A 72,089-nucleotide genomic window follows, 5' to 3' on the forward strand; every position below is an offset into this window, starting at 1 on the left:
TTGTATTAATGGAAATAATAAATTAATAACTAATAACTAATAAATTCTTGAACATTAAATCTAATCTAATTCAATTAGACCTATAAAATTAATGTATAAAACACTAAATTATTTATAAAAAATTAATAATTATAGCTTTGATTTATAGACATGAATTTATGTATGTAAAAGTCGATAGCAGTAGAAATATTTATGATTTCACTTTGATTTTTTATATAAAAATACTATAATGTTTAAAAATCAAATTGAGTTCAAAATCACGAAGTATTTTGAATATAAATACGTTGAAAATTTCAAAATCAAAAAGAAAATAAAACAATTGTAAGCGAAAACGTGAAATCACTTCAAATGAATATTAATCATACGAATAGGAGGAAAATATTTTTGAATTTAAAGAAAATCATTGTAAATAATTGCTTATCTTTTGAACAAGGTTTTTGTTTTCAATTAATTATATGTCATTTTGAAGGGTACATATCCGTTATTTATTCTCACTAAGTTATTGAACATTATAGTTTTTTTTTTGCTTCAAAAATGTCGAATTTTCTCACTCCGATTGCTCATCGAAGCTCATGGTGAATGTGTTCCATCGGTTTCAACATGCGAGAGATGGTTTGTGCGGTTCAGAAGTGGTGATTTTGACACGGAAGACAATGAGGCAGTACTCCATAAAGATTATTGTCAAAATCAACAAGAGCTTGCTAAATCGTTGTGAGCTACACAATCAGCAATTTCAAAATATTTGCGATCAGCTGAATGCATCCAAAAGCACGGGAATTGGGTACCATACAAATTGAAGCAGAGATACCTTGAAAGACAATTTTGTATCTCCGAAATTATGTTTGAACGCTATAAAAGAAAATCATTTTTGCACCGATTTATTACTTTCGATGAATCCGAAGCGTAAGAAATGTTATGTAAGGGAGTGACAAATTAGATTTCTATTTGAAAAATGTTATTTTGCGCCTTAAGGTATATGAAGTTTTTGTAGCAGAACGGTTCTCCGAAAACTGAAGAAGCAAAACTAAAATGTTACGAATTGTTTTTATACCCTATACCCACCTTAAAGTATACCGATCGACTTAGAATCACTTTCAATCGATTAAACGATGTCCGTCCGTCCGTCTGGCTGGCTGTCAATGTAAAATTTTGCGCAGAGTACAGGTCGCAATTTTGAAGATATTTCGATCAAATTTGGCAAGTATTATTTTTTTGGTCCAAGGGCGAAGCCTATTGAAACTGGCTGAAATCCGTCCATTATTTCACCTAGCCCCCATACAAATGTCCTCTCGAAATTCGACTTTATCGGTCATAAATGTTTAATTTATATATGTATTTAAACAAATTCCGCTCCAAATAAGTTTTATATATACAAAATTTATGTCACCAAATTTTGTTACGATCGGTCCACAATTAGTCATAGCTCCCATATAGACCCGCTTCCGAAGATCACTTTAACGTGCATAAATCGTTTAAAAATGTTGATATACACATAGTTAACTTTAATATATACATCAATCACACGACATAATTTCATGCTGATCGGTCCATAATTGGTCATAGCTCCCATATAAGGCCCACTTCCGAAAATATTAATTATTGAAATTTTAAAAGAAAAATGTTTTTGCTCTTTTACTTAGTGTAGGGTATTATATGGTCGGGCTTGACCGACCATACTTTCTTAATTGTTTTTTTTTGTAAACTTTCTGTGACATACCTGAATTTTTCGATAAAATTCTCGAATTTTAAGTTTTAATTAACCCCATATTCATAAACAATTTTTATGTTTTCAAAAATTTATTAAGAATAAGGCTTTTAACTGTAGACTTGCGAATATGTATATTAAATTAAAAGAAGAAATCCTATTACCAACCCAAGAAGCTATTGAAATAAAAATCCGTTTAAAATTTCAAAATCGAAAATAAATTATGAGAATGGCAAGTGAAAATGTAAGTTTAATTAAAATTAATATTAATTATGCGTCCAGGAGGGCAAATATTGAAAAAAACAGTGAAAATTTCAATAAAACGCCACTCAATAAATTTAAAAAAATGCGTTTAATTAATACACATTGTGTTGATGAAAGTTGATGAAATTATAAAAAATTAAAAAGAATTCCTTAAAAATAAACATTTTCTTTGCATTTTTGTATAAAGCAATAAATCACTTATAAAAATTTACTTTTTATTAACAAAAACAAAAAATCAAATAAATTTATACCCAATATTCTAAATTTTCTTTGATATGTTGCTAAATTTTCTAAATTTAATTTTCTTTAAAGATCTGGCATTTATTCAAATAAATTCTTTATAAACTTTAAGTTGTTTTTTTCCATAATAGTAATTTACATTGCCAATCTTCTTTTTTGTGTCTTTTTAATAAACTTCTAATTTGGAACAAGCAACTGTTGGCAATAACAACTACAAACAGTATAAAAAATTAAAAAACAAAATCATTTAAAAAAGTACAAAGTTTTTTTGTTTGTTTTTGTGCCACACTTTAAATTAGACAAATTATATAAGAATTAAATGCAAATTTACAAGAGCATTGTTAAAGTACGTTTAAAAGTTTGTGTTTAAGTATATAGGAAGTAATGATTTAGTAATATACAGTCAAAGATAAAAGTTGGCTTTGGTTTTTATACCCTTCACCTTCGTGAGAAGGGTATATGTAAGTTTATCATTCCGTTTGTAATTTCTACATTTTTCATTTCCGACCCTATAAAGTATATATATTCTGGATCCTTATAGATAGCGGAGTCGATTACGCCATGTCCGTCCGTCCGTCTGTCTGTCTATCCGTCTGTCTGTTGAAATAAATTTTCTGAAGACCCCAGGTATCTTCGGGATCCAAATCTTCAATAATTCTGTCAGACATGCTTTCGAGAAGTTTGCTGAGATATGAGGAAAAAACCAAGACAACCTCGATTTTTGACCTATATCTGGATTACTAAGACATTAATATAGACAATATGGATATCTAATGATAGATATTTCAAAGACATTTGCAACGACGTATATAAGACCATTGTAAGTTGGACATACAATGGGTCAAAATCGGAAAAAAAAATTTTTAAACCGAATTTTTTTTTCACAAACAAAATTTAAAAAACAACTTTTAAAATTTAAAAAAAAAATTTTTTAAATTAAAAAAAAAAAAATTTTAAATTTAAAAAAAAAAAAATTTTAAATAACAATTTAATTGTGATTTTATTCGCACACAGCCCCATTTGCAAGTCGAACACGAAAAAATCACACTCACAAATATCTATCTATCAAAATAAATATTTTCATGGTCAAACTCAAGGTCAAACTGAAGGTCAAATTCAAGGTCACACTCAAGGTCACACTCAAGGTCAAACTCAATGTCAAACTCAAGGTCAAACTGAAGGTCAAACTCAAGGTCAAACTCAATATCAAACTAAATGTCAAACTCAAGGTCAAACTCAAGGTCAAACTCAAGGGCAAACTCAAGGTCAAACTCAAGGTCAAACTCAATGTCAAATTCAATGTCAAACTCAAGGTCAAACTCAAGGTCAAACTCAATGTCAAACTCAAGGTCAAACTCAAGGTCAAACTCAAGGTCACACTCAAGGTCACACTCAAGGTCACACTCAAGGTCAAACTCAATGTCAAACTCAAGGTCAAACTGAAGGTCAAACTTAATGTCAAACTCAAGGTCAAACTTAATGTCAAACTCAAGGTCAAACTCAAGGTCAAACTCAAGGTCAAACTCAATGTCAAACTCAAGGTCAAACTCAAGGTCAAACACAAGGTCACACTCAAGGTCACACTCAAGGTCACACTCAAGGTCAAACTCAATGTCAAACTCAAGGTCAAACTGAAGGTCAAACTCAAGGTCAAACTTAATGTCAAACTCAAGGTCAAACTTAATGTCAAACTCAATGTCAAAGTCAAGGTCAAACTCAAGGTCAAACTCAAGGTCAAACTCAAGGTCACACTCAAGGTCAAACTCAAGGTCAAACTCAAGGTCAAACTGTAGGTCAAACTCAAGGTCAAACTGAAGGTCAAACACAAGGTCAAACTGAAGGTCAAACTCAAGGTCGAACTCAATGTCAAACTCAATGTCACACTCAAGGTCACACTGAAGGTCAAACTCAAGGTCAAACTCAAGGTCACACTCAAGGTCAAACTCAAGGTCGAACTCAAGGTCACACTCAAGGTCAAACTCAAGGTCAAACTCAAGGTCAAACTCAAGGTCGAACTCAATGTCAAACTCAAGGTCAATCTCAAGGTCAAACTCAAGGTCAAACTCAAGGTCACACTCAAGGTCACACTCAAGGTCAAACTCAAGGTCAAACTCAAGGTCAAACTCAAAGTCAAACTCAAGGTCAAACTCAAGGTCAAACTCAAGGTCACACTCAAGGTCACACTCAAGGTCAAACTCAAGGTCACACTCAAGGTCAAACTGAAGGTCAAACTGAAGGTCAAACTCAAGGTCACACTCAAGGTCAAACTCAATATCAAACTCAATGTCAAACTCAAGGTCAAACTCAAGGTCACACTCAAGGTCAAACTCAATGTCAAACTCATTGTCAAACTCAATGTCAAACTCAAGGTCAAACTCAAGGTCACGTTCAGGTGACCTTTCATAACAAAAAAAAAATTCGGATTAAAAAATATTTTCCCGATTTTGACCCATTGTAGGTCAAACTTACTATAGCTTTATATACATCGTTGCAATGGACTTTAAAAATCTATCATTAGATATCCATATTGTCTATATTAATGACTTAGTAATCCAGATATAGATCAAAAATAGGCAAAAAATTGATGTTTTCCCGGTTTTTTCCTTATATCTCAGCCATTTGGGGGTCGATTTGGTCGATTTTAAATAGCAAACGATCCCGAGGAATTCCCGACATATTGATATATGAATCAGGTATGTAAGTTACATATTTAGGGGCTACGGAAAGTTGAGTTCAACATACAGACGGACATGTCTATATCGACTTCGCTATCTATAATGAACCAGAATATATATACTTCGTGTGATTGCAAATGATTATACCCTTGCCACTCATGGCGAAGAGTATAAAAATGGGTCCATTTTGAAAAAAAGTCAACAAAGTTTTTGATTTTGCAAAAAAGTAAAAAATTTTATGTTTTGAGTTACAAAACATTTATTTTGATAGATTTTAGACCTATGGTTTCTTGAGGAAACTTTCTTAGAATTTTCCGTAGATTGCGAATACGATTTTTTACTTTTTGATCCTCCATACAAATCGACCCGGCTAATATACATATGTATATATGAAAATGTATTAAAGTTTCAAAACCAATTAAAGTAACAAATATTTCAAATATTTTTATTTTATTAATAAAAATTCTATTTAAGTTTTTAATATTAAATAAAATCGTTGAAGTTTAAAAATCATATATTGTCTAAAAATATCATATCTTATTAACAGAAATCCATTTAATATTTCAAAATCGTTAAGAAAATAAGACAATTATAAGCGAAAATGTGGTTTAAGTCAAAATTAATATTAATCATACGCACTGGATTACAATTTAATGAATGTGTCAAAAATACTTAAAAATGATTTCTAACATTCTCTTATGAAATCAGTTGAACGACTTGTGTTCTTAAAATTAACGCAAGAACAAAAATGGATTTAGAACAATTTGGTTTTTGTTATATAGGAGACTTATGACTTTTTCTTTTTATTCTTATGACTGATTATAAACAATATACATATAATTAAAATAAAACAATGAATTTGAAATCCATTAGTTTCAGATATGAATTAAAAAAACATAATAGTTACTTTATACAATATGTAAATTTCTGTTCCATCACATTTGTTACACACTTTATATGAATTCTGCTAACGTATGAGTATGAGTTTTTGCCAAAATCTCAACTACAAGTGTCAAAAAGCGTAAAACTAAAAAAAAACTTTTTCTTTTCTTGGCCAGACAATATTTGACAACTTCATTATTTGTCTTGACTTCACTTTGTAGCTGCCGGTTGTTCTTATAGTGTAGTATTTTTAAAAGGGCTTTTATAAACTAATTTAAAGCCCTGTATAAGTAACAATGCCTAAAAGAACACAATGTACTATAGAAATACAAATTTACTCGTTTTGGTTATTGTATTATAAGCACCAGTCATAGAGAATATAAGCACCTGTCAAAGACCTAACTCAGTTGTCAGAAACCCAAGTGGTGAGATTGTTTTAGTAGAAAAAACTATGTGAAAACAAAAACAACACTCGTATGTGTGTTTATTTGGTGTAATTTTTTTGTTTGAGTTTTTTGCTAGTTTCCGTTCTATGTTTCTCTATGTTACTAGTATTTGCGCGTTTATATATTATTTGATAATGAAATGGCCTTTAAAAGCAAACTTTTCCTCATACTAATAGGGAATAAAGGAGAAAGTATATTATGATTTTATTTCGTTGTAGGATTCAGCTAACTTATGGAGAGGTATTGTTAGTTAGGCAATATGTTTAGATATACATGGCTCGTTTCATGATAGAAATCGACAAAATTGTTATTGATTTTAAAGTTTTTCTAATTGTTGCCACATTTTAGAGAGACGGCATAATCAGCTTTAAAATATTTCTGAAATCAACAAAATCCGCTCAATATTTAAAGAGATATGAACAGTTGTATGTGAAACCATAGATAAATAAATATAGATCTGAACTCTCCTGTCAAAGACCTAACTCAGTTGTCAAAAACCTTAGCGATGAGAATATATTAGTAAAAAAAACTATGTGGAAACAAAAGCAACACTCGTATGTGTGATTATTTTGAGTTTTTTTTTTCTAGTTTTCGCTCTTTTGATATTTTTGGATTTTTAGGAAAATATGAAACGTGCTTTTCAAATGCGTCTATATCCCATCAAAATTTTACTCTCAAATAGTTTTTCATTTCAGTTTAAACTTAGAATGGTTATCTGCTTGTTAACATTATATTCAAAATTTAATTGAAATGCGTAAACGAAGAAGAGGTCTGAAGCAAAAAGAGATTTTCCTTAACATTTAACAAATTTATAAAAATTACTTACACGATATTTTTAGTTGTACTACCAACAGCTATGTTTATTTCTCATTTCACAAAATAAAATCAATTTCCATTTAAATTATTATCACATGCCAAACAACGAAGGATGAAGGAAATAAGTAAATGCAAGGATACAGGATGAAAACATAAAATACAGGGAGGGTTTGGTAATGGTTGGGGTTTGGACATTTAGCATATCAAACAAGTATTTACCAACATAATTGACTTAAAGTTTTTAAACAACTTTGATTTAACTTTCAGCGCTTTGCGGGAAAAATAATTTTTGTGGTAAAGTTGGAGTACTTTTTTCAACTCACTCTTCCGACTCTAGCGTAACCAAGTAAATAAGTAAAATAAACAAATACCCTGGCAACTGGGAAAGTTTTGGTTTTCATGGCTGTTGTTTGTATTTTTAAATTGAAAAGCTGAACAAAATTGGAAACTTTTGATTTTCTATGAATTTATTATTATTAACTTATATATTTCAAAAGCATGGTCTTTCTTGCTGTTGTATTCTATTTATTTATTTAGATTATAAAGTATTTAACATTTCTAAATATTAAACAATTTACTGTTTTATATATAGAGGTGTTAAACGAAAGTGAATTTGTTTTTTTTTTTGGGTGAAAACATAAAAGTGTCATTAAATAACACCAGTCCACTTGACTGTTTTAAAGTGTTTACTAAATTAGCTAATAAAAGGTCAATGGCAGGAATATTTTAATGGAATGAAGTTTAGATGGCTCTTTTAAGGTTTCATTAATTAAGGTTAAAGTTAGGAAAAAATATGTGTTATAATTTGGAAAGAAAAGTTTTGAAAATTAAGGTCATTTTAGTTGTAAAGAAATTTGGCAGGGAAATGTTATTTATTATTTTAATGTCTTGTATATTTGAATTATTTATTTTTTTTTTAATTTATTAACATTTTTTTTTATTTAAATAAAATCCTTCAAGTTTAAAAATCAAATCTAGTTTACAAATACCGAGTATGGAGAATTGAAAGCAGTTTTTAATTTTAATATCGCAAAGAAAATAAAACAATTACAAGAGTAAATGTGAATTAAGTCAGAATTAATAGTATTCATACGTAGCGGAGGGTCACTTAATTATTATTTAAAAATTCAAATTTTAAAAGGAAATATATAAGATTCAAGACATTGTTTTTTGTATTGGTGGTTAAATAGAAGGAAGTTTTTATGAAATGAGGGTTAGATGACTATTTTAAGGTTTCATTAATTAAGGTTAAAATTAAAAAAAAAAATGTTTTATAATTTAGAAAGAAAACTTTTGAAAATGAAGTTAACTTCAGTTGTAAACAAATTTGGCAGGCAGATGTTATTATTTTAATGAAACATACGTACATAGATTAAAATTAAAATTTTTGAATTATCAGCAAAAATATTTTGTATATTTGAAATATTATTTTATTCATTTCAATTTTATTTTAGTTTTTTGTATTGAATAAATTCTTTAAAGTTTAAAAATGAAATCTTGTCTAAAAATATGATATATTCTGAATTGAACTCTGTTTAAATTTTCAAAATCGCATAGAAAATAAAACAATTACAATGGTAAATGTGAATTAAGTCGAAATTAATATTAATCATACGCAGTGGATTGTAATTTAATTAAAATTTAAAAATTCAAATTCTTAATGCAAATATATAAGATTCAAGATTCAATACATTGTTTATTGTATTAGTAGTTAAATAGAAGAAAGTTTTTATGAAATAAGGGTTAGATGGCTGTTTGAATATTTCATTAATTAAGGTTCAAATGAAAATAAATGTTTTATAACTTGAAAAGAAACCTTTTGAAAACTATGGTCATTTTGGTTGTAAACAAATTTGGTAGTTAAATGTTATGATTTTAATTTTAATAAATATAAAATTATTGAATTATCGTATTTTTTTATATTTGAAATATTTTTTTATTCATTTAAATTTTAATTGAGTCTTTTTTATTATATAAAATCTTAAAATATTAAAACTGAAACCCTGTCAAAAAATATGAAATATTCTGAATTGAAATCCGTTTAAAATTTCAAAATCGCAAAGAAAATAAAACAACTACAAGAGTAAATGTGAATTAAGTCGAAATTAATATTAATCATTCGCAGTGGAGGTAATTTAATTAATACCGCCAGGTGGTCAAAATTCGACCACTAATAACGATGTTATACAGTTACTTTTGAGTACATATATGCAAAAATATTTTTCACGTGTGTGTACAAATGCACGTGTATATATTTAGATGTGCATAAACATGTTGTTGTTGTTTTTCAAGCAAATTTAAAACGTTTTTTTACCACTTTTATGAAAAGAATTTTTAAAAAAAAAATTATATTTTGCACATCTATAGAAAATAACCTTTTAAACCATATAAGTTTCATCAATATTGGTGGATAATAACATACTTAAAAGTGTACCACAAAAAAACGTGTGGCCTATTTATATATAAGATTTAACAATTCAATACATCGTTTAACGTATTCGTAGTTAAAAGCAATGAAATTTTCATGGATTTAGGTTTAGATGGCTTAAAAATTCATGTATTTTTTGTTGCAAACCAATTGATAGGAAAATGTTTAAGTTTTTTTGTGAAATTTTTTTTTAAATTTTAGATTTTATTTTGAAACATTTGTACAATATATATAAATTTATTCAAACTATCGACCATTGCTAGCTATGACAGAGGAACTACTCAGCTTTTGAGTCCAAGAACGAATCAAGCTAAAATCAGAAACTCTGTTGCAAAGTGAAGCGTATCCCAGAGAGAGCTTTCTGTATCAATCGAAACAAATAGTTTCAGAAATATTACGGTTTCATGTTTGGACACATATTCTGTGGGTTTTTCGGCCAATGTTCACTTCAAACGGATCAGTTGCATTCGGTATAGGTTCCCTGTGATTGTTTTGCAAAACTCCAGTAGCTCATTATAGATAGGACCCTTTTGCTGCCACCAAATACAGTGAATTATCTTAGCGCCATGGATATCTGGCTTTGGTGTCGATTCAACTGGTTCACATACGATCTCTTACGCTTCGGGTACCTTAATGTATCCATTTTTCGTCAAATGTAATGATTCAATGAAAATTATTTTCTTTTATAGCGTTCAAGCAGCATTTTAGACATACAAATTCATTTTTAAGGTCGCTCATCTTCAAGTAGTATGGTACCCAATTTTCCTGATTTTGGATGAATCTTGCTGCTTGCAAACATCTTGAAATTGCTGATTGAGTAGCTTCCATTGATTTTGCAAGCTCTTGTTGAGTTTGACAACAATCTTCATGGAGTAGTGCCTCCAATTCTTGTTGTTCAAAATGTTTTGGCTGGGCTGGGCGATCCTTATCTTCCGCACAAACCATCTCTCGAACATTGATACCGATGTAAAACATTCACCATAAACTTCGGTGAGCCATCGGTCTGCTTCAGCGGCACTTTTTTTCAAATTAAAGAAGTAAAGCAAAACTTCCCGCATATGACGCTTTGTTGCCACAAAATTCGAGATTATCAAAGCAAAAAGAAAGTTGTTGTTTACACTATAATCTTCAATAACTAAGGGAGATTAAATAACAGATATGTGAATTTCAAAATTACATCTATGTTATTAAAAACAAAAACCACATTCAAAGGATGAGCGATCTATAGTTAATCCCTTATTTTTAAGTCATACACCCAATAATATGGAAAGAAAACATTTGAGGTCGCTGTAGTTGTAAACAAATTTAGCGGGGAAATATTAATAATGTTTTTAATGAAACGTACAGTCACAGTTCATATAAAATTACTAAATTATGAGCGAAAATATTTTGTATATTTGAAATTATTTTTTTTTATTAATTTTAATTTTATTTCAGTGTTTTGCATTAAATAAAATATTTCAAGTTCAAAAATCGAACCTTGTCTAAAAATATGAAATATTTTGAATTGAAATCCGGTTATAATTTCAAAATCGTAAGGAAAATAAATAAATTACAAGCGAATATGTGTTTTAGGTCAAAATTAATATTAATCATACGTAGTGGAGGGTAATTTAATTAATATTTAAATATTCAAATTCTGTAAGATTCTATACATTGTGTTTCGTACTAGTAGTTAAAAAGAGACATATTTATAACTATTTGTCTTGATCGCTTCTGTGTAAGCAGGTACTGTCCCATTAATAAACCATATTTCTTATCTAATAAACAATTTTATTTAACGTTTGTTTCGCTTATTGATTACTAGCACTTAATTATGATTATTGGACTTAGCTGACAGCTCAAATAAAAGCCATAGAAAGCAAAAGCAAAACAAATTTTGAAGACTAAATCATTTCCAAAAAATCTTTGTCATATTTATGAATCCCAAATGTAATAAAACTGTAGGTACGTTTTTGGTTTCCTTTTGTATAACTTTCTCTAATTCTTCTTTGTGTTTTAGTTAAATCTTTATCATAATCCCATGAATAATATACAATTGTACTTGAGACACCACTAACTAATGTTTTAATATAGGTATTTGTGACAATAAGGACCTCAACAATAATCATGACAATGATGATAATAATGAACATGCTTATGATAATAATGAAGATGATCAGCAAAACTTAGATAACAAAAGAAAATATTTCTTAGCAACTTGTTATTAATAACAATAAGTAAGAATCTTATGAAAACAATTGTTGTCCTGCTAAAGAGACCAAAAACCATACAACCCATCCTTTAGCACAACAGCCAGCCAGCCAAACCATGACAACAAAGGAACTGCTGCTGGGTTGTATCATAAATAAAGTACCGTTACTAAATTGTACATAATTTATAAGTACAACAGCAACAACAACAAATATGAGACAAACAGCCATGTAGCATGCAACATTATTGTTATCAAACTAAAGTATAAGACGATAATGAAATTAAATAAAATACGAATAATACTTATAATGTGAATAAAATAGAATCATAATAGAAAAGAATAAAATAATAAAGAGCAAAAAAATGAAATAAAATACATTAAGCTAAGCGTGTGACAAAAGCAAGCAAAAAGTAAGTATTATAAGCAGATAAAATACAATTGAAACAATTGGTTTTATTTTTTTCTGGCTGTTCATTGAGTTAATTATATTGGCGGGGAAGGAAATTGATTTCTTAATAACAGGGGACAGAATTATAAAGAATTATCAGCCCAATTATGAAAAAAATCCCCGGGAGTTTTTTCCCTTTTCCCATTTTTTCCCATATTCAAATTCAATGGGAAAAACTCCCGGGGAATTCTTCATTCATAATTGGGCTGTATATTTATTAAATTCTCCATATGACCTTTTATAAAAATGCCAACACTTCATATTATTGGGATCAATCTCCTTTTGTCGATAAAACATTTAATTAAAAAGTTATTAACGAATTTTTATATTTATAGAAAAAAACAAATGTTGCAGCAACATGTTTATAGAAAAAATTTAAAGATACAAAATAACAGAACAGTTTTTTTAAAAGAAAAATATTTATCAGCAACACGTTTATGGAAATAATATTTAGAGAAAACAAATATGTTGATAGGAAAAATTTTGATTATAAACAAGTTTCTAGTTTAAAATCAAAATATTGCATAAAACATGTTTATTATAGTGCTCCAAGATTGTATTACAGGAAAAAATTGTGCAAGTAAAGGCAGCCCCCTCCTGTATTTTTATTTTAATTTTTTTCACCATATCCATGGCGCTAAGGTAATTCTCTGTATTTGGTGGCAGCAAAAGGATCCTATCTATTACGACCTACAGGCGTTTTGCCAGACAATTACAGGGAACCTATAACAAACGCAACAAATCCGTTTGAAGTGTCTTCACTTTTTGGCCGGAAAACGCCCAGAATATGTGTCCAAACATGAAATCGTAATATTCGATTGATACAGAACGCTCTCTCTGGGATACGCTTCACTTTGCAACAGAGTTTCTGATTTTAGCTTGATTCGTTCTTGGACTCAAAAGCTGAGTAGTTCCTCTGGCACGAAATCCATATGTTGCAAAAAGATAGGAAAATGTCATAGCTAGCAATGGTCGATAGTTTGAATAAATTTATATTGTACAAATGTTTCAAAATAAAATCTAAAATTTAAAAAAAAAATTCGCAAAAAAACTTAAACATTTTCCTATCAATTGGTTTGCAACAAAAAATACATGAATTTTTAACTTTAAAAAAGCCATCTTAAAAAAGACCATCCAAACCTAAATCCATGAAAATTTACGAATACGTTAAACAATGTATTGAATTGTTAAATGTTAATTAAATTACCTCCACTGCGTATGATTAATATTAATTTGGACTTAATTCACATTTACACTTGTATTTGTCTTATTTTCTTTGCGATTTTGAAATTTTAAACGGGTTTCAATTCAGAATATTTCATATTTTTTGACCGTGTTTCAGTTTTAATATTTTAAGATTTTATTTAATACAAAAACTGAAATAAAATTGAAATGAATAAAAAAATATTTCAAATATAAAAAATATAATAATTCAATAATTTTATATTTATTAAAATCATAACATTTCCCTGCCAAAATGACAATAGTTTTCAAAAGGTTTCTTTTCAAGTTATAAAACATTTCTTTTAATTTGAACCTTAATTAATGAAATATTCAAACAGCCATCTAACCCTCATTTCATAATCTATTTAACTACTAATACAAAAAACAATGTATTGAACCTTGAATCTTATATGTACATATGTATATTTTAATTAAATTACAATCCACTGCGTATGATTAATATTAATTTCGACTTAATTCACATTTACCATTGTAATTGTCTTATTTTCTTTGCGATCTTGAAATTTTAAACAGAGTTCAATTCTGAATATATCATATTTTTAGACAAGATTTAATTTTTAAGCTTTAAAGAATTTATTCAATACAAAAAACTGAAATAAATTTGAAATGAATAAAAAAATATTTCAAATATATAAAATATTTTTGCTGATAATTCAAAAATTGTAATTTGAATGTACATATGTATGTATGTTTCATTAAAATAATAACATTTGCCTGCCAAATTTGTTTACAACTGAAGTGACCTTAATTTTCAAAAGTTTTCTTTCTAAATTATAATTTTTTTTTTTTTAATTTGATCCTTATTTAATGAATTCTTAAAAGAGTCGTCTAACCCTCATTTCATTAAAACTTCCTTCTATTTAACTACCAATACAAAAAACAGTGTATTGAACCATATATATTTGCTTTTAGAATTTGAATTTTTTAATATTAATTAAGTGAGACTCCGCTGCGTATGAATAATATTAATTTCGACTTAATTCACATTAACCTTCATAAATGTCTTATTTTCTTTGCGATCTTGAAATTATAAACGGATTTCAATTCACAATACTTAATAATTTTTAGACTAGATCTGACTTTTAAACTTTAAAGATTTTATTCAATACAAAAAACTTAAATAAATTAAAAAAAAAAATAATTCAAATATACAAAACATTAAAATAATAATAACATTTCCCTGCCAGATTTATTTACAACTAAAATGACTTGTATTTTTTTTTAAATTTTTTCGTGAAAAAAATTTTATGGAAAAATTTTGTATTTTTTTTATTTATTAGTGAAAAAATTTGATGATAAAAAATGCAAACGGAATGACATGGTGATGTGTAAGAAATGTGCACCAAAGCTTATGGTGAATGTGTTCCATCGATTTCAGAGTGATAGAGATGGTTTGTGGTGATTTTGGCACGGAAGACAAAAAAGTTTTATGACAAGGAATTGGATGCATTACTTAAAACTCAACAACATTATTTAAAAACTCAATAACAGCTTGGAGAATCATTGGCAGCTGGATTCATCCAAAAGTAGGGAAATTGGGTACCATACGAATAGAAAATGAGATAGCTTGAAATCCGTTTTTTCATGTCGGAAATGAAACATGAACTATAGCGCTTAGGTAATTCTCTGTATTTGGTGGAAGCAAAAACGCCTATCTATTATGAGCTGCTGAAATCTGACCAGACCATCACAGGGAACCTGTAGCGAACATAACTGATACGTTTGAAGTGAGCATTGGTCAAAAGATGTCCATAATATGCTGTCTGAAATGAAACCGTTATATTCCATAATGATAACGCTCGGCCACATTTTTGCAGTATTTTGAATAAAGTGGTTGGGAAGTTTTGCTTCACCCGCTTTATAGCCCAGATCGTGTCCTGTCCGACTACTGTTTGTTTCGATCTTTGGGATACGCTTGACGAAACAGAGTATCCGATATTGGCTTGATTCGTTCATGGCCTCAAAATATGAGCAGTTCTTTTGGCTGGAATCCATATGTTGGCAGAAATATAGGCAAAGATTATAGCCAATAATGGACAATAGTTTGAATAAATTTATATTGTGCAAATGTTTCGAAATAAATAAAATAAACCCCATTTTTAAGTTTAGCTAGAAACAAGTTTTTAGGCAAAATGAAGTAACATATTTATAGATCAAATGTATTAGCAACATGTTTATATAGAAAATGTTGCAGCAACATGTTTAGTAGAAAAATATTGCATTTTCTAAGAAAATATTTCAGCAACATTTGTATAGAGAAAATGTTGCTGGAACCAGTTCAATGTTACTTTTTTGAGATTTTCATACAAAATATCAATTTTTTTTAGGAAATATGAGTAATCAGAGTTGATCGTCTTTTAATTTTTTTTATTTATATTTTTCCATATTTTTTCTTATTTATATTAATCTAAAAGTTACCTTTTCACCCACCCAATTATAAATACTTAATCAGGTAATATGTTTAAGGGTTTTAATAAACATGTCATTGAATATTTTTGTAGCTGATTTATTTTCTTCATGATAAATACATGTGAATATTATCACATAATTCCCGACAACAGCTCAAATACCTAAAGGGATTATTATTATTATTATTTTGAAATAATTTAAAGATTAAGCAGCAAAATAAGTTAAATTAATTAGAAAGAAATTCATTTATAAAAACAAAGAAAAAACCATTAACAAGATTTACTTAATTTAAGGATAACAAAATAAATATTTCAATGAAAATTAACGTGGTAATAATGTTTTTATGATATTTATTCTCTTTTTAGTTATATTAATAAATATTTTGGCTAATAAACCTTTAATAACTAATGCATGAAAAATACATATACATATATGTAGGTATTTAAATATTGTTAAATATTTATACCAAAAGTTAATTCTTTTTTTGAACGTTTGTTTTTTTCTTTAGTCATAATGATATTTCACACAGTTTAGTGTCTGCAACATTTTATGGCCCAAAAACTTATTAAGCATAAAGAGATATTTAAGCAAAATTAAATAAATTTGCAGTAAGCTCAGTTCAGTACACAAAAGGATAATAAAATAATAAATAAATATAAAAAATATATTATATACATCAGCACTAAAATATAAGCACAATTTTTACAATCAACATCCTAAAAATATGTTAATGATTTTAGCTTTATTTTACTCCTATAAAACCTCTTTACTGGAAACTATGACTACTTGCCTACTTTTTTGCAGCACAAAGGAAATAAATAAATAAAAAAATACAGCAAACTTGTCAACTTAACTTAATTACTTGGAAATTAATAAATTATACATGAGTTCACACATGTAGAAATACGTATTTATTTATATGTTGAGTATGAATACGAGTATAAAAATCTTATTTTTTTTTCTTACCTTTGGGAATACATCTTTAAGTTAATTTATTATATTGCTGTTGTTGTTTACGTTCATGGATATATATGTTTCATTAACCAGCCTGTAAATAAATTAAAAAAGAAAATATAACAAAAAATTAAAGATTAATTATACAAATCTGTTAAATGAAAAAAATGAAATTGTATCAGCAAAAACTAGAAAGAAAATTTAATGATAATTCGAAGAATGAGAAATTTGGATAAAAACTAAGTTGACATATAATAGTAATTAATACTTCAATTCAATATATAGTTGCTATTGGATTGTGTTGGATTTATTGGAGTCCAAAATATTGTATTTCTGGAACAAATTTTTAACAAAAGTTAATGAAGAATTATATCAAAAATATAACCGAATTATGTTTATAGAAAGTGTGTTGCTGCAACAGGTTTATGTAAAACAATATTGCTGCAACATGCCTACAGAAAAAGTGTTAAAGCATCGTGTATATAGGACATCTATAAGCAACATGTTTATAGGAAGAAGGTTGCAGTCCAAAAAATTTGTAGAAAAGTATTTATAGAAAAAATATTACAGCAACATGTTAAAAGAAAATTTTTTCAGCTAAATGTTTAAAGAAAAATATTTCTGCAACATGTTTATAAGAAGAAGAAGGTTGCAGCTCAAAACAACAATTTTTAAGCAAAATATTTATAGAAAAAATTTTGCAGCAATATGTTTCAGCAACATATTTATATGAAGGAAATATGCAAAACAAATTCGCAGGAACATGTCTACAGAAAAAAGTTTTGCAGTAACATCTTTACGCAGAATCATATTTATAGAGAGAACCTTGTTAGAAGCCTTATAGAAACCAGTAAGAAAGTATGGTCGGTCAAGCCCGACCATATAATACCCTACACTAAGTAAAAGAGTAAAAAAAACTTTTTTCTTTTAAAATTTCAATAATTTATATTTTTGAGTGATTTTCGGAAGTGGGCCTTATATGGGAGCTATGACCAATTATGGACCGATCACCATGAAATTAGGTCGTGTAATTTATGTCCATATTAAAGTTGACTATGTTGAATTTTATTTGTATACCAACATTTTTAAGCGATTTATGCACGTTAAAGTGATTTTCGAAAGCGGGTCTATATGGGATCAATGACTAATTATGGACCGATCGTAACAAAATTTGGTGACATGAATTTTGTGTATATAAAACTTATTTGGAGCAGAATTTGTGGAGATACATATATATGGGGGCTAGGTGAAATAATGGACCGATTTCAGTCAGTTTCAATAGGCTTGGTCCTTGGGCCGAAAAAGTAATATGTACCATATTTGATTGAAATATCTTCAAAATTGCTACCTTTACTCTGCGCACAGCCAGCCGACCAGACGGACGGACGGACATCGTTTAATCGACTCAGAAAGTGGTTGTAAGTCGATCGGTATACTTTAAGGTGGGTGTTAGACTAATATTTTTTGGCGTTACAAACATCTGCACAAACGCATTATACACTCCACACTATGGTGGTGTAGGGTATAAAAATATTACAGCAATATGATTATTGGAATAATATACCTTAATTTACTTGCTTCGATTTTTTGTTTTCTCTCTAAAACCAACTTTAATTGCTTTCAAACCAAATTTTCCATTCCATGTAACAAACATTTGTCTAATTCTACCACTTTAAATCGTTTAAATTATATAAGTTTGTTAATTTAAATTGTCTTTCAGTTTAAATATTATAAAGTTTTTATCTTTTCTTATTCAAACGCATACACTAAGCCATTTTTGTGGTTGAAATACTTTAAGGCACACAAACATTCACTTTTTTCAATTAAATTTACAGCAGAAAAAATTTGTTTTAATACTTTAAAGAGGTTTTAACCAAAAGAACACAACCGCAACCAGGGAATGTTGTCGTTTTTGTTTTTATTTAAGCCAAAAGTAAACAAAGCAGAGCCAAAGGAAACCTGACAAAAACAAAAGTGACAACATTTTGTTGTTGTTGTTGTTGTTTGCAAAGAGAAAGTATAATATGAAAGGAAAAGGCTAAACTACAAAAGCAGCAGCATAGAATAGAAAAATAAACGCTAGAAGTTTTTAAACAAATTTCCTTTACAACTGGCGGGAGATGTTAAATACTTAAATAATATTATGTTATTTATGTATATTAGGTTGTTTTTTATTCGCGTTTTTATGAAAAATCCCAAATATTTAAAAATTAAAATTTTTAACCCCACAGAAAAAACATTTCAAACATTTATCATTATGGTTTCAATTATTTCATAATTGAATCAATTATTATTTGCTCAAAAACAAAATTTTCTGATGTTTTCTATTGAATTTTGAGTTTTGAATTTGATAATTTTGATATTAGAATATACAATTTTCGTTACTGGTTGAAATTTAAATACAAAATTTATTGAATAGATAATTTTCGTAATTGAAAAAACAAAAAATAGCAAAAATGTGTTTTCAATTACAAAAATTGTCTTTTCAATGATTTTTGTATTTAAAGTTCAACCAATAACGAAAATTGTATATTTAAATATCAAAATTATCAAATTCAAAACTCAAAATTCAATAGAAAACTTCAGAAAATTTTGTTTTTGAGCACAAAACAAAATTTTGACAAATATTTGAATTGAAACGGTTTAATAAATAGATTTTTCTGTGCCGATTGTGAAAGGGTTTTCAGTACAATCGACAGCAAAACTTTAGTTATAAACAAGTTTCAGTAGCATTTTTTTGTAAATATGTTTCTGCAATATTTCTCATATATTCATGTTTTCGAAACAGTTTTCATATATAAAAGGTACAGAAACATTTTTTCTATATACATGTTGCCGAAAAATGTATCCCATTTAAATATGTTGCAGGTATATTTTCCTATAAACATGTTCCAGAAATAATTTTTCTATAAAAATGTTGCTTAAACATTTGTCTTTAACATGTTGCTGGAAATATGTTCCTATAAACATGTTGCAGCTACATTTTACCTATAAATATTTTGCAGCAATAATTTTGCTATTAACATTTTATCAGCAATTTTTCTATAAACATGTTGCTGAAACATTTCTATAAACATGTTGCAGAAAAAATATTTCTATAAACATATTGTGGCAACCTTTTTCCAATAAACATGTTGCTTAAAAATTTGTTTCTTATAAACATGTTGCTATAACACTTTTTCCTATAAACATGTTTCAGCAACCCTTTTTTATAAACATGTTTCCTCAACTTTTTTCAATAATCATGTTTCAGCGGCATTACCCCTTTAAACATACATATATAGAATTGTTTTTCTCATTGTTATCATCAGTTTAATTTCGATTGTAAAATATCCAGATACATTTGATTATTTTACGAAAAAAGTGTGATTCTGAGTTTCCTTCATTTCAGCAAATATTTAAAAAAAAAACAAAATCAAACTTTTTTTACGTTAACCACATGTGCACAAATTGTATTTAAACAGTTCTACTTCAAAATCTGACTTTTACATTTATTTTATTAATTCTTTAAAATGAATTCGCATAGAAGTTTAAAGTAAATGAAAAGGTAAAATTTGCCAAGATAAAAATAAAGTTTTTTGTCTTTAGAAATAATTGGGGGATTCAAACGGTCTGCTATTAGGTCGTATTGTCATAATGTCGTAAAATATTTTTTTAGTTTAAACAAATTCTTGTTGTGCTGCAAACAAAAAAGTGTTATTTTATAACAAACCAATAAACATAGTTCTAAAAGTCTTAGTTTATAACTTTTTTGTTTGAAACCCAACAAAAATTTATTTAAACTAAATAAATATTTTATGACAATACGACCTAATAGGTGACAGTTTGAATCCCCCAAATATGTTTTTAAAACTTTAAAGAAGAATTTGTAGTACAGTTCTCGTACCTTTTTCTAACATAATTTAAAACAAAATAGTAATTTAATATCCTTAATAAGCAGAACTATTTGAAAGGATTTTTATTATTGAAACATAAGAAAAGACCTTTTTATATTTATCCCACATGAGATAATCTTAAATAAGGAATTAAAAATAATAGTTCTTATAGAAAACAAATAAAAAATAAGGGAGAATTAACAAAATAATTCTGCAATTAAGGTAATTTAGTTATATAAAATTTTGCACCATTTTAGACCTTAAATGTTTATAATTGTGAGGCAATAATTATTAAATAGATTAACTCACCAAAATGTTGCTAAAATTTTTAAATATTTATAATAATGTTAAAGGGTATTTATATGAATGTAAATAGTATGTGAAGTTGTTTGATAACCTATTTTAGAAGAAATCTAAAGAGGAGTAAACCAATTTGGTAAGTGAGTAAGTGAGGTTAAACTTATTTTTAATTATATTTATTTTGAACATAAATAGAGTATAGAATAGAGGATTTGGAAAATTGGTAAAACAATTTGTTTCTGTATATATTCAGTTTATAGTTGTATTTTTATACTAATATATTCATTTTATCTCAATATATCTCTTAAATACTCCTTCTAAATTCTTACTATTAAATTTCATACTTTTTATACTTTTACAACTTAAAACTGTTGTAAGCCTTTCAGTTTATGGATTTCTTTTAAAATTGTAAACTAAAATACTTATATTTTTATTTGGCCATAAAATTAAATATTAAATACACTCATTCAGCCATTCAGCCATTCATTCATTTATTATTTCATTAATCCAGTCATCTCTAGACATGCATATTTTGTGGCCATAAAAATAAAGACAACACAAGAGAATTTAATAAAATTTTATGACATGAAGCAAAATTTCATTATATTCATAAGCTTAAAGAAGATAATAATCTTACTTACCCCTTTCAATTTCAATTTTCCGCACTCACACTCTAGGAAAAACAAAAAAAATTGCAAAATATTTGTATAAAAAATTCTTTAAATTCATATTTTCCACTTCATTGATATTGTTTCGCATACAACAACTAAAACAATGAGAGAAAAACAAACTAGGATAAATATAAAAAAAGCTGTGCCAGATAAATGGACGGACGAACAGACAGACGTGCAAGTTGGTTGGTTGGCTGGTTTATTTTCCAAATGACAACACACTCTCACACAAGTACCCAAAAAACTATTTCCTTAAATTCAAATTTTTAAAACGTTTAGTTCATGTGTATGAGACGTTGTGTGTGTTTCCAATATTATCGAGCAAACCAATCTAATAAAATAAAACATCATTTGATTTTTACACTATAAAAAAATGCCAACCAAGAAAAATTTCATGAATTTTAAAGATATTTAGAAAACTTTTAGTATTATAAAGCTTAGGTTTAAGCCCAAGAAAAGGATATTCTCTCAAGGCTTCTTGTATTTAAATATAGTCTTCACCATGAGTGAACTGCCCAACTTATAAGGATCCAGAATCTCGAATGAATATTTTAAAATATACAAACGGAAAGTCTAAATTTTGCAATATTCATTTGAGATCTTATAAAAGATTCACATACTTATGAGGGGTATAGAAGCTGAGTCAGCACACCCAATTCAAAAGTGACTTAACTCAAAATTAATTTTTCGTTGTATCACTATTGAACTAGGTGTGCGACTTGTTGAATGCTTATGGTTGATTAATATTCCAATACTACGTCGAGAACTTCAACAATATAAATCAATTTTATCATTCTAACAACAATTTTTGCTGCGTATTTCATACTTTTTTCTTTCGAATTTGAAATTTTTGCTAATTGTTACATAAAGGGTTTTCCATTAAGCGCTTTCTATCTTTAAATTTAAATAAAACAAAGTTTGTGTGTTAGATATCATTGAAATTTTTTATTTGTCTTTAAGGTCAGCCACGTTCACCCACATTTATGATTAAAGGTAGGGAAGCGGTTATAGATATCACTCTAACCAACAGTAATGATGATTTCATAAGAGATTGGAGGGTGGCAAACGACTATTACTTTTCGGATCATCTTCTCGTTAAATTTTGTTGCGCACAAACAGAACGCTTCAGATATCCTAGACGGACAAATTGGGGAACATTTTATACCAAGGTTCAGAAAACTTTACATGAACTTTACAGGGCTTTTGAGTGACTGAAACAACTATAAAATATGCTTCATTATGTAGAAAGGGGATCCCAAGAGGGAAAAACTGAATTCATGGGTATCATACTGCGAATCCGTTGATACCGTCAATGAGTTGTCCAGGTTCCAGAGAATTTTATCCAAAGACCCAAAGGGCGTAGGGTGTATTAAAAGGAAGGACAACTCATGTACGGATTCTAGCTTAAAGACACGCTCCCTTCTTATGGAAACACACTTTCCAGGCTGTACAGTAATAGAAATTAGGCACGACGACCAGGGGGGACACTGCACCTAAGGAACTCAGTCACATTTCTAGTTGGGCGGTGAATACTTTCGTCCCGTACAAGTCACCGGGTTCGGACAGGTTTTTTCCGGCTATGCTATGTAATATTCCACAAGACTAATTATTTCTATTGGCTGATATCTTCAGGAATTGTCTTAGTAGGGGGTATCTGCCTAGAGGGTGGATAATCTTTATAACCAAAGCCGTTAAGGCTGCCACTCAAAGCCAAAGGATTTTAGATCTATCAGCCTGTCGTCTTTTCTGTTAAAGACTATTGAGTCTATGATAAATATTTATCTTAGGAGCTATATAGCAACGCTTAGAACGCCTACCTCAAGGGTAAGTCTGTTGAGAGTGCACTGCATGAGGTTTAGCTGCGTTTTTAGATATAGAGCCTTTAATAACATTAAGATAGAGGCAATACGAGAGTCGTTACTTGAACTCGGGGTTAAGGAATTCCTGGTGAGTTGGATAGTTTCGATGCTTGGTAGCAGAATTATCAACTAAAGCCTAGGGGATGAGAAGATTAAAAGACGGGTTACCAGGGGTACACAGCAGGGTAAATTAATGTCTCCCATATTATGGTTACTTGCGGTGAACTCTATTCTCAAGATATTTCAATCTAAGGGTAGGAAGATAGTTGCCTATGCCGACGAATTTGTGATTCTGATCAAGGAAAAGTTTATTTCAAAAGAAGTTGGTAATTAGTGACCTATTGATCTCGTAATTAATGGTGATTGCCTGGATAAAGTCGCTGACAAAGAAATATGGAACGCTGACGCTCCCACATCGAAATTTACAACAAACAGTAAGTTTTTCGGGATGCATTATTGGGTCTCATGTACCCAGAAATTAGCCTTAGAACGTGGAACCCAAGTAAAAAGCTCGCTGAAATCATTTTAATAGAATTTTTGAATTTCCCGGCTCTTAACTGAAAGGACAACACTGCTCCTGTCAACAGGCATATGTCAGCTGAATCCTGGTAAAACTTGAACAAGCTGCGTCATTTAGTTTGTGTTTGACAGCTATTGATGGCTGAATTTCGTCTCCTAAATTTAGTATTATTTTTTTCCGGAGTAAAGCATCACTCAAATAAAGGCTAAGTTGATATGTTTACCGAATTTCGTTGTGGGAAATTCCGAACGTTCTTAACGCCCAGTTGAGGTCTCTACAACTGAAATTAAAGTGCGAGAGATTTTGGAAGCCATAAGCATCTCACATGGCTCAATGATTTCAATTTTTAATGATCACATGGGTATAAGAAAGCTATCCACAGGATGGCTGCCGGGTTTTCTGTTATTTATTACAAAAAAGAGATTTTAGTCTTTGCTTCTATATCTATATATTCCGGAGCCGTATGGCAAGTGAACACTAATTAATGATATAATTCTATCTGTCTGTTAAAATAAAGTTTCTTACCCCCAGTAACACGAAGTATGGTTATGTGTTAACTAATAGTTATACTGACAGTTTTCATACAAAAATTATTTTAAACGACAGTATAACTATTAGTTACCACCTAACCAGACTTCGTGTTAATGGGGGTTAGTCTCCCAAAAATAAAAATTAAAAGCACAATGATACATTAATAAATCTGAAATTCTTCCAAGAATTTTGCTATTAATAAAAATGCTATCTAAAAAGCCAAACAACTTCATCAAATTCCCATAAATGTCCGAGATATAGTCGAAGATACTTTGAAACCTGAGGGTGCTGTGGCTTAATTGGTTAGCGCGTTTGATCATTAAGCATGATATGGTATTTGTGGCCTGGGTTCGATTCCCAGCCGCTGCCAATCAACAACATCAGTTTATAATAATTATTAGTTTACTAATAACTAATATTTATCACAGCGCCCTCCTTCGGTGGTATAACACTAAAACGCCACCGAAGTAAAATAATAAAATAAAGGTTGTTGGCTTAACTAAGGCGCCATCTCACCACCAGAGGCGCTGCAACCTGCACTAATAACAAACATAACGCGCAATTGCAGAGTTGTTAAGTAAAAGCTTTTCTCCTCCTTTCACCGCCTTTTCCTCTACACTCTATCCCCTTTCCAAAGAAAGTAACACATTTATATATAGGCATAATTAATTGCCTGAGTGTTACTTCTCTTTTTAAAAAAAAAAAAAAAAAACCTCTCAAATGTTCATTATTCTCAATTGTTTAACTCAGCTAAGAACTCTGATATTGTGAGGAATATTTTACATACATATACCTATTTCTAATTTATGTCTGCATTGATAAAATCTACAGGTGTAAACCAATATTTTCTTGCATATATATTGGAAATAATTTTTGGCCACTTCCTTTTTTGTTCTAATTGGTTGCATTTTTTTCCACTTGAAATAACTATCGAAAACTATTGAAGCGTTAGATGTTGAAATGTATATATTTATGTACATTGTATATATAGAAAATCTGTTTTTGAATAATTGTGTGAAATTCTAATGCCTCAGACTGTGCACATATTTGGCCTGGTCGTGGGTTTATATTGATCATATTTTTGGATGAAAAATCATATAAAAAATGTATTTTGCATGTTTATAACTAGGGATTAGATGATGTCAGAAAAACTGATAAAAAAAGAAATGAAAGTCTGTCTACGTAGCTATACGTTATATGTATGTATGTGTTTGTTTTAAATAATTTTGGCAAGTCTTTGTTAAAAAATGTATATTGAATATGACATTGGTTTAATATGGATTCATCAGATTGGAAACGGAATTTGTATTAGCAAAATAAAAAGATTTTGTATAAAAAAATACATTAAAATAACTTCACTGAAGTAATATTACACCGCACAGTGATATAAAAAAGAGGGAAATAAATAACTTCGATTTGAATGAAATTTGACATGCGCCAAGAAAAAGTTTTGTCGAGTTTAAATTTTGACCGCTAAGGGTGCGTCCAGGGGTCCCCAAAGTATTCTTTTATTGTGCTGGTTTATTGAGCTTCTCTAAAAAAAACACTTGTTTCAATGAGTTTTTCACAACTTTAAATTTTTATTTCATAATATCCTTTAAAATTTTTGACAAAACAAATTTGTATTTCCATTAAAAAATTAAACACAAAAATTATTCAAAATTTTTCGTAAAAATAACGCAAATTTAAAATTCCTTTAAGAAACTCTATTATTAATCTGCGGCAAACTAATTCACAAAATAAAATGTCCAAGATTTTGTTATCTTTACCCTCTACATTGTCAAAGCGCATGCCATTGTTATATCAAAGACATTTTGCCTCGGAAATCAAGGGCAGTTGGAATGAGGCACCCTTATGCAAAGGACGTAAGATGACAGAGGCTGAACAAAAATGTCATCCCAAACAGGCCAGTTGTTCGGGCAGTTTAAGTGCTTGCGGTGGAACATATTGGCCAGAATGTGGTGAACCAGATATAAAACCAGCACCACAATTAACATGTTGCTGTGAGAAACACCTAAGCAAACCGATATGTGAAAAGCCGGCCAAAAAGAAACCTAAACATAAGGAAGAGAAACCCTTCAAATCAATGTGGGAGGTATGCGGTGTAGATCCCCAATGTCCCGATTTGATACCACGTCTAGATGAAACCCACTACGAATCATCGGATAAAACCAAAAGAATTTATACCCAAACCTGGAAGTCATGTCAGCCACAGACAAGAAAACGTAAAGTTTGTTGTTTCAATGAGATGTGCATGTTGCCACCACTGGAAAAACGAAGCAAACAAGAATGTCCCCACACAGCCAAGGAACAGGACAGTGAGCAGCTAAAATTGGACTATAATGTTTTGAGGAAATGTATGGAAAGTCCTCCCGAAAATCCCAATACGAGACGTATTAACAAATGTCGCAAAATTGTTATGCCCTGTTGCCGTAAGGTGGCTCAAATCATTAAATGTCATCGTAATCGCATGCAATCCAAGTGTTTGAAAGAATGCTGTCCCCATCCTAGCTTTTCGGAGTGTGATCATGCCAAATTGAAGACTGGGCCACCAGCTGAATGTCGTTGTACACATTTTCTCAATCAATGTGAAACGAATCGTTTTGCATTGCGCAAGCAACAGTTTAATATTCCACCTGCTTTGCCAGCCTGGCCACCCAAAGAGAGGCCAAAGTAGATGAATGCTAAGCAGAAAGTTTTATAAATTTTTATTAACAAGATTGTGAAACTTGGAGGCATTTGGGTGTAGATGGGAAAAGATTTACAAAATATTGGTCATTATATTTTGTGAATTAAAATTAAATCAAATTTTAGTAAAGTTAAATTTGAGAATTGTATAAAAAAAAAATTGTAAGATTAACTAAAATAAAACGTAACAAAAACTAGAACTTTAAGAATAATTGTTCAAGGGAAAATTTCTTGAAATTCGCCAGTATTTCGTTACCTTAAACGCAAACGGATGTAACTTAACAAAAATTCAAAATCGTGTTTCATGCTCAGTTGCGTTAGGTACAGGTTCTCTGTGATGGTCTGGTCAGATTGCAGCAGCTCATAATAGGACCCTTTTGCTCATACCTAAAACAGAGAATTGCATTAGCGCCATGGATAGATATTTGGCTTTGATGTCGATTCTTCTGGTTGGCCGGGCTTCACATACGAAGTCTTAGGCATCGGGTTATCGTAATTGAACCATTTTTCATCGCAATTAATGATTCAGTGCAAAAGTTATGTTCTTTTCTAGCGTTTAAGCAGCATTTCAGATCTTTTTGATGAATCCAGCTGTTTGTAAAAGTTTTAAAATTGCTTGTGGAGTAGCTCCCAATAACTTGCAAAATCATTAGAGTTTGTCAAGAATCTTCATAACGCCTCCAAGCATTGGTCTTCAAACTTTTTTGTTATCTTCCGTGTCAAAATCATCACTTCTGAATCGCACAAATTATTTCTCGCGCGTTGAAACCTATTAAACACATTCAGCATAAGCTTCGGTAAGCATTCGGTGTGCTTCAGCTGCACTTTTTTTGCAAATTAAATAATTAAAGCAAAACGCATATGACGCTTTGTTTTCAGAAAATTCGAAATTTACGAAACAGTTCTCCTTTATTGTGAGGATAGTTTGGAAATTTATCAGGAATAGAGTCACGCCACAACAACGTTTGCAAATTGTTCAAATTTATTTTGAAAATCATGGTTCAATTTGAAAAGTTCGTATGCAGGAAGGTTAGTACGAGAAACTTTGGATTGTTTTCTCAATACGTTTACTCTTAACGATAATAAACAGAGTAGTGTTAATGATGATCCATATGACGTAACAAATAACGAACGTAGAGTGTCCAAAAACCCGGTTTCCGTTTTAACCGAAAAAGTATGTTTTTGAAAAAACCGGTTTTGATTATTATCTTTTATTAAAACCGGTTAAACGGTTTCGGTTTTTGTTAAATGCTATAAAATAAATCAATATTTTTGAAAATGGTATCAACATTTTTCATAAATATGATTGAATTAGCTTTAGAAAATATTGTTACGAAATTGTACTTGAATTCAAATATAATGATTTTAACGGCTGATTTAAAGTTGCATAATGCTATTTGAAAGCAGTGCCTCTCAAACTGTAACATATCTCTGGGCATTATTAACATTAAATAAAAGCTTTGAGTTGATCATTGATCGTAAGCATTGCAAAGGTGAATGTTTGCTGCGACACGTACATTCGAATTCGAATATTCGAGTTTTGACAGTTAAAGCATTGTAGAAAGTTTACCAGAGATGGCGTGTGTGTTCGAAAGCTCTAGAATATACGAGCTTTGACAGTTAAAGAACAATCTAGAGTGCAGATGGCAGTGTTATAAATAGTGGCAGATGTTGCAGTCGTTAGTGAGTTTATCAGAGACTCTATTCGAATAAACATCAACTGAGTGCCTTAAAGTGTGCTGTATTTTCAAGTGAACTCGTGTACATTATAAAGTGTGGGTGTATTTCTGCAAATTTATAAACGTGTATAAATAAACATTGAGTGCCTATTTAATTCTGTTGTTGTACATTTTAAATAAATAAAGAGTTGTTATAATTTTTAAACTACTAAACGGCTTTTATTTGCAATCAAAAGTATCCGGTTTATTTAAAGGAAATAAACCAACGTTTTGAAAAGGTTAAAACGTAACAATATATTTAATTAAAACCGGTTAACCGTCTTACAAAAACCGGTTTGTCAAAAAACCGAAAAGTTAAAAAAACCAAGATGAAAAAACCGGTTCTGAATTATTTCCAAAATAAATTGTAACAAAATCTGTTCTTGAACACATGTATAAGTGCATCTGAATTGCGATGTCGAAAGAGATATTTATGGAAATTTGATTTTATTATTTTGTATACGTGAATTCAAAGCGGATCCATTAAACTCATGGTTGGCTACCGAATCAAAACGGTTAAAAGGTAACGATAATACTGATTTGATTATTTCGATAAAGGTATTTGGTAATATTTACGAAATGGTATTTTAGAGGTAACGATAGTAGAGCCGAAAGGTTATTTTAGGTGTAATGGTAGTCAATTTGTTTTAACTAAAATTCTGTTTGAAATCTATCTCATTTTAAACCTCCCTTATCTCTTAATCCTTTTCATTTTCCATTTCTCCATGCAGATATATTTTGATTCTAAGAAAATATGTTTAATTCCAACTGACAAACATAATATCATGCTAGATTAATTTTATTTGCTGAGCACTACTCACCTACTTTGCACATAAAATTTAACACATCATTTAAAGAAATGCGCTATTAAGTTTTCTCCTCTTAAGCCTATATAAAATTGTTAAGGATTTAAATACTCTTACTTTTATGCTTTGCTTAGTTAAATAACAAATCCAACCTATTTCAAAACATTCATATTTTAATGTCAAGTTTGAAGTTTCCAGCACTTTGTAATCGAGCTAAAGAATCATAAATTTAAAATGAAACCATCATGTGCACATGTGAAAATGCAATTTAATGACTTTTGTAGCCTTAAAAGCTTTAAAATATTTCATAGAGCGTTTAATACAAAACTAATATAATGGATTTAAAGGAAATCAACAATATACGCAGACAGCCACGCAACAATTTTATGCACCCGGCAGGTTGTGGCACTGGTTTTGAGATTAACAAAATTTTAACTGATAACCTACATTTAAGGATTTTGATTGCAACAACAATAAGCAAAGATTTAAGCACAATGTTCAAAACAAACAAGAAATTTAAAAAATTTCTAGTGGCAGCAACGATAGATTATTTGCTAAAGTGCAAGAAAATTCTGAAGCCAGCAATGAGAAACTTCTTGCTGAAGTTAAATCTAAAGTCAATAAACTTCTAGAGTTATCAACGACAAACTATTAGTTGAAATGAAAGCGAAACTTCAGGAATCTTCTAAAGCTACATACGAGAAACATCAAGAAGCAAAGATTTAAGCACAACGTTCGTGGTTATGATGGAAAAAAAACAAACAAGAAATTTCAAGAAACTTCTAGTGCAATATTCATGAAAATTCTGAAGCCAGCAACGAGAAACTTCTTGCTATAGTTTAATCTAAAGCCGAGAAACTTCTAGAGTCAACAACGACAAACTATTGGTTGAAATGAAAGCGAAACTTCAGGAAACTTCTAAAGCTACATACGATAAACATCAATAAATGTATTTGGTTATAAACAGAGTGGATTCTATTAACACAAATGTGTCATGTATTTAATCAAACATGGTTTCTTTGTAACTCACTTAATCGAACTAGCGATTCTGGTAATTGTCGAAATTGCTTAATTCTTTGGATGAATAGTAATTCAGATAGGAAAATTAGATATAAGGAGGATCGAAGTAGGATGTCGAAATTGCTATATAATTGAAAAATGTAACCTATAAAACTGCATGGTATACAATAATTTAAAGGTATATATGTATGTGCGTACATGCATGTGAATACATGTGAATGAAACATAAATGAACAAACATTTTCGCAGTTTGAAAACCTGGTACAAGATGATGACAACATTAATTAAAATAGTGAGTGGTTGAGTAAAAGAAAAGCTTCTTGTTGCTGAAGGGTAAAAAAATAAAGAACGAAATAAACACATACAAGTAAACAACACATATACAAGTTCACGTGCAAGAAAAACCATTCTGTGTACAGTGAGTAACAAATAGTAAAGAATGTCTTCAATAGTAAAACTGATATATCATTGAATACATTCATAGACTTTTTACAGTAGACTATTTTCAGTATATGTCTCTGTAAGTATCAAGATGATTCTTTGTTGATTTTCATGAATGCCTAGGATATTTGTATCATGGGAAAATACTGAAGTAAATGTAGCCTTCAGCTATACTTTATCAAAAAATAATTTGGGATATATCCAATTTTACAATTTTGTTTTATATCTGTGTATAACATTTGTTGTCTTTAAGACTCCACTGTATTCTTGTTTATTGTAGATGGAAAATGTGTAAAAGTTTTTACCTTGAAGCCAAGTTTATTACCACAAGGCATAATTTTACACACACACACATCTACATATATATAATACATACATATGTATGTACATGTGTATGTAAAAATGTATATTTGTTTTTATTATTCAATTTCAGTTGCATTATAGTTTTCATAGTAAATTCACATTAGACTGCTGCCAAAAAAATTAATGACTTGTATTAACCCAATAAGCACCAAAGCCCTAAAAATTCAAGCACTTGAATATTTTGTTGGAATTTGAATTGAATGCAAATGTAATTTTGTTTTAAACTTGAAAAAATAAATATTTTTCAAATAAAAAACGTATGGCCGAATTTATGTTTCCTTGACTTGACTATAGTTTAATGCTTGAACTACACTTGCTTTGAAATTGAATTCCAGTAAAAATGATTATTGGGGAAATATACTTTATTTAAGAGAATAGTCTCAGAGAAACGATTTAGCTATGAGCGATCAAAATAGTGTTTTGCAGCAAATATTTTTGGGGAATATATTGTCAGAGGAACAATGCTAATACAAGTCAAGATTCATACCTTGAGTTTTTTCTTTCTATATAAATTTGGATTAGTATACTGCATAAGTTTGAAATTTATGTAAGCTTGGTTGCGTGTATTACAGTACAAAAAACGTAAAATGTTTTTTGCCATTTAAGTCAACTTATGGTTAAGTAGTGTGTTGGTAAGTGATTTCAGTAATACATCTTAATTTGCAGCATACATAAAGTGCGCAACAAAAACTCTAACACATACATAAAATCATACAAACAGATTCAAACTGACACACACCAGCAGCTTTCGGTGACTGTGACCGAACTAGGGATTTTACCTATTACTTAGACTAATGACTAGTTACATAAGTAGTTATGTGAATAGTTATTTCAACACGTGCATATCCTAAGCAAGGGGTCAATTGACCCCATTTTATTAGCTGGTCCGAAGTAGTCAATGCATTGGATTCAATTGCCGATAACATAGAGTCAGTTACCTCACTAGATACCTAAGTGGTTATTTGATCAGCTACATAACTAGTTATTTTAATATGTACGGGTATTAATTGACCTTAAACAGTCATTTAAAAAGACATCTAATAGACAGTCTAATAACCGATCGATTCCCTGAACGAAATTTGTGTCAATTGTTCTAAGAGCACTTGTCCTGTGACCAGTGAATACAAAATTATTACCAAAAGGAACGGATTATGATAGGTAAAAACAAGACATATCACTTAACTAGTGTTAAAGTGTTTGAAGTGTAGTTACTACTGAGGAAAGGTAACTGACACAAAATTAGTCCTGCGACTGGGTTTTGTGGGTGTTATGTTCAATCTCTTTATATGGCATGATATTGGTCTAGAAAGTGGTGAAATCACATCTTTTCGGCTCATTGTGATAGGTCACATAATGAACGCAAATGAACCGGTTCAGTTTATTATGAAACTGGTCACCAAATAGGATTAAAATAGTTTGAACTCTTTTTTACCAAATATTATTAAAATATGTTGAACCGACATTGAATAAGTGCGCTTAGGTTAGTTCAGCGACTTGTTCTCTTGGGACAATATATGAGACAGGTCTTGTATTAACCAAAATTTAATACGTCCATTTAGGTAAGTTCATAGACCTGTCAAAAAGGTGTCAATTAACCCCTACCTAGGATATCCCCATGTTAAAGTTACAGGTCCCTTTCATATAAAGTGTTAGAACTGGAACCGGTCCCTACCACTTTGGAACTGTCACGTGATAGGGTTACTTATGCTGGGTAAAAAAGCTTCATTCTAAAGCGCATTACAAAATAAACTTTTAAAATGACTACACTCCAGATTATTTAGAGACACTAAAGTGACAGTTGACATCACGCTTGGTTAAATGCGATGTCAGTATACTTGAGCATAAAGAAAACCCCAATTTGTACAAATTACTCACAAAAAAAGGTCAAAACAAAATAAAATTTTAAAGTGACTACACTCTAGAATACTTAGAGACACTTAAGTGACGATTGACTTCACCCTAGATTACCTGGGATGTATAAAGTAGCCAACTGACTTCTATCTGCACTACAAACAGCACATACGTGTCATATGGACCAAATTGTATAAATTGGAGTCAGCCAAGTGATCAGACATTAGTGACAATTATTATCAATAAGGGATACATTGACTACTTGCTTAACTGCTGGTATTTCTATTAATGTTATTTATTTCATAAATCCATACAACAAGTGGTGCTGACAGTGAAAACAAGCATTACATTTATTAAAAAGGAAACAAAACTTAAGCATACACACATATAGAGCCCTTAGCGCCAAATTATCGTAAGCGACAAAACACAAATTTTACAAGAGAAGGTTTTTTCGATTATTATAATTTCGTTCAAGCTATTTGTCTATTTTTCAAAAATATTTATAACTTTTGACAATTAAAAATTCTTGGAATACTTTTTTGAAAAATATGACAAAAAATATTTTTTATTGAATTTTTGCATAGATACAATTTTTTCGAATTGAAATAAAATATTTATTTATGAATAGTTTTTTAAGAAATTTCTCAATTATGTAAAATTCTATTTAAAATGGAAAAATGAAAACGAATTTTGAAACTTATTATCAGCAATCTCGCAATTCCCAAAAAAGTGTTGAAAAATCCCAAAAATGGAAATTTTTAGTTTTTTGGCTATAATATCCATACCAGGGTCGGAGTTATCGGAATCCTTTACAAGATAATTAAAAGCATATTGGGCCATCTAAAATCGGTTATTATATTTTGATATCGAATATGCGATTTGAGAATTTTTGCCCTAAATTTAATTTTACATAAAAAATAGGTGTTTTTTGAATGGACCTGGTCCCCTCGGTAACAAAAATTTTTTATTTTTTTTTTTCATTTAAAATATTTTATGAAAACTTAGCTTTCAGAAGATATAAATTCATTATACATCCTCTTAGAATTTTTTTGTGATAACCTAAAAAGAAAAAAGTTTTGAACTTAGTCATTATTTTTAAACAGTTCTCTTCTTATTTGACACATACGTATGTTGTTAGTCCAATGAAGGAAAACTGGAGAAAATCGGAAAATATTTATTTATACGTTGTTATCAAAAAACTGGAGTAGGTTGGGTAAAAATGTTGAAAATTTAATTTTCAAATGCGAATATCTCCTGAGCTATAAGAGATAATTGATAGCTACGACTAGGTCTTTTGTAGCACTCGATGAAAAGATTTTATGTGTGTAATTTTTTTGAAATCGGAACACAAACGAAGAAATAGGATCATTTTAAAAATGTAATATACCCGAGGTGTCCTACTTTAAGGTCCCTTGGTCGCGGCCCTGGTGGGCAAATGAGGTCGACGTTCAGAACTTAAACTCGAGAACACTTCTTCTTTGCGCATGTGAAATTTCATTCAAACCAATCTAACCATTTAGAAGTTACAGATTTATTTCCCTCTTTTTTTTCTATACCACTATGTGTCGCTTATGATAAAATTCGTTTACTGTAAAATGTAAAATCTTACCCCCTATAATTTTGAAGTTATTAAAAATTTTAAGTTTTGTAATAAAAAAAAAATTAGAAAATGTCGCTTACGATAATTTGGCGCTAAGGGCTCGATATATGTATACTATATGGGGGATTTCATGTCAAGTGAACCAACTTTTGAAATCGATGTCTTCCGATCGGGATGAAATTTGCACCAAGTTTATTTGCACTATTGGATAGTAATTCAGACACATTGGATAGAAATAGCCCACTCAGCAACAAAAAAGCTCTTAAAGGAACAATTTTTAAAAATGTCCATTTTGCCAACAAAAAAATAAAAAAAGATTTATCAAAAAAATTCAAAAATTGTATGTCTTGAGTTACAAAACATTTATTTTGATAGATATCCCACCCGCATCCAACTAAGTGACCAAAAAGGTCTTCAAGGAAAAAAAGGGACCATTTTGAAAAAGAAAAAAAACGTCAACAAATTTTTTATGTCCTCCGATCGGGATGAAATTTGAGAAAATAAGACCCATTTTGAAAAAAAAGTCAAATAAGTTTTCGATTTTGGAAAAACAATTTTTTTTCGAAAGATTGAAGAAATAGCTATCTAAACTATTTGGGACACATTTAGCCAAGAACAATTGGCACATGGATTAGAAAAAAAGACCTGTTTGGCTAAATTTTAAAATTTTGGCACCCTCCAACTGAGAGAGTTCTCCAACGATCTTGTTGAAAAATTTGTGCCTGAATTATCCAATAGAACTAACCTTGGTGCCTTCATCGATTTCTAATGTTGGCTCACTTGACATGAAATCCCCCATATATAAAAAATATCATTCATTGTAAATAAAAATTAATCCAGAAGGAAATAAAAATTTACTGTACCAAGTCATATAACGAAAAAATCTAAGTAAACATGATTGGAAGTAAAGAACGTAAATGAAATTTCATAAAACATTGACGAAAATTGATAATGGTCATGACCACAGTTAGTTGGATATATTTATAATGACAAATTGTCATATTTAATTAAAGTAGCCACAGGAATTTGTTAAAAATACTAACTGATAGAAAAAGTATTGAATTAAGCTGTGATTTTTATTTTACCTTAAATTTGTACTGCATTTTTTACTATTTGTTCAAGGCCAACAAAAAAAGCGGTACGTGAGGCAGCAGTCAGGTGTTTATTTCGCACTAAAATTTAGCTTTTTCTATTTTATTATTTATTGCCATTTTTTTATGTTTCCTTTTCCCAAAAACACAAAAGTACAAACATACTTATATATTTTTTTGTAGATTTCCCTCTAAACTATAAAACACTTTTGCTAAAATCTGAACACTCACTACCCTCGGGCAGTCTGTTTTTGGTTTTGGTGTGAAATCTAGCACTGGTAACATTTTTGTGAATTTAATGGACAATAAACAAGATAAATTGTAGATTGTGGTGTTCAGGTGATGTTTGGTTAAGCTGTCATTGCTGCTGGAGTGTTACAGAGTGACGGAGAGAGAGAAATATAGTATGAGAGATAGTTAAAGTAAATTGTTGCTTTAATATCCACACAATCCTATTATACAAGACATTAATTTTATTCTAAGATTAATGTTTCAAAACGAAAAAAACCCATCTTACAATTATTTATTTTACAAGATTTATTCTTTAACATGTTTCACTTTTTTCTTCAAATGAAATGAATTCATTAAGTAGAAATGATTTTAATTTTGGAAAGCAATGCTTTGAGTATTAAGTTTTAATTATAAAATGTGATTTCTTAATAGCTAAATTAGTTAAGATAAAGACGAATTTATAAAATCTGTTAAAAGTCAGAAAATAATAACGACTAATTACTGAGTAGTTAATGAATGAAATTCCAAATTATTTTTCCGGGCTATTTTCTAAATTAAAAAGGATTTTTGAATGAAAATTAGGAAACACCATGACTCAACTTTAGGTCTGTGAAGTAACTAACAAATATTAGAGAGTACAAATCAACAAGTTTTAAATATTACAGCTTGTATTGTATTAATTACACATTAAATTAACACAAACTTGACAACTGAAAATTAAACTTTCGCAATTTTCATTGATTATCTCAAAGTTAAGAAATAAAACCTCAAGAAGCCTCTAATTATATAAAACACAAAATGTTGTATCAATTAGTAAATAATCTGTTTGTGGTCAACATCGATGACCTGATTTTAAAGACAAGATATTGCAGTGACATTATGGTTAGTAAAACAAGGACTAAAAAGCATTAATATGTCATTGTATTTAGTATAAAGACGATGAAAACAGTATTTCTCTAATAACTCAATAGTGGGAACTATACACAAATTCGATCGATTTCCTTGAATCGCTTAAACGCGTGTTTGCAAAGTTATTTAGGATTTTAGATTTTTGAGTCTTTTTATATGAATAGTCGATTTTTGTCCTTAGAAATAAGAGATCACAGAATGAGCTCCTTTTCTTGATTAAATGCTTATTTGCAAAGTTAATAAGGTTTGCAGATTTTTGAGTTTTTTTTATATGAAAAATCAAATTTTTGTCAAAAACATGAGTGATCACAGATCGATCTCCTTTACTCGATTAAACGCTTATTTACAAAGTTATTAAGGATTTTAGATTTTTGAGTTTTTTTTATATGAGTTTTTTTTATGATTTTTGGTCGGAAATATGAGTGATCGCAGATCGAGCTTCTCTTCTCGATTAAACGCTTATTTACAAAGTTATTAAGGATTTTAAATTTTTCAAGTTTTTCATATGAAAAATTGATTTTTGGTCGGAAATATGAGTGATCACAGATCGATCACCTATCTCAATTAAACGCGTATTTACTAGGGTATTCAATCGATTAACCGTTAATCGGTTAACCGATTAATTTTGGACGGTTAACTGTTCGAATAATTTAAAATTGCCGATTTTCAAATAACAAATATACCGATTAATTTGTGTCGATTAACCGATTAACCGAAATTCCTTTTTTTGCACTTTAAATTTGAAATTAGTCTTTTATCATAACTAAACGAAACTATTAAATTAATCAAAATCTAAAACAATCCAAAAAGGAATATTCTTTATCATGCTTTAGATTTCTCCAACATATACAATCAGCGAGAGAGTTTTTTTTCCAAGAAAAGTTTTATTAAATCTAAAGAAAAAAAATCTTTTAAATTATATTCTTTTTATAAAATATTATTTCAGAAGGTCTCACTAAAACCCTAAAAAAACTCACACATTTGCTCCAACAACGTCATAATTCCAAAAAAGTCGTTTCGAGAAAAACGTCTTTGAATATTTTATGACATTTTACTATTCTTAAATACATTTTCAACAAATCATGCGATTTCAGAAATATAAATAGTACATGTTAATATCTTTCTAATCTGTATTTAACCCAAATTTTTACTTATCAAATATAGGAGAAAACATGAATTTTAATTTTGATGTTTACAACAAAAAAACTATTTCACACAAAAAATAATTGACTTTTTTGAAAACAGATGATACTATATTAAAGATTAATGAACTTTGTATTACTCAGTTCATAAAACACGGATTTTAAGTTAGGACGTTGTTGCAGCAAAAAGACGATATGTTTACAAAAATGATCTCAAATACCTTATTTGCTGTTTTTTTTTAAGTTTTTGTACACAAAATTCGTTGTTGTATTTCAAATTTAAAATGAAAATAGAAATTATTCGGTTAATCGAATAATTTTAAATTAACCGATTATTAACCGAATAAATCTAAACCTCGATTAATTATTTGCTCGATTAACCGATTAAACCAGAAACCCGATTAATTGAATACCCTAGTATTTACAAAGTTGTTAAGGATTTTAGATTTTTGGCGTTTAATCGAGCTTCTTTGCTCATTCAGTCCGTCTGGTCGGCTGGCTGTCCATGTAAACTTTGTGCGCAGAGTGCAGGTCGCAATTTTGAAGATATTTCGATAAAATTTGGTACATATAATTTTTTCAGCTCAAGGACGAAGCCTATTGAAACTGGCTCAAATCGGTTCATAATTTCACCTAGCCCCCATACAAATTTCCTCCCGAAATTGGACTTTACCGGTCATAAATGTTTAATTTATACATGTATCTCCACAAGTTCCGCTCCAAATAAGTTTTATATACACAAAATTCATGTGACCAAATTTTGTTACAATCGGTCCATAATTAGTCATAGCTTCCATATAGACCAGCTTCCGAAGATCACTTTAACGTGCATAAATCGCTTAAAAATGTTGGTAAACACACAAAATTCAACATAGTTAACTTTAATATAGACATAAATCACGCGACCTAATTTCATGGTGATCGGTCCATAATTGGTCATAGCCCCCATATAACCCCACTTCCGAAAATCACTCAAAAATATAAATTATTGAAATTTTAAAAGAAAAATTTTTTTTGCTCTTTTACTCGGAAATATGAGTGATCGCAGATCATGCTTGTCTTCTCGATTGAACGCTTATTTACAAAGTCATTAAGGATTTTCAATTTTTAGATTTTTTTCATATGATTTATAAGATTTTAGGGATTTGAGTTTTTATTTTACATGAAAAATCAATTCTTGGTCAGAAATCTGAGTGATAACAGATAAAGCTATTTTTCTCGATTAAATGCTTATATCCAAAGTTATAAAGCATTATAAATTTTTGAGTTTTTCATATGAAAAATCGATTAATCGCTTATTTACAAAGTTATTAAGGATTTTAGATTTTTGAGTTTTTTCACACGAAAAATCGATTTGTTATCCGAAATATGAGTGATCACAGATCGATCACCTTTCTCGATTAAACGCGTATTTACAAAGTTGTTAAGGATTTTCGATTTTTGGGTTTTTTTCACTTTTTGTATATGAAAAATCGAAATATGAGTGATCACAGATCGATATTCATAGATCGAGCTTCTTTGCTTGATTAAACGCTTAATTGCAAAGTTAATAAGGATTTTAGATTTTTCAGTTTTTTTAAATGAAATATCGATTTTTGGTCAGAAATATGAGTGGTCACAGATCGATCTCCTTATCTCGATTAAACGCTTATTTACAAAGTTATTGAGGATTTTTAATTTTTGGATTTTTTTTATATGAAAAATCGGTTTTTTGTCAGAAATATGAGTCATCACAGATTGTTCTCCTTTTCTAGATCAAACGCTTATATCCATAGTTATAAGGATTTTAGACTTTGAGTTTTTTCATATAAAAAATCGATTTTTGGTCAGAAATATGAGTGATCACAGAGCGCGCTCCTTTTCTCTATTAAACGCGTATTTACAAAGTTATTAACGATTTTTCATATGAAAAACATTTTTGTTTTAAAATTTCAATTCAGAATAATCAAATCCAGCTTCAGTCTTGTTGTTGGGAATCTCTGAGAATGTTAATCAAAATTACCAAACATTATACTCATAAACCATCATAGACTGGTTAAAACACTCTGAATACACATATATTATGTATGCAGTATCATCATTCAATAAAAGCTTTACATTTTTAATTAATAAAGACATTAACGATAACAATTGTTTAAAAGGATTACATTTTTTTTAATTGTTCAATTTACGATAAGAAATGACAATTGCAGACAATTCTACATAAATGTTGTATTAAAATGTGACTCAATTAAGTTAAAAATCATAAAGATTTAAAAGATTCATTGAGCTGAATTCCACCAACAATTCAAAAGCTTTATAACTTGTTCGTTCTCTTTATTTAATTATAAAACACATGACTGTTTACACTGCTAATGCACATCAGCATCATTTGAAGTCATCATCAGTCAATTTATTTCCATCTCAATCTGCCTGCCAGCCTGTTTGTTTGCTTGTTTGTCTGTCTTTTGAGCTGCACAACATTTATTTATTTTTATTTTTTTGTTCATCAGAAGATTTTTCCACAGATAAATTTTAATTGCTGTGTATTTATATTTGCTCACATTTGACATGCACATTTCTTGTTCATGTGACTGTTAAGCTGTTTCGTTTTTGTATTTTAGAATTTATGTTGTTTATTTGAAAAAATGAAATGAAAGAAAAAAGTGGAAAACAAGATGAAAAATTGTAGCGTAAATAATATTTTATCATTTTGATCATTTGAAGTCAGTAATGTGATGCTCATTTAAATGTCGTTAACGTTGACATTTTTCAATTCACTTGCGTTCTGTGGCAGTGGTAGTGGCTGTTTTTATTTCATTTTATTATTTTTTAACTTATTTATTCTCTTCTACATATAAAAAATATTTTCATCTGTGTAGAGAAAACAACATTATTTTACAAAAAAATATACACAGAAATGTTCTTAGATAGATGATAAAACAGAGTTAGGCAAACTTTTCTTAAGAAATATGTAAATCTTTTTAGAAATTAAAGCAAAGAAATGAAAACCAGAGGGAAATTTTATTTATATTTAATTTTGGAAATGTCTAAAATATTTTAAAATTTTCTTAAAAAGTTTTTGAATCCCTGCTTTACACTACCAGAGACAAGGATGTGCTGCACAACACTTATAGAGATGTTATTGAAATATTTTCTTCGTTACACACATATTCCTTCGTCGTCGGTACGTTCTAAGGTCGTAGATGCTGTTGCCAGCAAATAGCTCATATGTCACCATTAATAGCTGTTTATTTTACACAAGTGAATACCTGTATAAATTTCTTAAACTCATCGTTGCAAAGTTCAAAGTTTAATAGACTACACTCAGAAAAACTACGTGAAAATTTGAATTTATTAGGTAATGTTACGAATTTTTATATGATACTTGTTTGTTTGAATTATTGTCTTTATTGCTAGTTCATTCACCTCTGTTGTTTATTTTCCCTTATTATTCACCATTTTTAAAGAGATCTTTCTTGTTGTATATAAGTTGTTGTAATTAGGAACCCCACATTGATTTGGTTTTAATACATTTTAACAAAAAAGGTAAAAATCTCAAAATATGAAAGGTTTGTGGATTGTCTGTTGTTGCAACAACATGTTTATAGTAAACAATTTTGCAGCAACATGTTTATAGTAAATCTATATAAACATGTTTATAGTAAGCTAAAATCTGATTATTGAAATTTGGAGAATTTTTTATAATTGTTCTATGGATTGTTCAAGAATGTTCTGGAAAATATTATGGTGGTATGTTAACTGGTGCTGCAGTAGTTCTGTTTACATTTTAATGTAACAGAATCGTAATTAAAACCGAATTACTGTTTTAAAAATGAGGAATTTTTTTTAATTTCATTCAAAGTATTGGCCATTGTTATCTATGAACTTTTCCCATCGTTCTAACAATATATGGATTCTAAGCCAAAAGAAATGCTCATCTATTGAGGTCAAGAACGAATCTCGCAAATTTCGGATACTCAGTTCTAAAGTGAAGCGTATTCGAGAAAGAGAGTTCTGCATCGATCGAGTTCAGACCGTGCCATGTCCGGGTGAGGCAAAACTTTCCAACCACTTTATTCTAAACAGTTTTTAACAGGTATTGAAACATGTGGCCTAGCATTATCATGATGGAATATTACGGTTTCATGTCTGGAAGTTTTTCAGCCAATGCTCCCTTCAAGCGAACATTTGCATTTGGTACAGGTTCCTTATGGTGGTATGGCCAGATTCAGCTTTCCATAAATAGGACCTTTTTGGTTCCACTAAATACAGAGCATTACATTAGCGCCGTGGATATTTGGATTTGGCGTCGGTTCGGCTGGTTGACCGAGCTTCACATACGCTTCGGGTTATTGTAGTGGATCCATTTTTCATCGCAAGTAATGATTCGGTGCAAAATCGTTTTTCAAATTCTCTCGTCTTGAAATCGTATGGTATCCAATTTCCTTGCTGTTGGATGAATTCTGCTGCTTGTAAACGTTTTGAAATTGCTTATTGATTTTGCCTCCAATTAAAACGTTTTTGACTGGCCTGGACAGTCTTTGTCTTCCGTGTCAAAATCACCCCTTCTGAACCGAAGCACACCAATTGCTTTGGTGAGCAATTGGTGTGCTTCAGCGGCACTTTTTTCATATTACTTCACTCCATCTCCATCACCACCTATTTCCGACCGAAAATGGAATACAACTTTCATGTATGAGCCGGTGCTTCAAAGTCTATTTTGAAGCTTCTCGACCGCATACAGGAGAGGGTGAAACTGATTATTGGTGACATTACGGTATCCGACTCTATTGATTCACTGGAACACTGTAGCAATGCGGACAGCATTTCACTGTTATATCGGTAGTACAATGGAATGTGTTCTGATGAAATTAGAGAACTTATTCCTGATACCCGCAGAGTTTGACGTAATACACGTTTTTCATCAAAAACACATCCCTTTGTGTCCACTGGCCAGTGGACAGCACAACGCAGTATAGGGAAAATTCGTTCTTTAGCCGTATGTGAAAAAAGCTTCCCACTTAAGTGTTTCCTATCATTTTCAATTTACATTCAAATCGAATGTCCACAAACATTTCTCCCTCTTTCCTTCCTCTTATAACCTATTTTCCCAGTTCCAACACAATGTTTTGCATGAGTAATGGTTCAAGAAGAAAATAAAACAGCGTTCAAAAGATATAAAATCTATTGTTAGTCTTGCATTTTTAAGTCATACACCCAATGTATTTGGGGTCCTCATAAGATTCTATGAGCTATGTCTGCCTGACTGTTTAAAACACGATAAAGGCCAAACGAAAGGAGCCAGATGTTTGAAAGGTTTGTTTGGTATTGACAATGGGTCGGCCAATAATTTCAACTAGTCTACATACAAATGTCTCCACGGAATACTCTATGTTTATATATTTATTATGAGGCAAAATGTTGCACAAATTAATTCTACCCAATAAGCATTTTCGCTGGAATTCAAGTGTAAAGCAAGTTTAATTCCAGTCATACATTCACATTTCAAGGGTTGAAATACACTTGTATTACGCTTTAATTCAATAGCATTCTCCAGTGAAAAGGAAACTTGAATTCAAGTCGAACATTCCAGTGTTTATACAGTTGAGTTCAAGTCTTGAATTAAAATACAATTCAAGTAGGAATAATACTTGAATTCAAGCTTTCAAATTCAATACTTTAATTATTGTTTAATTCAAGTCGAAAAAATAATCGGATTCAAGCTTTGATTTATTTATTTTTCTAATTAATTAATCTCAAATTTTTTTGTATTCTATTTATTTTGGAAAAAAAACATGTTTTATATATTATTAAAATACAAATCAATTAAAAAAAATAAGCTCATTGTAAGGTTTTGGAGATACATTCTGAAGTTTTATTATTTTCGATTTCCTCTGGGAATCTAAAACAAAATAATTAAGAGTTTCATCTGCTGACTAGTCTTAAGGAAGGTTTACACTCCATATTGCTTTTCCGCATTTTACTTACTGATGTTTGATTTGATAGAAAAATTGTTTAATCTATTTTCAATTGTTTCTTAATATTTTTTTTAATTTGATGAATTTTATTTGTTTGACAAAAAAGAATAAATTAACAAAATATTGAAATATTTCAAAAATAATGTTTGACTTGAAAAATAATTGAAAAATGGACTGGAATTCAAATTGAATTCAAATTTAATTTCCAACACTTGAAATTAAATTTTTGAGTGCTTATTGGGTAAGTACTCTGAAATTGTACTGTAAAGTATGGGGAAAATCAGGTAACATTTGTGCCCAGTCCCCCTACAAGGTCCCCCTCAGTAAATGACTTGAACATTCATAATTGTCTTATAATAACTAATATCTTAATTGGACATAAAGAAGTTTTTTTATAAACCTAACTATTTCTACCAACTTTTGTAAGGATCGGTCCATAATTGACCCTAACCCAAATATTTTACTGTCACAGAAATTAAGCTAGCAACATGTTTAGCTAAATTTGTGTATAAACATGCCGCAGCAACATGTATATTAAAAAATGTTCCTAGAATCATTTTGCTGAAATATTATTATACAGAAATGTTATTAGAAACATGTTTATACACAAATTTAGCTGTAAACATGTTGAGGTTTTACTTTCCCTAATAGTTACTTTCTCCAATATAACCCTCAATTTTAATTTTATCAAGAAAATATTAAGAAAAATCTTATTGCGAAAATTTTCTTAAATATAACAACAAAATAAAAATATCTTTAATATATTGCTACACAATTTAAGAGCCATTTAAATGTTATTTTCCAATTATCAATTTCAACCTTATCGTTAATAGTCTGTTCTCCCATTTATCTGTTTGCATTTCTTTTATCATTGAAAAGGAAATACCCAAAAAAAAATGAATTTATTAAACCTTTATTGGTAAGTATTTTTGTATTTCATATTAATACCTATATATTTCTGTAACAATTTTATCATTTTTTTTATAGTATGGCATACAAAAAAAATTTTAAGAAAGAAAAGAAGTACAGAATTAATACCATAAAAAAGTGTTGTAATTACCATTTTATGTTATTTCTGATTACTTTCGCCAGCGTTGCAGTGTAAGTAATTAAATTTTATACTATAAACGATGGATATTTACTCGTTTATAATACCTTATACAAATGTGTAAGCAAATATGGAGTAAAAGCAATTTACCAAAATATAAACGTGAATACAGTAAGCTTGATATTAATAAGGAACCTATGTTTAATTAAATATTCGATAATTAAAAAAAATCTATAAGAAAATAAAATTTTTAAGCTCTTAACCCATCGCCATACAGAATATGGAACACAGAGGTCAACAGCAAAAATACGCTTCACTAACCACTATATAGATTTGATGCATAATGGTTACCTAAGGACAAAAATGGTAAAATTTTTGAATTCGATGGATAGATTTTTTTTTTTAAATTTTTTTTTTCTAAAATTGGGAATTTTTGTAAATATTTCTCCACATAATTTTGTGAAAATGAGCGAATTCACTTAATTATGAACAAATTCGAAAATAATTAATCGATTTTTATGATCGATATCTCATTTTGTTCCTATTACATGTGGCTTTGCGATAAAGGAATAAACCTGAACCATTTTTGCCGTTTTCGATTTTTCATGAGTTTTTAAAAACAAAAAAATTAGCTATTTTGACGTAAAAATATATTTTTTGCTTCAATGTGTTTTTATAACTCCGAAAACACTGATCCGATTAAAACGCAATATATAAGCAGATTAAAGGCTATGTAAATTTGAACTTCTTTAAGTTTACTTCAAGAATATAGGACTAACCATTTTGGAGTAATCATAAATTATGTGGAGAAAAAACATCTACAAAAATTCGGAATTTAAAAAAAAAACTTCTCCACAGAATGTAAATTTTGGAAATTTTTTGATAAAATTTTTCTAAAAATATTTAATTTTGAAAACTGGAAAAACATGGATTTGTACCTTGTAACAACATTTTTTATTATAATATACAGTAGCCCAAGAAAATCTACATACAGGAAAAATTATTATGTTACTTTAATTTAAAGCAGTTTTTTTAGTTTTTTTTTAGGAGATATATAATAATACATGTCTTATGGCGATTTTAGCAACAAAAAAAAAATCAAATAACGCCCAAAAGTTCACCGTTATTAGAGTTACTGATTCTGAGTCAAATAATGAAAAATTCATTTTCGATGACGCCTACTTTGGGTGGGCGGGGCTATTAAGTTTCATAATATTTTGAACATTAAAACCCAAAAAACCAAAAAAAACTTCGATATTTGACTCAGAATCAAAAATTCTAATAACGGTGAAATTTTGGACGTGATAGGAAATGTTTCTAAACCGGACTTAAGTGATGTTGTTTTAATTTTTTTTAGTGTGAATTTATTTTTTTAACAAATATATTTCAATACATTTAACTTACAAATACAGCTTTCAACGAAAGAAACTTAATTTGAATTCCTGTATGTAGACTTTATTGGGCTACTGTAATTAATTAGTGATTTTGACAATCAGTGACAAGTTTCATTAAAATCGGCCAAAAAATATATAACATTGCGCTATATTTTCATTATAAATATCAAATATTGAAAAATTTTACCTTTGACCTTCACGATTTAAAGGTTAACGTTTTCCGATTTTAGGGAAACTTTCAGACTATATTTAGAATTACCTGAACTATAATATTATGGATAGGTTTTACTTAAAATTTATAACAGTAAGGAAATTGGGCTCATTCGCCATAATATGGACAAAAATTTAGTTCTTCTTGAAAATCGCAAAATTTAAATCGCAAGTAAGGAAAAACTGTAAGAGGTATTGACATAATTTGTTCATATTTTTATTCCCTATTTTGATCTCAATAAATCCCAATGTGATGATCAAAAAATTCTGAAATTTGTTTAAAAAAATTTTTAAAAATTTGAAAATGGAGATTCGAAATGGCAGTTAAAAAAAATATTTTTTTTTGGCCATACCTGCGAATAGGTTAACGGTATCCTACGAAGACAAAAACTCATACACAAGTAAATACGGAAATATTTTAAATAAAAATTAGCTTTCATTTTAATTTTTCTCGAAATATGTTAATTTTTTTTCCTAAATGTTTTGTTCAGGTGGCCTGAAACACGTTAATAGTCTGGCGAATATGTAATAACTTCAACATTTTTTAACCAAATTTTGTGATTTATATCTCATTACAACGATAATTGCGTACATATTTCGATTCTCTTGCATTCAATTGCAAAAGTTTTATTTAGTAGCAAAATTTTTTCAAAAACTGAAAAATTTGCATTTTTTTCGAATTTTGGCGATAATACAGTTTTTGGGTCATTTTGACCCAAAGTAGATACAGGGTTAATTTCAAAAAAAAAAATTTAATGTAATATTCATTAATATAAATAAATCTACATATTTCTAGAAAACAGTGCAGAAAGATAACGAGTTTCACCTATTTATTCCATATAAAAATAGTAAAATTTTGCATATATCTGAACTTTGACCTCGATGAGCGTCCAGAAATCGATGTCGGATTTGGATCAAAATTTTCAGCACTTAACTTTTAGGCCTAGTGTATTCAATATTCCACTCGGCACTCTTTGAAATCTAAAAAAAAACAAATCGGCTGTCAATCTAACGCATATCCATGTTTTTTTCCTGCATATTTATGTGCATATTTTCATGTTTTTTTTAGCTTTTTTGCTTATTTTAATTATTTTGTGCATATTTATATATAAATTAAAATTTGGTATTTTTGAACACTTTCTTTTGACAATTAATTTGCATTATACCTATTTATACAAAACCAACTGTAATACTCTTTGCAATACAACCATTTTAAGCAAGCAACCATTTTATATATAAATTTACATACACATCTCCACTCAAAAGAATATAAACCAATACAAACATGTGTTTAATACTTATTGCGGATTTCTGTTTACTTTCGTTAAATTCAAACAACAACCAACAAAAAAACACAGAAGAATACAAAGAAAATATTTCATTGAAGTTTATTAAAATACCAAAAAGTAAAAAAGAGCGCAAAAATACGAATTGTATATAAAACCATTTACATCAATAATAATAGCACCACTACAAACAAGTATCCATAAATATGTGTGAATTTTAATATGAGTGTGTGTGTAGTTTGTTTGCCTTTAACATTGTCTGTAAACTAGGGTAACCTTTATTTTACAGTTTTAGGATTTTCAATATTCCCAAAGTCTAAAATTCTTATCAGATTTTTCATTTTCAGCATTTGGTTTCTAGATGACGGATAACAATTTTAGATCTTGAGAGCGCCTTAAATGGAAACACTCCAATATAAGGACCAACCTAATGTACACACTGTATGTAAGATTAAGTGTTTGTTGCGGTGAGGTGTGGCGTATGAGTGTTATTATTAAATTAATTGCCATTTCGTAAATAACATTTAATAATTTGCTTAATGAAAACGAATTTGTAAAATTGTAAAAATTATTTATGGCATTTTAATGTTTTATAACATTGTTGCAGCTCAGCACAGTTGTTGTGCTGAGCATGGTTGGTTGCTTGCTTGCTTTCACAAACAAATATAAGAATGTGAAGGAATTACATTTGTGTGAAAAAGACAATGATTTTGTTATGTACTTGAGAGTAAGTACTTAATGAAAACATTTTGAGAGTTATTATGGTGAATAATATTGAAACAGTTTCTAAGGATTCTTTGGTTTTCACTTAATAAAAAAGTTTTTCAGGAGTTTTTGATAAGATTAAAGAATTGTGGGGTATTTCTCTTACTTAAAGAAACTTTAAAATGTTTACCCTAATTTTTACAATATCTAGTTATACAAAGTTACACAAAAACAAAATTTAAAAAAAAATTTTATTTCAAAATTTTTTTTTTTTTAATTTTTTTTTATTTTTTTTTGTAAATTTATTAGTAAAAAAAAATTTTTGGTTAAAAAAAATCTGGTTAAAAAATATTTTTTACAATTTTGAGCCATTGTCCAAATTACTGTAGCCTTATATACATCATTGCAATGGACTTTGAAATATCTAACATATTAATCACTTAGTAATCCATAATTTTTTTTCGTGAGTGATTTTCGGAAGTGGGAAGAGCTATGACTAATTTTGAACCCACCGCACAGTGGGTTGAATGGTACTCAAAGTGGCGATTAATTCATAGAAGCCGTAGTTTTAAAATATTATATTTTTTTTATTGATGAGTTATTATAAGCACATAAAAACAAAGCATTTTAGAAAAAAAGGTTAAAAAAGCGCATTATTGTTTTTTTTTGGAAAAAAAGACCTTTTTTCACAATTTATGCTGTAACTTTGGAATGGAAAGCGATAAATTATTGAATAAAATTGGAAATTAAAGCATACTTAATGTGCTATTAAAAAATTCAAAATATAAATTTATTGTATGTATTTATATTAGTATAAATTTATTTTAAAATCCAATTTTTGTTTTACACAAAATTTTATAAATGTACAAATTTTTTTAAAAGACAATATTATAAATTTTTGTAATGATTGTTCAAAATACATAAAACATAAAAATACATAAAACATAAAATACATAAATACATAAAAACACAACTTTAAAAAAAATGTAAGAAAAAAATGTTTTAACCTATTTTGTATCAGAATATGTTTTTTAGCAAGAGGAGTTCTTTCACTATAACTTAAATAAGTAAAAAACCTCAATAAACCCGCACGATTTTTTTTCTGTATATAGAAGCTGAAAGTTCATATTTTTAGAGCATTTAATGGAATTTATCCGATCTCGCCCTGATTTTTTTTAAACGCAATCTATATATCGAAAAAACCCCAATAATGGAGAACTTTAAAAAAAATCTTAAAAAATATTTTCAAAACATTTATCTAAACAAAAATAATTTATTTATGTTCTCAAATACCTGAAGTTGATGGTTCCATTTTAATATTTCTACTTTTAACAGATTTAACAAAAAATATAAGCTCTCGAAATATCACAATTTTCAATTTTAACCACAGCACGCAAAATTTGTAAAAATTATTTGACTTTGACCGCTCACTGCCAATAAAGTAAGTTACTCACAACTGTAATTTTAGCAGTTTGTGATGTATTATTTAATGCACTTTAACCCAATACCAAACATGACTGCAACAGATAAAGTTCAGCTTTTGAATTAATCGCCACTTTTGGTACATTTCAACCCTCTGTGCACCGCCATGGAATTTGGTTGCTTCGCTTTACCAAAGGTTTTTTATGTACATGGTTTACCAATACCCACCCGGGTGACACTACGCTTCTATAAATATATGCGATGAACGAAATTTTAAAAAATTGAAAAAACCTTATAAAAAGTTTAAAATGGTTCTATTAAATTCTATAGAACTCTAGAATTTGTTCAGTGAGTACAAATTTCATTTAAATCGAAACAAAATTAAAAAAATATTAAAAAAAAATTAATAAAATCGATGTGGGTATTGGTAAAGCGAAGGTTAACATTGTTTATAAGTATGCCAAAATTAACTGCTAAAGCTGCTAACATTAATATTAATGCTGGAAATAGAAAATTGTAGTTTTGTCCGTTAGAAAATTCATGAAACTACTAGAAGATGCCACTGTGTATATAAATAATGGTGGATTTACAATACATGGCGTATCTTTTGTCTTAATGAAGGTTACATATCTGTGATTTATTCTCACTTAGTTATTGAAAACTATAGTGTAAAAAACAACGTTTTTTTTGCAGCAGAAATGTCTAATTTTGTGCCAACAAAGCGTCATATGCGAAAGGTTTGCCTTACTTCTTTAATTTGAAATAGAATGCAGCTGAAACACATCGATTGCTCACTAAACCTTATGATGAATGCGTTCCATCGGTTTAAACATGTGAGAGACGGTTTGTATGGTTCAAAAGTGGTGATTTTGACACGGAAGAGAAATATCGCCCAGGCCAGCTAAAAAAGTTTGAAGACCAAGAATTGGAGGCATTATTCCATGATGATTGTTGTCAAACTCAACAAGAGCTTGGAAAATCATACTCAAGCAGCAATTTTAAAACGTTTACGAGCAGCAGGATTCATCCGAAAGATCATGAAAAATGATTTTGCATGTCCGAAATGATGTTTGAACGCTATAAAAGAAAATCATTTTTGCATTGCGATTAAAAATGGATCCATTACAATAACCCGAAGCGTAACAGATCATCCGTGAAGCCTGCCCAACCAGGCGAATCGACAGCAAAGCCAACTATCCAACGCGCTAAGGTAATGATCTGTATTTAGTGGGAGCAAAAGAGTCCTATCTATTATGAGCTGCTGAAATCTGGATAGGCCATCACATGGAACCTGTACCGAATGCAGCTGATGCGTTTGAAGCCCAGAATATGCGGTCAGACGTGAAAGCGTAATAATCCATAATGACAATGATCGGCCACATGTTTCAATACCAGTTAAGAACTATTTAGAATGAAGTGGTTGGAATGTTTTGCTTCACCCGCCTTATAATCCAGACCTTGCCCCTTGCCCGAATACTATTTGCTTCGATCGGTGCAAAACACTCTCTCTGGAATACGCTTCACTTTGGAACAGAGTATCAGATATTGGCTTGATTCGTTCATGCCCTCATAAGAGGAGCAGTTATTTTAGCTTGGAATCCCTATGTTGCCAGAAAGATGGGAAGAACTCATAGCTAACAATGGCTTATATTTTGAATAAATTTATATTGTACAAATGTTTCAAAATAAAAACTAAAAATTTTAAAAAAAATCCACATATTTAAGACATACACCCAATAGTAAATATGTTTTGAGAAACATATATATTAGGCCGGTTCGATTTGTATGGACGATCAAAAAGTAAAAAAATCGCATAGCAGAAACGCAATCTACGGAAAATTCTAAGAAAGTTTTCTCAAGAAACTATAGGTCTAAAATCAAATCCTATCTTGCGCATTTCGTCTTTTATCCAGTAAAAAAACTATTAAAAAAATATGTATTGAAATATCATTGGATAAAAGACGAACGGCGCAAGATAGGATTTGATTTTAGACCTATGGTTTGTAGGGGAAAATTTCTTAGAATTTTCCGTAGAATGGTTTCTGCTATACGATTTTTCGTGAAAAAAATTGAACGGCCCTAATATGCATATATAGTAAAGGTTTTGCTAGAAATATGTTTAGAGTAAAAATGTTGTCAGAAACATGTTTATATTTAAAATGTAGCTAGAAACCTTTGTAGAAATATATAGATTTTACTTAAATAAATGGCCATAAACAGACCTAGTGCTTTTGTTCAATTAACATTTGACTAACTATATATCTATTGGTTTGTTATGAGTTCAGGTTTATTAATGGAGTAAAAAAGGAAAGCACAGGCTGGCTACAGTTTACTCTAATTCTACTGGCTTGTAGTGAATGTAAAAAAAATATTTCCTTTTTTAAAAATGATTTTTCCTCTATATTTTCTTTTTTTTTGCTATGACATCAGAGATGTGCAATTTATTTAATGTACAAACACATTACGTTTCTTTTAACAAATTGTGCAACTTTATTACATAAATACTTCCACAACACATGTGTCTTTGGCTGCTATAGTTTTCATGATCTTTTTTTTAGTAAAAAAAAAAAAATACAAATACAATGTCAATATTTCAGTTGCTTTTTACTATTATTTACAAAAAATAGCAAAAAATAACAAAAACTGAAGCTGTAAAACTCAGTAAAAGCCTTTCAGTTATAAAATAGATAAAAAGTTTTGAAAAAAACAAAATCGAAGATGAAAAATGTCATGTATTATTTGGAAATAAGTCAACGAAAAAATTGTGATGCAATGAAATGAACTACATTACGAAGTATTAAGGTGGCCGCAAATTAAACTGGGAGGTTTTAACTAAGAAACTATTTCTACAAATGTTAATAATTGTTCAGCTGGATTGAAAAAGTAAAATGGAAAATTTTCCAGTTTTTCCGATTTTTCTCAAATTGGTTCAAAAAGAACAATATCTAATATTCAGTTTATATGAAAGCTTTCAACTCTCTTTGGGCTCCAAACAATTGGGATAACTCTACTGTACATAAATACAATACCACTCTAGATTCCAATGAAATGTTGGTCAAATTATGAAAAGCAAATGTAAGTAAACGTTACTTTATAAATATGTCATTTGAAAAATTAAAAAAAATGGATAGATAGTCTTATAGTAAGAGCAGATAGCAAAAAATAAGGGGACCATTTTATTTTCTGGAATTATTTCAGCGAATTTGTCTACTACTGCAAATTAACAAAAATAATTTGTACCTATTATCAAGTAATAAATCGGGTATAATAAAATTTTCTGATTTTTTTTTTTTTTCAAAATTTATAAATTTTTTTTTTTTTATTTTTTTTAAATTTATTTGTTTAAAAAATTAATGGCAAAATATTTTTTTTGTAAAAAAAAATTCGGGTTAAAATTTTTTTCCCGATTTCGACCCTTTGAGGTCCAAATTTCTATAGCCTTATATATATCGTTGCAATGGACTTTGAAATATCTATCAGTAGATATCCATATTGTCTATATTAATGACTTAGTAATCCAGATATAGATAAAAAATTGGTCAAAAATCGAGGTTGTCCCGGTTTTTTCTTTATATCTCAGCCATTTGTGAGCCGATTTTCTCGATAACAACCGAGCCGGAAGAATTCCCGATATATTGATGTATCAATCATGTTTGCAAGTTATTTGGGGGCTACGGAAAGTTGATTTCAACATACAGACGTACAGACGGACATGGCAATATCGACTTCGTTATCAATAAGGATCCAGAATATACATATATACTTTGTAAATGTCGCAAATGAAAAATGTAGAAATTGCAAACGGAATGACAAACTCATGGCAAAGAGTATAAAAATCCCAAAACTAGAAATTTTAAGATTTTTGTTTTTGGCATTATTTGGTCCGGGGCTGGTAAAATTCTTTAACGACATACTTAAAGTATTCTAGGGTAAACTGGGTATTCGTTGCTGGCTAATTTCAAAATTTCACCATAAAGTTTTGGTTAAATTTGGAAGGATCTGTGAAGTATTAAAAATTCATCGTACCTCGGACCTGTTCCAAATTTGTTAAAAATTGGTTCATTATGATCATACAAAATTTTAAGTTGCTCAACAATTTTAAATTCGCTGTGGTTCGAGGTACTAAGTTCAATTTTTATTGGCTGTATGTCTTAAGAATGCAGCAGTTTTTAAAATTTTTAGCGTTTATTTTGAAACATTTGTGCAAAAAAAATTTATTAAAAGTATTGGCCATTTTTAGCTATGGATTTTCCAGCTTTTTGGCAACATAATGATTCCGAGCCAGAAGAACTGATCATGTTTTGAGACCAAGAACGATTCAAACAAATTTCGTTTGAATGAAGCGTTTCCCATAGAGAGAAACATATATTAATCGGACGAGGCATGATCAGGACTATATAGCGGGTGAGGCAAAACTTCCCAACCACTTCATTCTAAATACTTTTTAGCTTGTGGCCGAGCCTTGTCATGATGGAATATTACGGTTTCGTGTCTGGCCGCATATTCTGGTCGCTTTTCGGTTCGCTTCAACTGAATCAGTTGCGTTCGGTGGAGGTTCCCTGTGATAGTCTGTTCAGATTTCAGCAGCTGATAATTGATAGGACCCTTTTGCTCCCGCCAAAAAAAAGAGGATTATCTTAACGCCATGAATATTTGGCTTTGGTGTAATTCGGCCGGTCGTAATTGATCCATTTTTCATAATTTCGGACACGCAAAATAGTATTTCAAGATCTCTCTGCTTCAATTCGTATGGCACCCAATTTCCCTGCTTTTAGATGCATCCTGCTGCTCGCAAACGTTTTGAAATTGCTGTTTGATTAGCTCCCAATGATTTTGCAAGCTCTTGTTGAGTTTGAGAACAATCTTCATGGAGTAATGCCTACTTCTTGGTTTTAAAACATTTTTGGCTGGTCTGGGCCAACTTTGCCTTCTGTGTTAAATTACCACCTTGAACCGAATAAACCATTTCTCATTGAAACTGATGGCACACATTCACCGTAAGCTTTGGTGAGCAATCGGTGTGCTTCAGGGGCACTTTTTAAAATTAAAAAAGTAAAGCAAAACTTCCCGCATATGACGCTTTGTTGACGCAAAAATCGACATTTCTGAAGCAAAATAAAAACTATAATATTCAATAACTAGGTGTGAATAAATAGCAGATATGTACCCTTCAACAATAAAAACTTCGTTAAAAAGATACGTTAAATCCCCAATAGTAAAATGTTCTTCTATTTTTAACAAATACTTCATATTTAAACGAAACTATTGATCCAATATCAAATTCATAAATAATATTCAATAAGAGGTTTGCTTTATCATATATCAGTGACATTTCAAAACAAAAAATCGAAATTTTTGTAGTTTTTTGAATGAATGTCCTTGAATTTATAAACTTTATTGTTTCGGGGCTGGTAAAAAAATAATATGATTGATTTATCACAATATATCACAAACAAAAATATATTAAATTCGAAAGGACCTTGGGAAACTCCTATTAATATATTTTATTTATTCCTTCCGTCTTGAAATGGTTTTCAAAAAAAATATTTAAAGAAATATTTTTTCTAGGCATCAAACAAGTAATAGCTGATTTTTCTTCAAAATAAACGAAAATTCAACATTTGCTCAATGTACAAATTAAAAAATATTTTATATTTGGACTTGTAAGAGATATTGTTTTGAATCGTCTTTCATATGATCATTTATTTGTTGTGTAACTAACAATAAAACAATAAATAAAATCGATCATAAATTGTTTTTGGTATTTTTTAAAACCAGACCGAGGTATGTTGAAAATTGGAAATTTTAAGATTTGGAAATTTTCCAGCCTAACTACTTATAAAAGAAATTTTAAAGTTAATTTTTGTTAAAGTAGACTATATTTTAAAATATAACTTTTGTTTTTTTCGAACAATAAGAAATATTTTAAAGAAGCTTTCAAAACTTTTTCCAACTCATACATTCAAATAAACGAAAATATTTTTTATTGAATGTAAATAAAAAAAAAGAAATTTCAAAAAATTAAAAAAACAAAATGTACATAAAAGTTCAAAATAAAAGGCTTATTTTAAAATAATAAAACAACATTTTAAATTATATTTGAAAGTTGTTTTAGGTACGAAATTTAAAATAATAGTCAATGTTATGGACTTAAAATCGACTTTAAGGCTTTTGTGGTTAGGGTGTTTATTTTTAAATGTTTACAGCTCTATAACTAGGACAGGTAAATTGTACACGCCTCTATGTTTTTTGTAAGCCGAATCAAAGGCTTAAAGAATAAGTATATGAAAATTAGGCAATTTGAATAAGTGGACGAGTTATTTTCTGTCTCTGATAGATAGAAACTAACTGACCTGCAAAAAGCCAAAAAGAGAAAAAAAGCTATATAGAAAGTAAATTATGAAAGTAGTGAATGCTTTCACTATTCATTCATATAATACTTACAACCACTCTAAATTAATACAACTTTTTTAATTTATTAGAATTTCAATATCTTACTATATAGCCTTATTATACCCTTCGCCATGAGTGGCAAGGGTATATATAAGTTTGTCATTCCGTTTGTAATTTCCACATTTTTCATTTGCGACCCCATAAAGTATATATATATTCTGGATCGTTATAGATAGCGGAATCGATATAGCCATGTCAGCCTGTCCGTCTGTGTGTTGAAATCAACTTTCCGAAGCCCCCAAATAACTTACATACACGATTCATACATCAATATCTCCGAAATTCTTCCGGCTCGGTCGCTATTTAAAATCGAGAAAATCGGTCCACAAATGGCTGAGAGATAAGGAAAAAACTAGGACAACCTCGATTTTTGACATATTTTTGACCTATATCTGGATTACTAAGTCATTAATATAGACAATATGGATATCTAATGATAGATATTTCAAAGACCTTTGCAACGACCATATATAAGACCATAGTAACTTGGACATACAATGGGTCAAAATCGGAAAAAAATATTTTTTAACCCGAATTTTTTTTCATCAAAAATTTTTTTTTTGTCATAAATTCTTTTTCCAAAAAAATGAATTAAAAAAATTTAAAAAAAAAAATTTTAAAAAAAAATTTTAAAAACTTTTTTAAAAAAAATTTTTTTTAAAAAAATTTAAAACATTAAAAAAAAATTTTGATTTTGTTTAAATAAAAATATTTAACAAAAAAAAAATATTTTTAAGTATAATTTGGTGAAGGGTATATAAGATTCGGCACAGCCGAATATAGCTCTCTTACTTGTTTTTACTTTTATTAAAGAAAAATTATTCTCTTTACATTTTCTTTAACTGCTACACAAAGTATGTAATACAGAAAAAAAACAAACTCTTACATCAATATTATTACGTTTGCATTACTTTAACATAGCAGTCCACCTACATAGTCAATTTTAGCTATTCATTGCGAAATAAAACAATTTGCCCTCCAGTTACAAGTAGAGAGGAAAAAGTATTCACAACTTATGAATTACAAATTTGACCTTAACCTCAAACTCTTTATTTTTTTTTGTTCATTCTCAGTAATGAATAGAAATAAAAAATACACACCGATATAAAAAGGAGAGTCACACATTTAAACACCAACATGTTTTTTCTTCTACTGGTATTTGTTACTATATGCAGCTAATAAGTGGAAAAGGAAAAATTTATACAAATCTATAATACTAGCACAAACTCGAAAGCTATAAGATACAATTATTAGGAAAATAAACTTTTACAAAGTTACAGGATCAAATAAATGTATGTAGATACATGTGAATGTATATCTACAGAAGAAATAAATGAAGTGGAGTGTTTGTGGTTTTAACCAAATCCACATTTATTGGAAATTGGTATATACGAGTAAGTCAGCAGGATATTAGGGAATATGTGTGTTGGATTAAATAGAAATTTTAAGATATTTATTTTAAATTTTTATCTGTAAATAAATCTTTATGAAAGGGAAAATTAAACCGGAAGCAATGAAAAAAGGGATTCACATTTGTCCACAAAATAATAATCTAATTTCCTGCTAAAGTCAGTAAGTATTACAAAAAGAACGGATGGAACATATAGATTTCTAAATGGTACTAAATTCCAACAAAAACATTACCCCACCTAAATAAGAGAAAGAGGAGACCCAGAAAAAATTAAGTAAACGAAACTACTAGGGAAGATATGAAGGGTATAGAAGTAATCAACATCCTGGTGTTAAAAACAAAATGGCTTAATTGTTTCCACTTATCACCTAGAATTCCTAACAAAATATGACATGAATTTATTAAAATCAAATGTATGCAATATGTTTCATATACTTCCATTTATCTCATAAATAATTTAATAAAACAAAACAAGCTTTCATTTGAAGTGTTAAAATAACATAAATTAAAAAAGTATTTTTAATTATTTTTATGATAAATTTCATTGAATCATATTTTCAGCACACACACATTAAATTAAATTCTCGACAATATTTTAGCAAATAAAGTAATAATAATTTTTGTTGAAACAATAAGATAAGAACTACTACAAACAAACGAACACTCATACACTCGCCCCTGAACAAAAACACACCCTTGAACTTTTCCACAAAAAAAAAAACAAAAATTTTACATTTATTAAACCACAAAACACACTAGAAAAATAGTAATGTGGCACAAAAACGAGAACAAGTTGCAACACCTTTGGTATCACATGTCAGACATGCATAATTTATATTCGTTACAACAAAAAAAGAAAGAACAAACTCAATGCAAAAACAAAAATCCTAAATTTGCATAAAATTTGAGCACAAAACTACTAAATATTGAAAAAAAAGAAAGAGCACAAGGAAATGTACGAAAAACTAAATACTAAATAAGTAAAATACAACATAGATATACCGAGATACAAATAAATGTAGTAAAATATATAGATATTTACATATTTGTTATACTACAGCACTAACAACAGGAATAATAATAAAATGAAATATATGTATAATCCTGGAAAAGGACAAGAAGAGCACTATAAAGATATATATCAGAAGGATATAAGAAATATTATACGAAATATTGTACAATTGAAAACATTGAAAATAATAAAATAAATACAGACAATAACAATGCAGTTTAAATTTATAGGTGAGATCTACTTCCAATTCCAGTTCTAATTCAGTTCCAGTTCAGTTCTAGTTCAGTTCTAGTTCAGTTCTAGTTCAGTTCTAGTTCAGTTCTAGTTCAGTTCTAGTTCAGTTCTAGTTCAGTTCTAGTTCAGTTCTAGTTCAGTTCTAGTTCAGTTCTAGTTCAGTTCTAGTTCAGTTCTAGTTCAGTTCTAGTTCAGTTCTAGTTCAGTTCTAGTTCAGTTCTAGTTCAGTTCTAGTTCAGTTCTAGTTCAGTTCTAGTTCAGTTCTAGTTCAGTTCTAGTTCAGTTCTAGTTCAGTTCTAGTTCAGTTCTAGTTCAGTTCTAGTTCAGTTCTAGTTCAGTTCTAGTTCAGTTCTAGTTCAGTTCTAGTTCAGTTCTAGTTCAGTTCTAGTTCAGTTCTAGTTCAGTTCTAGTTCAGTTCTAGTTCAGTTGTAGTTCAGTTCTAGTTCAGTTCTAGTTCAGTTCTAGTTCAGTTCTAGTTCAGTTCTAGTTCAGTTCTAGTTCAGTTCTAGTTCAGTTCTAGTTCAATTCTAGTTCAGTTCTAGTTCAGTTCTAGTTCAGTTCTAGTTCAGTTCTAGTTCAGTTCTAGTTCAGTTCTTGTTCAGTTCTAGTTCAGTTCTAGTTCAGTTCTAGTTCAGTTCTAGTTCAGTTCTAGTTCAGTTCTAGTTCAGTTCTAGTTCAGTTCTAGTTCAGTTCTAGTTCAGTTCTAGTTCAGTTCTAGTTCAGTTCTAGTTCAGTTCTAGTTCAGTTCTAGTTCAGTTCAAGTTCAGTTCTAGTTCAGTTCAAGTTCAGTTCTAGTTCAGTTCTAGTTCAGTTCTAGTTCAGTTCTAGTTCAGTTCTAGTTCAGTTCTAGTTCAGTTCTAGTTCAGTTCTAGTTCAGTTCTAGTTCAGTTCTAGTTCAGTTCTAGTTCAGTTCTAGTTCAGTTCTAGTTCAGTTCTAGTTCAGTTCTAGTTCAGTTCTAGTTCAGTTCTAGTTCAGTTCTAGTTCAGTTCTAGTTCAGTTCTAGTTCAGTTCTAGTTCAGTTCTAGTTCAGTTCTAGTTCAGTTCTAGTTCAGTTCTAGTTCAGTTCTAGTTCAGTTCTAGTTCAGTTCTAGTTCAGTTCTAGTTCAGTTCTAGTTCAGTTCTAGTTCAGTTCTAGTTCAGTTCTAGTTCAGTTCTAGTTCAGTTCTAGTTCAGTTCTAGTTCAGTTCTAGTTCAGTTCTAGTTCAGTTCTAGTTCAGTTCTAGTTCAGTTCTAGTTCAGTTCTAGTTCAGTTCTAGTTCAGTTCTAGTTCAGTTCTAGTTCAGTTCTAGTTCAGTTCTAGTTCAGTTCTAGTTCAGTTCTAGTTCAGTTCTAGTTCAGTTCTAGTTCAGTTCTAGTTCAGTTCTAGTTCAGTTCTAGTTCAGTTCTAGTTCAGTTCTAGTTCAGTTCTAGTTCAGTTCTAGTTCAGTTCTAGTTCAGTTCTAGTTCAGTTCTAGTTCAGTTCTAGTTCAGTTCTAGTTCAGTTCTAGTTCAGTTCTAGTTCAGTTCTAGTTCAGTTCTAGTTCAGTTCTAGTTCAGTTCTAGTTCAGTTCTAGTTCAGTTCTAGTTCAGTTCTAGTTCAGTTCTAGTTCAGTTCTAGTTCAGTTCTAGTTCAGTTCTAGTTCAGTTCTAGTTCAGTTCTAGTTCAGTTCTAGTTCAGTTCTAGTTCAGTTCTAGTTCAGTTCTAGTTCAGTTCTAGTTCAGTTCTAGTTCAGTTCTAGTTCAGTTCTAGTTCAGTTCTAGTTCAGTTCTAGTTCAGTTCTAGTTCAGTTCTAGTTCAGTTCTAGTTCAGTTCTAGTTCAGTTCTAGTTCAGTTCTAGTTCAGTTCTAGTTCAGTTCTAGTTCAGTTCTAGTTCAGTTCTAGTTCAGTTCTAGTTCAGTTCTAGTTCAGTTCTAGTTCAGTTCTAGTTCAGTTCTAGTTCAGTTCTAGTTCAGTTCTAGTTCAGTTCTAGTTCAGTTCTAGTTCAGTTCTAGTTCAGTTCTAGTTCAGTTCTAGTTCAGTTCTAGTTCTAGTTCAGTTCTAGTTCAGTTCTAGTTCAGTTCTAGTTCAGTTCTAGTTCAGTTCTAGTTCAGTTCTAGTTCAGTTCTAGTTCAGTTCTAGTTCAGTTCTAGTTCAGTTCTAGTTCAGTTCTAGTTCTAGTTCAGTTCTAGTTCAGTTCTAGTTCAGTTCTAGTTCAGTTCTAGTTCAGTTCTAGTTCAGTTCTAGTTCAGTTCTAGTTCAGTTCTAGTTCAGTTCTAGTTCAGTTCTAGTTCAGTTCTAGTTCAGTTCTAGTTCAGTTCTAGTTCAGTTCTAGTTCAGTTCTAGTTCAGTTCTAGTTCAGTTCTAGTTCAGTTCTAGTTCAGTTCTAGTTCAGTTCTAGTTCAGTTCTAGTTCAGTTCTAGTTCAGTTCTAGTTCAGTTCTAGTTCAGTTCTAGTTCAGTTCTAGTTCAGTTCTAGTTCAGTTCTAGTTCAGTTCTACTTCAGTTCTAGTTCAGTTCTAGTTCAGTTCTAGTTCAGTTCTAGTTCAGTTCAGTTCGTAAGCGTTACATTTATACCACTATGCTTGAATTTAAAACACTACTGTACTCATAAAAACTACTTCATATAGAAACATGATAAAGAACAAGTGTTATTACTCTCCAAAGTAGAGTTAAAATCATTTTTTTAAACCAGAATACAAAAATCATAGTAATATTTAAATCTAAAACAGACTGCAACTACAAATGTTTGCAGTTTACAGGAATTGTATATGAACGTAGTAAATGTTTTATTTGCAAAATACAAGTAACATACGCGTGGCTTGTATTTTGTAGTATCATCGACCTCATTGTTTAGAATAGAGCAGCTACATACAAGTGGAATACACTCATAAAGTAGTAGGTTTAAAGTATCTGTTGTTGCTGATGCTGTTCTTTTTATTATATATTAAGGATGATGTATGCATTATTTTGTGGAAGCAAAACTAGAATTTAAATGATTTTTAGTTTGAATTGAATATGGCTTGTTTATTATTTCAAACTTATTTTAGATTATAAATAAAGTAGGGAATTTCTTAGGATTTGTATAAGTAGATGTATAAGAACAATATATTTCTTTTATTTGTACTAGCAGAACTGGAGTTATTTAAAACGTACTGAATGAAGTTCACATTTGCTCTTTAAAGAATATCTCTATAATTTATTAAAGTTAAAGTCCATGATTTTGTTAAATTATTGCCTTTAAAAAGGAAGCTCTTTGTCAGAGTATAAATTAATTTAATTATGCTTCCATGATATTTCAAATGCTACTTAATTTTAAGCTCAATTATTTAATACCAATTAAAATGTGTGCAAGCAATAAAACACTTTGCGATTAATTTACCATAAACTGCTTACATAAATGCTAATAATAATATTAACATTCATATCATGTCATAAATATTTTCCACCACATAAATCACGCATAATTTAAACACTCTCACTGTATAATTAACATAATTACCTAATTTTTATAACAAAAATTTTGCTTACAAATGCACAAAAGAAATTAGAAAATTATTCAAAACTGCCAACATCTTTGAAAACAAAACGAAACACAGTCATCAGTTGTTTTCAAACAAGAAAATATAAAAACCAAGGAAGTAAGATAAATTATTGCTTACAAATGAGCAAAATGCTGCAAGAAAAAAACAAAAATACTGTTGTGTAAGGAAAAAATTTCTAAAATATTTATAATTATTTAATGGCAGACGAATGTGGTTAAAAAAACATGCCAAATAAAAATACTTGTAAAAATGAATAAACAAAAAAACACAAGAAATTGTTGGCAGTGATAAATGTAGCCGACAGTCAGAAAGTCAAAAAATAACAACAAATAAACCCAGTGAAAGTTAAATTCTGACACTCCAACAGCTGAGACGAATTGTGGGGCAATTTAACGATGTGTTTTTTTTAACTCCCCTCCCAGTAGGGAATTAGTTTGTCACTCAGTGCAGTGTTGTTTGTTTGAAATGTGTATCACACCCTCCAAAAAGGGGGGAGTATTTTCTGCAATGTATGTCAGGTTTTGCGACCTTTAAATAAATTATTAAAAAGATAGAACTCATTTTATATTAGCTAGGAGTGTCTGACAACAAATGAGGTTATAAATATTATTCTAATTATTTATATATTTATCAAAATTGTCTTACACCAGTTTTATTCACATAGACTGGTGTCTCCGAATGGTTAGCCTAACTCACTTACAATTAGCTTACCATTGCATAGATTTCTACCTTCGGCTCAGGAAAACTTGTGCTCTTTGCATAAGTTTGAAACAATTTATCAAAGTATTTTTAATTTTAAGAATAAGTCAACTACAAAGCATTCCTATGAGCATAGAGTAGAATTAGAGGCGCAACTAATAGTTAATTATATTAAACATTTTTACTCTCACCCAAATTTTATGGCTGACACAACAACAAAATAATTGGGAGCTACACAATCTGCAATTTCAATACGTTTGCAAGCAGCAGGATTCATCCAAAAGCAGGGAAATTGGGCACCATACGAATTGAAGCTGAGAGACCTAAAATGATACTTCAGCGCTATAAAAGAAAATCATTTTTATACCGAAGAAATCGTATGTGTAGCCCGGAAAACCAGCCGAATCTACACCAAATATCTCGGAACATTTACAAACCCCAACTCAATATATTGCCAGACATGAAACCGTAATATTCCATCATGACAACACTCGGCCACATGTTGCAATACCTGCTAAAAAGTATTTAGAATGAATTGGTTGGGAGGTTTTGCCTCACCCGCTTTATAGTCCAGACTGTACTCCGTCCGACTACTATTTGTTGCGATCGATGTAGAACGCTCTCTCTGGGATATGCTTTACTTTGGATCCGATTATCCGATATTGGCTTTCGTTCTTGGCCTTAAAAGATATGCAGTTATTTTGGCTTGGAATCCATATGTTGTCAGAAAGATCTTTAATAAAATTGTGCTAAAAGATATTGTAGACAGTACAGCATTTAATAGTTTCCAATAATTTTCTTTTTATATTTCTGTATATTTCCTTTATGCTGCAGAGCAAATATTTAAAACTAATTGTGATTTAAAAAAAAATTAAGGAAAATAAGTACAAGTACAATGAAAGATGTTTCATGGATGTATGTTAGTATATGGTATATGAAATTCTATATATGAATGTACATAATTTATTTATTGCAACTAAACCGCTTTACTCATTGTAAACACAGTTATAAAATTCCCTGTATATTACAATGACAACAAGATGTAGAGTAAAAGGTCCTAACTGTAATTTAATTGGTTAGCTTAAGGAAATAAAAAAAAAATACAAATGGTTCCTTTAAAAGTAAAAATGTCCTGAAATATATTAGTTTTCTAAATTTTCTTATGCGCTGGGGGAGAACATTTGTGAAATTTAAGAATAGTAGTTAGCTGATTTTACCTTTGAGTAATCGCCATATATTTGTACACTCACTTTGTATATTTATATATATCTTAAATACTTACGTCTGATATGAAGGGAAATTCACCTGTTTGTGTAACTACATATGAATACATTACATTATGCTACACCAAAAATATTCTCTTTTTAATTGAAGTACAAAAGTTAGCAACTGTCGTGAAATAATGATATTTTTAAAGTTATTACCTCAAAATGCCATAAGAAAAGTCATAAATATATTAATTATACAGCAATCCTTATAAAATTCTGTACAAATTAGTGCTAAGTACTCTGAAATTACACAGTCAATTATGGCGAAAATCGGGCAACATTTATCCCTAGTCCCTATTAAAGGTCCCGGTCAGAAAATGACTTGAACATTAATAATTGTCTTATAATAATTAATATCGTAATGAAATTGGACATAAATAACTTTTATATGAATGTAATCTTTCTACCAACTTTTGTGAGGATCTGCCCATAATTGACTTTACCCCCCATATAACCCCTATATCAGAAAAATATTTTATTGTCACATATTGATGGTGGGTATACAAGATTCGGCCCAGCCGAATATAAAACTCTGACTTGTTTCTTTCACTTTTGTATCACTGTGTAATCAAAGTCAACATTTTGAAATCAGTTTGAAAAATGGTTAAATTTTGCCAAAAATGGAGATTAGTTGTTTTCAATATTTCTATGTTCTCAATGAGAACTTCTCATCTATGATTCTTTCAGTATGTATTCGCACCAGTAGTCCAGAAAATTCAGATTTATTACCACTTTTTTGCGTTTGACCTCACTGTGGGGCACATTAAAAACAATAAAAAAGTAGTATTAGAAATACTACTTTTTCTAAAAAAGGAGTAGAAATAGTACTTTTTTTAAAAAAAGGTGTAGAATACTACTTCTTTTTAAAAAAAGTAGAAGAATTAATACTTTTTTTAAAAAAAGGAGTAGAAATACTACTTTTTTAAAAAAGGAGTAGAAATACAACTTTTTTAAAAAAGGAGTAGAAATACTACTTTTTTAAAAAAGGAGTAGAAATACTACTTTTTTTAAAAAGGTGTAAAAATACTACTTTTAAAAAAAAACGAGTAGAAATACTACTTTTTTAAAAAAAAAGAGTAGAAATACTACTTTTTTTAAAAAAAGGAGTAGAAATACTACTTTTTTTTTAAAAGAAGGAGTAGAAATACTACTTTTTTTTTAAAAAAGGAGTAGAAATACTACTTTTTTAAAAAAGGAGTAGAAATACTGCTTTTTTAAAAAAAGGAGTGGAAATACTACTTTTTTTAAAAAAAGGAGTAGAAATACTACTTTTTAAAAAAAGTAGTAGAAATACTACTTTTTAAAAAAAGTAGTAGAAATACTACTTTTTAAAAAAAGTAGTAGAAATACTACTTTTTTTAAAAAAAGGAGTAGAAATACTACTTTTTTTTAAAAGAAGGAGTAGAAATACTACTTTTTTACAAAAAGGAGTAGAAATACTACTTTTTTAAAAAAGGAGTAGAAATACTACTTTTTAAAAAAAGTAGTAGAAATACTACTTTTTTTAAAAAAAGGAGTAGAAATACTACTTTTTTTAAAAAAAGGAGTAGAAATACTACTTTTTTTTTAAAAGAAGGAGTAGAAATACTACTTTTTTTTAAAAAAAGGATTAGAAATACTACTTTTTTTAAAAAAGGAGTAGAAATACTACTTTTTTTAAAAAAAGGAGTAGAAATACTACTTTTTTAAAAAGTAGTAGAAATACTAAAAAAGGAGTAGAAATACTACTTTTTTAAAAAAAAGGTGTAGAAATACTCTTTTTTTTAAAAAAAGGAGTAGAAATACTACTTTTTTTAAAATAAGGAGTAGAAATACTGCTTTTTTAAAAAAAGGAGTAGAAATACTACTTTTTTTAAAATAAGGAGTAGAAATACTATTTTTTAAAAAAAGTAGTAGAAATACTACTTTTTTAAAAAAAGGAGTAGAAATACTATTTTTTTTTTAAAAAACGAGTAGAAATACTGCTTTTTTAAAAAAAGGAGTAGAAATACTCTTTTTTTTAAATAAGGAGTAGAAATACTACTTTTTTAAAAAAGTAGTAGAAATAATACTTTTTTTAAAATAAGGAGTAGAAATACTACTTTTTTAAAAGAAGTAGTAGAAATACTAAAAAAGGAGTAGAAATACTACTTTTTAAAAAAAAAGGAGTAGAAATATTACTTTTTTTTTAAAAAAAGGAGTAGAAATACTACTTTTTTAAAAAAGGAGTAGAAATACCGCTTTTTTAAAAAAAGGAGTAGAAATACAACTTTTTAATGAGAAGTTTTTTCATAATTTCGCGGTAGAAATACTACTTTTTTTAAAAAAGTAGTAGAAATACTACAATTTGAAAATAGTAGTAGAAATACTACTTTTTTAAACAGTATTAGAAATACTACTTTTTAAGCAGTAGCAGAAATACTATTTTTTAAAAAAGTAGTAGAAATACTACAACATAAAAATATTTTTTATGTAAATTAATAGGGCACATACTTTTTAGCGTAACAGCACACGCGCGCCGGGTATCCGCTAGTTATATATATGGTTGTTGTAATGAAGTATCTTTTTGAGACAATCATATCTTTGATGAACCATATTTACATCTGTCCTGGAAAACCTAACTGTAACATAATTTCGTTGTGGCAATCATATGAATGATCACAACGTGCATTGCTGGTGAAAACGTTGTGATCATGTTAAATTAAACCCTATGATCATTTAAATCACACTATATTTCTACTTCGATTGAATTCTATATTGAATAAGTCAAATTTTATTTTCAGTGTGTGATCTTATTAAAGTTTTTCATATAAGTAGTACTGCGTATATATTTTAATATGTCTGGTATGAAATTTTTATTTAAATAGAAAAAATAAAATAGCAAAAATTCCTTAAAAAATATGCTATTGGTAACAACAAGGTGTTTAGAATTTAATTTAATGCATATTAAAAATGAAAAATATGTGTATTAAATAAATTTTATGAGTAGAAATATTTGGAAACTTTTGATTGTGACATGTTGAGAAATGTATGTAGGTTATAAAAACTAATAAATTCAAAATCAAATTTTAAATACATAAAATATCATAAAGATGTCTTATGTAAGAAATCATATTATTAGCTTGAATAATTAATTCACAAAGAAAATATGCTTATAGTCCTAATTGAATGAAAACGTTTGCTTTTGCAGCCATAACAAAATGTTACATAGTTTATAAATTTTGGAGGTACTTAAATAATTCCCTCAAACATACATACATACTTATATTTATAATTCCAATTATATTTATTTGCCAAATAATTCCTGAGCTTTAAATTATCATATAATCGAGCATTTTATTACCACCAATAAAATATATTACGTACAATATTATATGTATGTACGTTACAGCTTTTTGCCATATTTTACAAAAATAAGCATCTTATCCAACAATTGTATATAATTATAATATTTCTTATAAAACACAATGAAATACAAAAACTGCTTTTAAACAAAAAAGCCTTTAAGCCACAAATACCAAAATACTCGTACAATGTTGTTTAACTCTTTTTTGGTTCGTTCTTTAGTAACAAATTTTATTTTTAACAATTTACATAAACATTGTTTAAACTACCATAGGAGGAGAAATGTGTATCTGTCTTTTATTTTACTTTTTTACTTTTCCAACTGCATATTTATGTGACTTGAGATAATTGTAGCCAAAAACATATTTTATTTCCTTGTATTTTGTTCAGTCTAAATAAGGTTTTGAGAGTGTAAACTGTATACAATTTAGGGGAGCAACAGTAAGTAAATCGAGGTGTTTTATTTGTTATATATTGTATGTAGATATATTTTTATATATGAATATTTAAGGGTAGAAGACAGTTAGATCTGCATAAGAAGCAAATTTAATTTCAAATTGCTAAAGGCCATAGACACATATAATTTAAATATGGAAATAAATAAATAAAATGTTGAATTTTATTTTAGTTTAGTGTTTTGTGAGAGTGTGTTTATGTGAAAGTATGAATGCAAAATGCAATCAAAGGAAGTAAGAAAGATTTTCTTTTGATAACTTTTAATTTATTATAAACCCTATGCATACATATGGATACGAGTCCGATACAGTTTTTGCTACTTATACAACATTTATGGGTGATCCTCTAACGTATGTAACTATATATTTTGAAAGTTTTATTGATCATTGAATATTGCTTCAATTGTATATGATTCTGAAATATAGGAAGCCATCGTACCTATTCAACTGATTTAGTTCATTAATTATTCCTAGATATTCATATCAGATTATGAATAGATCGATTGTCGTTCGAGTTTCGAGACTATGGAATTCAATTATGTGCTGTTTTTCTATAGCGAACGAGAACTTTGAGTGGAAATTTAACATGTGTTTTGTTATTGTAGCAAAAACAAAATACATGTAAAACGCCCTCTCAAAGCACTCGTTCGCTATAGAAAAACAGCAAATTATACTTGTTAAAATAATTTTATTTGTTTTATAAAATTGTAGCAAATGCCAAAGGAAATAAAAAATATAAGTTCAGTTTGAATCTAGCAACAAGAGTATCCAAAACCGAAACCGAAAACCTGTCAACCGGTTTTTTCATCTTTTTAAACTCCATCGGTTTCGGTTTTTTAACGTTTCGGTTTTTTGACAAACCGGTTTTTGTAAGACGATTAACCGGTTTTAATGAAATATATTTTCTAAAGCTCATTCAAACATATTTATGAAAAACTTTGATACCATTTTTAAAAATATTGATTTATTTTGTAGAAAATTATAGCATTTGGCAGCATTTCAAAAATGCAAAATTTCTGAAGATTTAGTACACAATTCTTAACACATTACCTATTAGCATCATTAGGGAGACCTTTTTCATATTAAACCAAAATTTAATAGAAACCGGTTAACCGGTTTTTCTGAAGACAAACACCGAAACCGTTTAACCGGTTTTTTTTTAAATGGCAATAATCAAAACCATTTTTTTCAAAAACACACTTTTTCGGTTAAACCGGAAACCGGGTTTTCAAATTTGCCGGTTTTTTGGACACTCTATTAGCAACCGAACAGAAATATCGTTAATTCTCTAAAAGAGGCCGAACTGGTTCGCATTTTAAACTTTCTCCAAATTTTCATATTTAACTTTAATTTTAATAAAAAACCCTTAGAATTTGCCATATGATTAAGATGAATTAAGTAGGCCCTAATGGGTTACAATCCTACTACGATTAAAGCTAAATTTCGACTATAAAAAGATCTACGATTAGAGCTAAATTTCATCTATATAAAGACTAGAGTGTCCATAAAACCGGCAAATTTAGAAAACCGGTTTCCGGTTTAACGGAAAAGGTGTGTTTTTGAAAAAACCGGTTTTGGTTTTTATCTTTTAAAAAAACCGATAATCCGGTTTCGGTTTTTGTCTTCAAAAAAACCGGTTAACCGGTTTATATTCAATTTTTATTCAATATGAAAAATACGCTAATTTAAAATTTTTGAATTCTTAAAAAATTATTTTATAGATTTTATGAAATATTGTCAAATGCTACAATTTTCTGTAAAATTAATCAATATTTTTAAAAATGTTATCAAATTTTTCGAAAAATATGTTTAAATGAGCTTTTGGAAATATATTTCATTAAAACCGGTTAACCGTCTTACTAAAACCGGTTTTTCAAAAAACCGAAATATTAAAGAAAACCGAAACCGGTCGAGTTTATAAAGATGAAAAAACCGGTCGACCGGTTTTTGGTTTCGGTTTTGGATACTCTAATAAAGACCTACGAGTAAATCTAAACTTCAACTGTATAAAGACCTACGATGAAAGCTAAACTTCAACTACATAAAGAGCTACGATTAAAGCTAATCTTTGACTATATAAAGATCTACGATTAAAGTCGAAGTTTGACTACATAAAGTCCTACGATTAAAGCTAAACTTCGACTATATAAAGAGCTACGATTAAAGCTAAACTTAAACTATATTAAGACATAAGAATAAAGCTAAACTTCGACTATATATATACCTACGATTAAAGCTAATCTTCAGCTATATAAAGACCTACGATTAAAGTTAAACTTCGATTACATAAAGGCCTAAGATTAAAACTAAACTTCAACTATATAAAGACCTAAGAATAAAGCTAAACTTCAACTATATAAAGATCTACGATTAAAGCTAAACTTCAGCTATATAAAGATCTACGATTAAAGTTAAACTTTGATTACATAAAGACCTACAATTAAAGCTAAACTTCGACTATATAAAGACCTTCGATGATACGCAAAATATTATTATATCAGAATATTATTGTCCACATATCAGTTTAAATTCGGTTTTTTAGTCTTGATGGAGAAATGGGGGGCTTTTTATTCTCCACGAGTTTGAGCAAAAAATGTATATCAATGATTTTAAGATTACAATAATCAAATTATTTAATTTTTAATAGAAAAAATTTATAATAATTAGGATCGCCTGGTGGCCGAAATTCGACCACTTTTATGGAAAGAAGTTTTAAATATTTTTTTTATATTGTGACCATGATTGTGGTACAATCATCATGCATATATCGATGGCTTAATATAAAAAAGGCATAACTCGATTTTTTGTTACTTTACAGGAGAAGGAAAAAACTTTATAAAATCCATAAAATTTTAGATACAACAAAAGTTTTAATGCAATTTTTTATAAAAAGAGGCAACACATTTTATTTCTCATTTCAAATTAAATTTTTTTTTATTTTAATGAAGTTATCTAATATAGGCCCTTTTTTCATTGATATTTATGAAAAAAAAAATTAAGTTAGGCCTTTTTTAAAACTGAGATTTTGAGTTGAAAAAATAATATTATTATAATAATTCAGGTTTAAATAATAAAATGAAATAATTCATGAAATTAACAGGATTAAATCAGAAGTGAACTGTGAAAAATTATTTCTTATTAAACCAGTTATCAAAAAAGATGGCAATATGCAGGTAAAAACTTTTCAAATCCTGTATTTGTTTTTTTTTGGGATTGCTATTTACTGCATATAAAGTGAATCAGGGGGATATCTTTAATCACCGACTTTGATCTATGTGGGAGAAATTCGTGACTGTCAGTAAAGTCTGTTTTGAAATATATTGATCCTGATGAGTCATACGCCAAGGCTCGTAGAATATTTACAATAAGATCACCAATACATCTG

At 29.2% G+C, this 72,089-nt stretch overlaps 2 protein-coding genes across 2 annotated transcripts; both read left to right on the plus strand.

The window, feature by feature from the left end:
• Positions 1-653: 653 nt before the first annotated feature.
• Positions 654-11,515, plus strand: LOC135954049 (repetin-like). Its single transcript, XM_065504101.1, has 5 exons — positions 654-781; positions 3,224-3,654; positions 3,703-3,858; positions 3,919-4,601; positions 11,459-11,515. The coding sequence occupies exons 1-5, from the start codon at positions 654-656 to the stop codon at positions 11,513-11,515; spliced, it is 1,455 nt and encodes a 484-aa protein (XP_065360173.1).
• Positions 11,516-26,068: 14,553 nt separating this feature from the next.
• On the plus strand, positions 26,069-27,342 carry LOC135955172 (uncharacterized). The gene has a single exon (XM_065505486.1). It carries the CDS (start codon positions 26,207-26,209, stop codon positions 27,137-27,139), a length of 933 nt encoding a protein of 310 aa, XP_065361558.1. The 5' UTR covers positions 26,069-26,206; the 3' UTR covers positions 27,140-27,342.
• Positions 27,343-72,089: the final 44,747 nt, after the last annotated feature.

Source organism: Calliphora vicina, chromosome 3 (genome assembly GCF_958450345.1).
Source record: "Calliphora vicina chromosome 3, idCalVici1.1, whole genome shotgun sequence".
Classification (NCBI taxonomy): Eukaryota; Metazoa; Arthropoda; class Insecta; order Diptera; family Calliphoridae; genus Calliphora; species Calliphora vicina.

Coding starts and splice junctions, on each gene's coding strand:
- LOC135954049 (XM_065504101.1), top strand. CDS start 654: ATGAGGCAGTACTCCATAAAGATTATTGTCAAAATCAACAAGAGCTTG. Junction 3,655..3,702: donor AACTCAAGGTCAAACTGAAG/GTCAAACTTAAT, acceptor GTCAAACTCAAG/GTCAAACTCAAGGTCAAACT. Junction 3,859..3,918: donor AACTGAAGGTCAAACTCAAG/GTCAAACTTAAT, acceptor GTCAAAGTCAAG/GTCAAACTCAAGGTCAAACT.
- LOC135955172 (XM_065505486.1), top strand. CDS start 26,207: ATGTCCAAGATTTTGTTATCTTTACCCTCTACATTGTCAAAGCGCATG.